We start from the raw sequence: 72,089 nt of genomic DNA, 5'->3' as shown, positions 1-72,089 counted from the left end.
CTTTGGATTATATGGTGGTAGCATATACTTCGTTTCACTTGTTGGGTGGACTAAAAGTCACAGATCCCCTATTCACGGATCATAATCTTTTAACCATTTCTGTTAATTTTCTACACAATTTCTGTGAAATTTGATGGAGACACTAGCAGGTTTGGCATAAAAATGGGGATAACTCATTAGGATCATAGTACGATTATGAGCCTTAGCGGTATTTTAGAGGATACCCTTGATTACCAGTTTTTTTGGTTAGGAAACAAAATAAAAGTTTTAATATTTTTAGTCAAAGCTGTTAATCAAAAGAATCCAGTGGGGAGGTTAAAGTTTATCCCTCGCCCTATTCTAATGTTAAACATGGAAATAAATGACCTAGTTATGGAACAATATCTGGATTATATCCCTGAAAGGTATAAAATGGCATTGCTGTTCTAAAGAAGGAGGAGTCGACTGAAGACCCATTTGAAGTGAGAGGAGTGATATAGGCTCTCTATTAAACTAAGGGAAGCAGCAGTAATTGGCCAGAGTAGGACCTTTTGGAGCTAGTGGTGGAGGGTTGTGGAGCAAGAGCTAGATCTTTCCCCTTAGCTATAGAAGAATCTAGATGGGTCAATTTTATTCAGTGCCTATATGGAGCAAATAAGGGGGATGTAAGCAAATCCATAGTAAAAGGGGATTCCAATTTTACGGTTTTATGATAGAGCTTGCAATCATTGGAATGCGTACCTTAGCCGTGATGGGCCCTGATGAAATCCCAATTTCTGTAATAAAACAAAATGTTTTCCTTTGGAGTAAATGCCTTTGCCCAGTTTTTGAAAGCTGCTATGAAACAAAAAATAGTCACCCCCACATAGATGGGGAGTGTTATAGTACCACTTTAAAAAAAGGGATGGTAACCTGCCAGAAAATTATCGTCAGACTGACCTTCTAGATGCAGTGTGTAAAGGTTTTGGTAAAAGTTTATTAAACCGGATCAATGATTGCGTGAAAGAGCATACATAGATTCCTAATGAGTAAGCAGGGTTTAGAAGTAAGCATGGAATGATTGATATTATGACTGCCCTCAGGTGATAAATGAAAAATATGGTTTAACAAGAGGGGGAGTGGTATATGCGGCTTGAATAGACTTCTCCACAGCATCTGACAAAGTAGTTAATCCTTTGCTGTGAAGTAATCTTTTAAGTTTAGGTTTGCTGGGTACTATTTTAGATTTAGTTCTTTCACTCCATACCGATAAGTGGTGTAGAGTCATTCTTGGTGAGGATAGGTGTCTGTCTCAAGCTATCGCTAATCTAAATGGGTTCAAGCAAGGATGCCGCCCCTATTTTCTTTTCCCTATATATTTTGGACCTTCCTGATCATTTGGCCCAGAGAGAAGATATTGCTCCATTAATTGGATGAAAGTATATTGCGTGCCTTCTATACGCAGATGACATAATCATTTTCTATCTTACCCAGAAAGGGCTAAATAGGCTTCTGCAGGCACTACATCGATTCGTTGATGCCCAATATTTAAAGATGAATGTATCTAAAAGTAAAGTCATGAGTTTTCAAAGGAGGAAAAAGACAAAATATGGCAATTTTACATTGTCCTTGGGTGATCAAAAGTTAGAAATTGTGAGGTCATATACTTTTTTGGGAAAGGTAGTGTACGAAATTTAACCACAAAAGCCCACACAGAAAATGACATGACTAAAGCCAGTTCTAAGGCTAAATACCTGGGCCCCTTTTATAGGACTGCAGGGAGAAGGAACTTTGCACTTTTATTAGAGGTTTATTGAGCCAAGATCCCTGCCTCTCTGCTGTATGGAACGGAATTGATTGATGTTTCTAAATGTTTAAAAAAAATAAGATCGAAGGTTGAGTCCTTAAAAGCCTGGCTTCAGCTTATTCAGCTTTTTCTGTGGTGGTTCTAAGGTTGGCATTCTCTCTGAGAAGTGCCTTTGTATAGGGTCTTGCAGGGGTGGTATTCTGGGCTGTGTGACTAGAGAAGAGTAATCATGGCTTATTATGGTCCTCTAAAAGGAAAGACATTCTAGATGGTGACAAAGAGAAATCATAAATCTACAGAAACTTTTTGGTAGTGGCAGATTTGCTACAGTTAGACCCATTCTTGATTTTTACTTTGACAATGCAATAAATAAAAGCTAGCTTAAAACATGCCACATGGTCGCCGAAGTTTCCCCTGGAGATGGCGGCCTGTATCCAAAAATGGGATTCCATTCTCCTATAGACTCCTTCCTGATAAATAAAGTGCAGCCTTATATTCTTTGGAACTTAACACATGGTCTGAGATGTTTCTGGATCCTCTTGAGGCAGGGTTTGCTTCCATTCAATCCCCTTTTGGCCAAATGATATGGTATTTCATTGGCAGTTTGTTAAAATTGCCCCAGGATCTTAACCATGTCCTATTTGTTTGCCCTGCTCTCTTACAAAATTGGCTGAGGTTCATATGTCTGCAGCTGTCCATCCTTTCAGCTTCAACAGTTTTACAGTTACTTTATACACCTCTGAATGAACTGTGTTGTTGCAAAATGTTAAACTTCCTAACTCAACACCCAGCCAGCTATAAAATTCCTGAAGTAGTTTTGGTTCATAAAAATTACTACTAGAAGAGCATACTCGAACCCACCATGGGGAAAAACTGAGAACATTATCATTTTCGCCACCATGGAAACGTTTCAACTTTTGCAGAAAAAGCTCCTAATTTTGTGCATTTTTGTGAGCAAAGAGACTGTGCATTAGACGCAACCACCTCTAGAAATGGAAGTCTCTACTACCACCCTGAAGATTTTTATTCCTAATAAGTATATTCACTGAGCCTTCAAACGATGCCAGTCTAGAGCTGATGCTGCCTTGCCAGACACAATACCCTAGCTCCCCCACCAGCACTTAGTTAGAGTTAGGACTGTGACAACCCCCACCCCTTCAACCACACACACACAGTCTCCTTTTTGCATATATTTCAATGGTGAGATACTGTTAGATATCCTGACTCAATATGTGTTTGTTTCACATATTATTACTGTTTGTAATATATCTCATCTTATTCTCTTACCCTCTTTTGTTTGTATTGTAGGCTCTGTTACTTAGGGGTAGATGTACGATGATTTCATTTACAAAAAGTGCACCAACTTTTTGAGAATGGATTCTAATTTAGCGTTCCAACCTAAGTATTAGCAGGTCAGCTCACGAAATACCAAATCATAGTGTGTTGGAGCCAGGCCTGCCTAATAATTATTTATTAGGCTAGTCACAATTTTCAGTTTGCTATGGTCAGCAGACCACCTTCCCTGTGATATTTTTTCAAAAATAAAACATCTTGTAAAGCCGCCTGACTTCATTAATGGAATTGGGGCTGCTTTTGAAAAAGTTTCAGTGGGAGTTAGCAATGGTTCCCTGGAGCAATGCTTCCTCCACCTGAAACCAGTACCTCAACTCACAAAGAGGAAGAGGGGTTCAAAAGGCACCCCTTCATTTTGAGAGTCAGTTACCACCCCTAATTGGGGGTTGGCAACGTTTGGTACATATGGATAGGAGTTAAATATTCAAAGAGACCAACACCACAGCCCTTCCAAATTGCAATTAATAATCCTTTTCTAAACCCTTTTTAGGAGTCGGCATTTACCCACTCCTAAAATGGGTATGGTACCTAGTATAAAATATTTCAGCGGTTGTAGACCCACAAATATAGCAAATTACAGGGCCTGCAACTACTAAAACAGTTAGAATCTGTAGCCCTGTGGTCAATGTAATTCATACTATATTTGCTTAACCCCTTCGATGCTCAGCTTGTCATGAGGCACAGTGGAGCTGTGCTTATGACGAGCTGAGCTCGTCATGAACAATGGTATTCATAAAATGTCAGCACAGGAGGGGAAAAGTCACAGCGGCCAAAGTGTTAAATATGTTCTATAAATGGAATATTATAGTTCAATTTTGCTGTTGGTTTTATTTCAGCTTCATCCTGGATGACACCAAGGCTATGATGCATAAAGTTTTTAGGGCGTTGATTTCTGTAGCATCTTTTTCAGCCCGGTAGCATTCAAATGACCATGACACATGGAGCTCTGTAGTGTGCGTCATTATTCTTCAGAGTGCAACCGTTTACTGCAGGCACTGTATCATAAACTTTATTAACCACAACCAAGCACATCCAAGCGATTACATCATTCTCCAACAGAGTCCATCAGGGACCAGAGGGTCTTGCTCTTCATGCTCACACGTCACTACATCCTCCCCTTTGTTAAATAAAAAATACAAATATTACTTATATGCATAATAGTTCCTTAATGAATCATTGAGGTGCTTGAACAAGTCTTCCAGATCTAATTGTGTGAGGATGATGAGGTAGACTAGAAGAGCCTACCTCAGGCACAGGGGATGCATAGGTAGGTGTAGGAGATGAGCTCTCTGGACTTTCAGATTGGCAGGTTTTACTTAAGAAATTTGGGGCCGACGAACATCGAGTCAGGTGCTTGAAGTATGATGACTCTTTTGTGATGGTCCTTCCGTGACGCTGAGGTCGTCATCATTTCTCTTTTGCTCATCACAACCCTCAGGGGTTCAGCATTAAACAGAGCATCAACCTTGAGTTTCCATTTTTGCTTGGCCAGGACCTGGTCTCTTTCCTTGAAAACCATGTCCGAGCACATCAGCATTTGTCAGCATAAGTTCTCATTCTAGACTTGTCCAAGGAATCCATTGTATGGATCTCGGCAGCATTTGTTTACCTATTAGAGGTCCATTGCTGAAATTTGATTCACATGGGTCTCCCAAATATCAAGGTGGCAGGGCGTTGACCTGTAGTGGAATCAGGAGTTGATCTGTAAGCATGAAGGGCTGAACATAGAGCCAATTTGAGATCACATCCTTCTAGCACAGAGCACTTAACTACTCTCTTTAGAGTGCACATAAATTGTTTGACAACATCTTTGGGCTGTGGCCAGAGGGAAGTACTTTTCTAATCTTTGACATTCATGTTAGTGAGAAAATATTTTAACTCTCAGCTGTTGATCAGTAGACCATTGTCAGACTTGAGACTGTAGGGAATATCTCATGTTGCAAAAATGTAATTTCATGCCCAATGACTATGTCATATATGGGTGATGACAGGTCTTACAGAAGGGGGAATTGTGAGTACTCATCAATGATTACCATGAGATGAGATCCATTGTTGAGGGGTCCAAAGAAATCAACTGCAATCCTCTCCGATGCTTGCTGCGGTAGTTCAGACATAAGGAATATGGCATGTTAGTCCGCATGTGTTTAGAATGCAGTTTACAATGCAGTTGTTACAAAGACCACAATGTTACATTGCATACCTTTATAATGCAAATCGGAACAACAAATTGCTGTAGGGGGCACTGGATTTGGAATAGTATAAATTACTATTTCCACTCCTGTCTGTGCAAAAGTAGGAAAGGTGTTGAATTTTAAATCCAGCATCTTCTGCCCCCTAATGAAAGTCGTTGTTCCGAAAATAATTTTGTAACAACTTAAGACGTTAGCAGAGGACAATCAAATTGTGCCTCCAGAACAGGTGGTGTTAGGGAGGGCCACTCCACAATTGATCTTTGCTTTGCGCGTTAGGCTATAGCACGGAAGTCGATGGAACAAGGGGGTAGTTTGTTCTGCTGCTTTGTAGACTTCTGGGCCACCCTTGACCTGGTAGACTGAGAACGGCTATGGGATATGCTAGGCAACCTGGATATCCCTAAGGGTCTTCTGAACATAATACAGAACTGGGTCCCATGCTCTCCATGCCACTGGAGTCAAGCTGTCCTGAATGATGCAGGCTGAAAACCCGATACTGGCCCTAGGATGCTTGTTTCCAATCCAGGAAGGACCTGGTCTGGCAGTTCGGGCTGGACTGTTCCCATTGGGCGTGAGGTCAAGACTGATTTGCATATGCCTGGGCTCCACCTGGAATGGCATGGTGAGCAAATAAATTATGGATTTAGGCCCAGATCTCCTTACTGGGGTGAATGTATGACATTTTTCTGCATTCTGTCTATCAATTGTTCTTTTTGCATAATACAAAGGTTACACCGCCGAAATTGGGCCCAGGTAATTTTGGACATAGAGAGGACACCATCACAGAAGATATCGATTGGAAATGGGTTTATACAGGGGTGTGTCTTGGCCCCGTTGCTTTTCTCCTTATTCATAGCTGAATTAACAGCTATTTAGAGAACGGCACAGGGTCCCAGCACAAAAATAGATGGGAAACATATTGCATGCTTACGTTATGCAGACGATTTGTTGATTTTGGACCAAACAGAGATAGTTCAGCATAGAAAGCTCAAAGTCTTTGGTGAATATTATAGCCATAAGAAATTAACAGTAAACTTGGAAAAAAACAAGATTCTGAGTTTTGGTAAAAAGAGGAAGAACATTAGCTAGTTCCTAGGCTCAATAAAACAGTAAATAGTTAAGGGGTATAAATACCTACGAATGTGGTTTGAGAAATTTATGAAGTGGAAAATACACTGGGATGCATTGAGAATTCGGGACCCCACCCCGGTTAGTGGCCGGAGAAAATTTAAGAACAGGTATGGAGAAATGACGGATAGACCTGTTTTGAAAGCTTACACAGCTATGGTACCTCCTCGGTTCCTATATGGTGCTGAATAGCTCTATATAAGGGTTAAGAGGAAGTGGGATGCTGAAGAAGGGAACTTTGTAAAAATGTGATTGACCCTACCCAGATCCTCCATGATCCAGGCACTAATAATAGAAACCGGAATGTTATCATAGGAGATAATGGCAAGTATGTCATTAGTAAGATACTGGCAAAGCCTGGCCTGTGAAAAGGATTAAAAAGTATCATACTGGTGTCAATGTAAGATTTTGCAGAGTGAAATGAAGTGGGCAAAAGGGGTTAGGGAAATTGTTGCTATGGTGTGTAGGGAATTGAGGGTTGATGTGTGCCTGCAGAACTTACATCCTACTGTATGTAAGATGGAACTTAAAATAATAGTGAAAGAAACATCATATGAACAGGATCGACAATACTTAGATGGAAAACATTTGTGTGTTTTGTGATTAAGTCATGGCAAAATGATCAATAGTTACAATATATGGATATGTTTCCTCAGGAAAGAATGATTGAAGGTAGGAATTGGAATTAACCCATGCTATGTGAATGATAGGATTTAAGGGGCTATGATAGACCACGAAGGTAAGTGTACCTGTAACCTAGGCACAAATTGCAACACTTTCCCATTTTATTAAACTGTCTAAAAGTTATTGATGTACGGAAATTGTGTCTAAAGCCAATCTTCTTAAAATATGATGTTAAAAATTGTGCACAGGCAGCAAACTTGTTAAATTAAATTCACTCTTTAGATGTAGCTTGTGCAATCGGGAAGTTTATGCTTGAAGTTAAATAAGCTTTTAAAATGTGTTGAACAGGAGTTTTATTATTGGTTTTCGCTTATGATGAAATGTATACCAGTTTTTATTAATTGTATTGGAACTTAAACAATTTCTACACATAGCATATTTTTAGACGAATTTTAATAGAACTGGAGTTTTATACGCTTGTTATATAAATTATATTTCGAGATGTTGTTTAATGGAAGATAGATATGTTTGTATATGTTTAAGGACCAATGGTCTAAATAAACAATCTTTTTGACTGACTGATAGACCTGTCTTTTTTGCTTTATACCTCCTGTATTTTTGACTGTATGCTGGACTTATTTTTTGCTAGTGTTTGAACTCCGGGTACTTTGCCACTGCTGATCCAGGTAAAGTGCAAGTGTTCCCTGTGTAAATATGATGGTGATTGGCTATCCATGATTGGCATATTTGATTTACTGGTAAGTCCCTAGTAAAGCGCACTGTCTTTGCCCAGTGCCTATAAATCAAATGCCACTTGTGGGCCTAAAGCACTGATTGTGCCACCCACATGAGTAACCCTGTAAACGTGTCAGGGCTGACACTGAAGTATCTACTAGTGCAGCTTTAAACTGCCATTTCGACCTGGCAAGTGTACCCCCTTGCATGTCCCAACCTTTCCTTTTTATTACGTGTAAGGCGCCCCTAAGGTAGGCCCAAGGTATCCCATGGGCAGCGTGTATTGTATGTGAAAGGTAGGACATGTACTGGTATGTTTTATGTGTCCTGATAGTGAAATACTGCTAATTTAATTGTTCACTATTACTAGGACTATCTCTCCCTAAGGTTATCATTGGAGTTGCCTTGTATTATTTTACAAGTGTAACTTTATTTGGAAAGAGATTGAGATTTGGAGTTTTGGTCTGATAGTTCAGGATTTAAAGACACATCTTTCTGTGAAGGTGGTTTTTAAATTGTGTCTTCGGAAATGCCACCTTTAGAAAGTGGCAGTTCGGGCTGGACTGTTCCCATGAGGCACTGGGTCAAGACTGATTTGCATATATCTGTGTCTGAACTGAGGTGGCAAAGTGAGCTAAAAAATGATGATGGATTCAATCCAGATCTGTGACTGGGGGTGAGTGTCTGTACATTTTCAGCGCTCCATCCATCATCTCCTTAAGTTGAAAGGCTATGCCCAGACGTGAGTCCCTTGCTCACTTTCCCACTGCATTCAAGCTAGCCTGGGTGATGAAGGGTGTTACCCAGAAACCGGTCCCAGGATGCTTGTTTCCAGTACAGGGATGACCTGGATTGGAAGTTCCGGCTGTACTGTTCCAATAAGGCACAGCGTAAAGACTGATTTGTATATAGCTGGGTCTGAACTGAGGTGGCAAAGTGAGCTAAAGAATGATGATGGATTCAACCCAGATCTGTGACTGGGGGTGAGTGCTGAAAAGTTTCAACGCTCCGTCTATCATCTCCTTGCGTTTGATTTGTTCACCTTTAGAAAGTGGGCATTTTCCTGCTTTATCTTCCTGTGCCTCTGCCTACCTGTAGAATCCATGTCTGGTGTATACTGACAGTTGGGCTGTTGGTGCATTCAATCTAGACAGTCACACAGAGGGAGCTGAGTTGTGCCCCGCATATTCACATTGGCCATTACCAGGCTGATGGGTCTTCCTGAGCTATAGTGGTGGGAGAACTTGTCGCTGACATCTAATAAGGCTGTGCCTGTCCTCTAACAATGCTGTCTCCACCCCCTGTAGTGTGTTTGGAGTCAGGTAAAGGTAAGGCAGGATCTGTGCACTACAAAGACTATCCTTTAAAGTATGCCTACTACAAAGGTGGAAAGGGGTATAAGTATTGAAACTGTAACCCAACATTTATAGAACACATCTGGGTCATGAGGAGATTCTGCCAAGGACAAGAGATGGAAAAGCTGTAGTGGCCGGACTGCGACCCTGCTCAAGCCTTCTGCTTGCTGCTTCTGTCTTGGGAAGGAAGCACTGGACTGTACTTTTTTATCCTGCTTATCAAGTTTCACCAAATGCTTGTGGGTTCTTGCCTCCTGTTGGAAGTCTCAGTGTCATCAAAGACTTAATCGGCAGCTCCATTGAAGTCATTTGCTGAGAGTTCCAACCTACCAAGAGGTGCGACCTCCAGTTCTGGGCCCTTGGAGATGGTGTTGCTGCTTCAATGACTGAAAATCCACTCATTTCCCTTCAGTACTTGTTTTACCACAGCAAGCTTGCCGTGTAGTTGAAAAATCAACACATTGCCACGCTGCTAAAGAATCAACGCAACTCCTGTTTTCGCAGCTCAAAGACACCCGCAGCATGAGATCGTGTCTCTGCCCTCCGATACCCCCGATCCGACTACTAAGCAAGACCTGCTGTGTGGCTGAAAGAATCAATACATCACTTGTCAACGGCTGAGAAAATCGATGCAGCGCCTGTTTCCCTGTCGCATCAACCCATATTGGCATGAAGTTCCATGCATCACACCTGTGCCTCAGGTCTCCAGCGACGCCGTAAAGAGGTGCATCTGCACGTCTGGAATGAGATACATCGCATCTCCTTGCAGTAAAGAATTTACGCAACAATTCTCCTACACAACATATGCCTTCAAGGTTATCTATATGCAGCTTCAGCCGAGCCATGGCTACTGTTGACGATGCATTTATGTTGACCTTGTGTCCTGGTTAGCCTCTAATTCCACGAGCCAAGACCAGTGACTACAAAGAGACTGCCAATGAATGTTTTCTTCTCTGTTTGATTTGCTCACCTTTGTACCCACAAGGGATGTTGACCATAAAACCTCAATAATTTTTTTTTTTTAAAACATTATGTATATAATAAATAAAAATAATTCCACGCACACAATTCAGCGAGGACATCGCCGACTTCGTCAGCCCGCATGCCCTCCCCTCCGCTGACTACATCCTCCTGGGGGACCTCAACTTCCACCTGGAGAACAACAACGACCGCAACACCACCACCCTGCTCGACAACCTCGCCAACCTTGGACTCAAGCAACTGGTGAGCACCCCCACCCACCTCGCCGGACACACACTCGACGCCGTCTTCTCATCCAGCAAAGACATCGCCTTCAGCCACGCCACAGAACTCCACTGGACGGACCACAGCTGCGTCCACTTCACCTTCGATAGAACGACGATCCACCACCACCAGCAACAGGTTGCTCGAAGAAGCTGGAACAAGATCACAGACGACCAGCTCGCCGCCTCCCTGAGCCAGCACCCTCCTGCCAGCTCAGCGAACCCCAGCCAGGCCTCCGACAACCTCGCAAAGTGTATCAGCAACTGCGCGGACGAACTCGCCCCTCTGAGGACCCCGCCCAGCAGACCCGGCAGCAAGAAAGCCCCATGGTTCACCGACGAACTCAAGAGCTCCAAGAAGAACTGCCGAGCCCTCGAGAAAGCCTGGAGAAAGGAACCAACACCGGACAACATGACCACCCTCAAGCTCGCCACCCGGAAGCACCACCAACTGATCCGCACCGCCAAGAAAACTGCATTCAAGGACCGGCTGGACAACAACGCACACAACTGCAAGGAACTCTTCAACATTGTGAAAGAGCTCTCCAACCCCAACGCAGGAAGCAACGACATCACCCCTTCGCAAGACCTCTGCAACTCCCTCGCCTCCTACTTCCACAACAAGATCGCGGGCATACACAACAGCTTCAGCATTCAACCGACGCACGCCACGACCGCAGCAACGCCGCCCACCACCACCCTCCGCGCCTGGACTCCGGTCAACATCGAAGACACCGTCCGCATGATGAACTCCGTCCACTCCGGATCTCCGACCGACCCCTGCCCTTACCACGTCTTCAACAAGGCGGACGCTGTCATCGCACCCCACCTACGGGACATTATCAACACCTCCTTCGACACCACCACCTTCCCTGAGAGCTGGAAGCACGCCGAACTCCGCGCTCTACTCAAGAAACCCACAGCGGACCCCACCGAACTCAAGAATTACCGCCTCATCTCGCTCCTCCCGTTTCCAGCCAAAGTCATCGAGAAGACCGTCAACAAACAGCTGGCCACCTTCCTTGAGACGAATGGATCCCTCGACCCCTCACAGTCTGGTTTCCGAGCCAACCATAGCACCGAGACTGCCCTCATCGCCGCCACCGACGACATCCGAGCCCTGATGGACAACGGAGATACAGCGGCCCTCATCCTCCTAGACCTCTCCGCGGCATTCGACACTGTCTGCCACCGCACCCTAGTGCAGCGCCTCAGCAACGTCGGAATCCAGGAGAAGGCACTGGAATGGATCATCTCCTTCCTCGACGGAAGAACACAGAGAGTCCGCCTACCACCGTTCAAGTCAGAGGCCACCGAAGTCATCTGCGGCGTCCCTCAAGGATCCTCGCTGAGCCCCACCCTCTTCAACGTCTACATGAGCCCCCTCGCGGCCATCGCACGCCAACACAACCTCAACATAATCTCCTACGCCGACGACACCCAGCTGATCCTCTCCCTGACCAACGACCCCGCCGCCGCCAGAGCCAATCTGCACGAAGGGATGAAAGATGTAGCCGAGTGGATGACAACCAGCCGCCTGAAACTGAACTCAGACAAGACGGAGGTCCTCATCCTGGGCTCCTCGCCCTCCGCCTGGGACAACTCCTGGTGGCCCCCCGCCCTGGGCACCGCACCCAAACCGATGGACCACGCACGGAACCTGGGTTTCATCCTGGACTCCTCCCTCTCCATGACCAGGCAAGTCAACGCCGTCTCCTCGTCATGCTTCAACATCCTACGCATGCTACGGAAGATCTTCTGGTGGACCCCCACCGAGACCAGGAAGACCGTCACCCAGGCCCTCGTCACCAGCCGACTGGACTACGGCAACGCCCTCTACGCCGGTACCACCGCCAAGCTCCAGAAGAGACTCCAGCGGATCCAGAACGCCTCAGCCAGACTCATCCTCGACATCCCACGAACCAGCCACATCTCCAGACATCTGAGAGACCTGCACTGGCTCCCCGTCAACAAAAGAATCACCTTCCGTCTCCTCTCCCACGCACACAAAGCCCTACACGATCAAGGCCCGAGCTACCTCAACAACCGAATCAACTTCTACGCTCCCAAACGCCACCTCCGATCAGCCAACCACGCCCTCGCCGCCGTCCCCCGCATCCGAAGAGCGACAACAGGAGGAAGGTCTTTCTCCTACCTGGCCGCCAAGACCTGGAACTCCCTCCCGACCGACCTGCGCCTGACCCAAGACCACCTCTCCTTCAGGAAGAAGCTCAAGACCTGGCTGTTCGAGCGGTAACGGCACCCCCCTCCCCCCCCAAGCGCCTTGAGACCCTACGGGTAAGTAGTGCGCTCTATAAATGTCTTTGATTGATTGATTGATTGATATTTTTCTATTTTAATTAACATTAATGTTATCTTAATTTGTAAATTCAGAAAATGATATTAAAATATATTAAGCTGAAATTATTAAAATAACATGTTTTATTTTTATATTTTTTACATAAAATGTTATTTATTTATATTTTGAATATTGTATATTATTTAATTTCACAAATACCAGTCCAGGGCATGAATCAATAATAGACTACATCTTAGTGGACATTAAATCGTGGCATAAGGTACTAGATTTTAGGATCACTCCCCGTCATGAGAGCAACCACAACGCCCTCAAACTAGATTAAACTTCTCCATGTGACAGAAGCGCTCTAGGCGAAGTACACAATCCAACCTTGGTCCTACACAGGCTAAGGGAGTCAGGAGACTTTGTTGGGAGGAACTTTTGCAATCACAGACTAAGCTTGCCTCTCTATACCAAAAAATCATAACTCTACTCACTGTAGCACACCTCCTTTCAGACTATAGTTTCCAATAACCATCGTGACATGCTATCCCCTCTGGCTCCATTCTTTGCTACTAGTAGAAAGGCCAGGTTAAACAGAAATCCCCAATACCCAATCACTGTAGAACAGCTAAGTCAGAGCTTCAAGCTGCCATTAGGGCAAATAATAGATTACAAATAAAGGAAACTAGGGCAATTTACATATTAACTATAGCCAAAGCTAGAAGCAACTGGGAGTGCGAAAAATGGGTCAACCTAAGAACGCCATGATATGCGGGCATTTTGGAATCTGATTAACACTGGAACGACGGAGGGCAAACCAGCGATATCGGCAAACATAGGGGAGAAAGTTTGGAGAGCCCATGATATATCCCTATATGAAATGACTCAGAAGGGAGTTGGCTGGTGATAGTGACCCCCTGCCACCCAGAACCACCAAAATGAGATACCTCCCTGTTCACTCTTAAGGAGATTGTGGTATCTCTGGGCAAGATCCTTCCAGCTAAGGCGCCAGGGTTGGATAAGATCCCCGGCAACCTCTTTCACTCTGAATCCTCCGTCTTGACTTCTTACTTGTGGACTCTGTTTAAGGCCATCCTTTAGGGTATGGCGATTCCCTCAACCTGGGCCTGGGCAGAAATCATTCCCATTTACTAAAAGAGCTACCCGCTGAGCCCAGCAAACTACTGCCCCATTAACCTAATTGTCGTAAGCCAGAAAATATATGCACGTGCCCTCCTGGGTCGGTTACAGGCTTGGATAGAAGAACATAATGTAATCACACCCCTCCAAGCTGGGTTTAGGGCCAAGATCTCTACCATTGATCACATTTTTAGATTACAGCTCATGTTTTGGAAAAGTGTGACCATAGAGGGTAGAAGCCTCTATCTCATTTTTGTGGACCTTAAATCCGCTTTTGATTTAGTTCAGAGGGATAAATTGTGGGAGATATTAATGGAATTAGGGGCTCCAGATTACCTTTGCCACGAGATGAAATGCCTCCATCAAGGCAACTTTGCTCGAATAAGATATGGCATAAAGGGAGAGCTCTCAGCCCCCTTTCCAGTCAAAAAAGGCATTCGCCAAGGTTGCGTCTTGGCCCCAACTCTCTTTTCCTTCTTTATAAATGGCTTAATAGAGTTCCTGATGGCAGGAAAAGATATTGATTTATGACAAGTAACCAGCCCAGGCAATAACAATATAAGGCAATGCGAGCAAATAAAGAAGACAGATGTGCACCAAAGATAACAAAGATAGTACATTTAATATACTTGATTTAAAAAAAGGCTTTAAAATAATTTTTAGTGTTTCTTAAAAAACATATATCACTATATGTACAATCAAAACTGCATGTGATACATATATCATATGATACAAATATATCATAAAAATTGACGGTTTTCTTCTACGCATTTCGACACAGGGGTGTCTACATCAGGAAAGTACCATCAGATAGTTGTAAAACTAAAAATGAAGTAAACAATTTTTTTATAAAAAGAACTAAGACAATAAGATAAAAAGTGCACAAAATGAGTTACAAAGGTGGTTGAACTGACATTGCCTAATATACAGTAACATTGATTGATACGTCGCTAAAGCATTGAATATTCATGTATGGCAAATACAATAATTCATTGATCATAAACAACATAAGAATAAGAGAGCAATAGAGAGAAAAGGGGAAAGACAAAAAATGAGAGTCCTCTTATTTGGTGCCTGATATTGAAAAGATATTGATGCACCCCAGCTAGCAAACCGCAAGATACCTGCCTTGATGTTTGCAGATGACACCCTATTACTCTCAAAATCCCCAATGGGTATGCAAAGGGTTCCTCAATGCATTCAGCGCCTTCTGTAAAAACAGGGGTTTTGGAGATCAACTTAAAGAAAACCAATTACATGATTTTCAATGCGAAAAATCACACTCACCCGAACCCCTGTTTAGACGGAATGGCCCTAGAGAGGGTGTCGATCTTCGAATATCTCGGGATCACTCTAACTGAAAAAATGGACTGGGGGCCCAAATAAAAAAAGCTATCCAAAAACTGTCCCAGGCATCTGAGGGCATTCTAAAGGTTTACCATAAATGCTCCCACAAAGTAATAGGTCCTGCGGTTGAACTTTATAAGGTTCAGGCTAGGGAAGCAACTCTGTATGGAGCAGAATTATGAGGTCACAGCTCCAGCACCCTTTTATCATCAGCAGAGAAATCAATCACCAGGGAGATCTTACGATTTCCTGTTAGCTCCCCTCTAATCCCCCTTAGGCTGGATCTTGGGATTAGCCCTATAGCAGATGAAACACCTTTAAACCACTTTTATTCTCGTGACGTCTATGGAGCACTCCAGAGCTTGCCCCTTATAGAGACGAACTAAGGGAGGTTAAGAGTTTACACGGCGCAGAAAAATTGCCCTGGCTGGTGTACATAAGGAACACATGCCAGGCACTGGGGAGGACACATTTGTGGAGTTCAGCCGAAAATTCCAGCATTGTGACACCCAGAAAGGCACTAACCGAGAACTATAGAGACTTAAAACAGACACAACCATGGAGGAGTTCCTACCACAAAGGTTTATAGAAACAAGACTAGAATATTGCCTTGAGCCAGCACTAGATGATATCCAACCAGTACTCACAAAAAAGTTACATACAGGACTGCCCTGTATGTCTGAATATGGAGGAGACTGAAGTGCATGTACTATTCTTTTGCCACGTTTATCGTAGGCCAAGGTCCAGCTGGCTGGTCCAGCTGTGTAGGAACATGGGCCTCAGATATTGCTCTGAGACTTTTAGAATACTAAAGTACGACACCCAAATCCCCATCGTGTTTTCCATCTCACGATTTCTATACTTTATGTGGCATATTCGTAATGCTATTAAGAAAAAGGAGTTAATGAGGTTATAGGCTATCTCAACGCCCTTTACTAATTACCAATGATTTGGGAGGCCAGCGCGTTTCCCCTTTAACGCTGCTGTTATTCCTATTTTTTATTTTGCTTATATAATTAGTTTTTAGGAGGAGGTCAATTGCTGACCGAGTGTCCAAGTGCTTCTATGGTTTATAGCTGTCCATTTGGATGAGATCGGGTGAGGAGGATGTCCTTTGAGCTCCCTTTTGAATTTTAAGTAGGTGGGGGTAATCCTGATATGGACTGGAATGGAGTTCCATATTTTCGGCGCATTTCCCAAGAAGGATCGAGGTGTGGTTTTATGTCTGCGAGATTTCGGTGGGATAAAGAGTAGAGTGTTTGAGCTCCTTAGGGTTCTTGACTGACCGGCCTTCTGAAGTTTAGCAGCTAGGTAGGCAGGTTTACCTGTGTGTAGCACTTTGTGCGTGAGGCAGGCGGTTCTGAAATTGGCACGCATTTCAACAGGAAGCCATTTTAGCTCTCTTAGTGCAGGCAAGATGTGATCGTATTTCTTTACTCCAGTGACCATTCTGGCTGCTGCGTTCAAAGTTGAAGTGAGTGGAGCAAGATGAGATTTTGCTGCTCCTGTGAGGGTTGCAATTCTGTAGTCCAGCCTGGACAGTACCAGGGATTGTTCAGGTTGTTTGAGGGCACTCATAGGGATGCATGGTTTTATATTTTTGAGTAGTTTAAGGTTGAGGAAGGCGCTCTTTGCAGAGTTTTTGATGTTATGTTATGTTATAAGCGTTTGGTATCGCGCACAATTACTCAAGAGTATCCTGGCGCGCAAAGTTGCCAAGTCCTGGCAGGGCAAAGGAGTTTAAACTGAAAAGTTGAAGAAGAAGGTTTTGAGCTGTTTTTTAAATAACCTAAAGTTGTGGATGTTGCGTAAATCCGGGGGAAGGGAATTCCATGCTTTAGCTGTTTTCACAGAAATGGACTGACTGCCAAGCCGCATTCTCCGGAGTCTAGGAATCACCAGCCGGGGAGGCTGAGCGCAGTGCCCTACTCAGAGCATAGAAGGCAAAACGCTTCATCAGGTACAATGGACCCAGGCTGTGCAGGGCTCTGTGGGCCAGAGTGAGAACTTTAAATAGCACTCTTTATGCCACAGGGAGCAAGTGCAGATCGCGAAGGTGCTGTCTTAATGATCTTCTGGTGATGTTAAACAGAAGTCTGGCCGCGGCATTCTGTATGGTCTGCAGTTTTTTAACCAGATAGCCTGGGATGCTAAAGTACAGAGCGTTGGCGTAGTCAATGCAGGAGAGGATAAGCGCTTGGGCGACCGTTTCCTTAGCAGGCCTAGGGAGCAGAGGCAAGAATCGTCTTAGAGATTTTAGAGTGCCAAAACACACTCCGGTTAGTTTCTTAATTTGCGTCGAGAAACGCAGATCTTCTCCAAACCATATCCCCAAGTTCTTAACTGGGGTGCCCACAGAGTTTGGTTGGGGAAAGTCAGGAGGCCACAAAGATTCTCTAAAGGCAGGGGGGAATTGGCCATACAAGAGGACCTCGGACTTGTCCTCATTGCACTTCAGTTGAACGAGTGCAAGCCATTTAAACACCGATGTAAGACATCTCTGGGCTCCTTCAGTCGACAGTTCAGAGTCTTTCCAGGTGAAAAGCAGCCGGGAGTCCGCCAGAAATATCAAGGGAGTCAGAGAAATATTGAAGAGCAGAGGGCTTAAAGTGGAGCCCTGTGGGACTCCCGTAGCTACTTTGCTGGCAGCTGATGAGAAGGGTAGCATCCAGACCTGCTGGGAGCGTTCTTCCAGAAAAGATTTCAGGCAGTCCCAAGCCGAACCGACGATGCCAATGTCAGATAGCCGTGTGAGAAGTAATTGGTGGGGCACCGTGTCAAAGGCGGCAGAGAGATCGAGAAACACCAAGGCTGCTCTGCCGCCCGCCTCCAGACATTCCCTTATCGCCTCAGCCATTTCCACCAGAACAGTCTCTGTGCTATAAGATGATCTGAAGCCAGATTGCACCGGGTGTAGAACACTGGATGCTCCCACATATGCCTCAAGATGTCGGAAGACCGCTTTTTCGCAAACCTTGGACAATGCCGGGAGGAGAGAAATGGGGCGATAGCTAGTGGGTTTCAGCGGATCCAAGGAGGTTTTTTTTTTAAAGTGGCAAGAGCTTAGCCTGTTTCCAAGTCAGAGCTACAGTGGCAGTCTGTAAGGAAAGATTAATAATCGAGGTAACTTCAGGACAGACCACCTCGGCCACCCCAGCCAAAACTCTAGCTGGGGTGGCCGAGGTGGTCTAATGTTTGTTCATATCAAGTTTGGGGTCCAGAGTAATTCCCACGGATTTTGCAGACTCAGCTAGGGTGAGGTTGTGGTTAAGAGCCTCAATGGCCTTTATCCATTCAGTGATTTGAGGGTTCTCCTCTTTGTTAGAGATGAGGAGGATCTCCATTTTGCCCTGATTTAGCTTTAAATGGTTGCGAGAGAGCCAGTGTTGGACTTCCCATAGAGTGTCGTTCAGTCTTTTGATGTCTTCGAAGGAGGAGCTTTCCAGATAGATTTGTGTATCGTCAGCATAGAGGTGGAAGGGAATGTTTTTTTTTTTTAGTATGGAGGTGAGAGGCTCCATTTAGATGTTAAAAAGTTGTGAGGATAGTACTGATCCTTGGGGGACACCACTACCCACAGGGAGGGGGTCAGATAAAAAGTTCTTGATTTTTATACTCTGTGTGCGGTTCTGTAGGAAAGAGGTGAACCACTGTAAGACCACCTAGTCTGCTCCTACTCTTTCTTGAAGTGCTTTGATGAGTAGTTTGTGGTCAACTGTGTCGAATGCTGCCGATAGATCCAGGAGTAAGAGTAGGCAGCACTGGCCTTTGTCCAGAGATTTGTGCATGTCATCAATTACATTTAGGATCACTGACTCTGTGCTATAACCTTTCCTGAACGCCGATTGATGAGGATAGAGAATGTTGGTGCTGTCTAGGTGTTGAGTGAGTTGGAGGAGAACACATTTTTCCATAATTTTTGCAAGGAGAGGGAGATTAGAGATGGGTCTGAAATTTTTCAGATCTTTTGTGTCCGAGCCAGGTTTTTTCAGTAGAGGAGTGACTTGGCCGATTTTGAGACAGTCAGGCATGACTCCAGTACTCAAGGATCTATTTATAATCTTAGTCCAGTATGGGGCTAGGCATAATTTAAGTTTCTTTGCTGGTTAGGTTGGTAAGGGATCCATGATATGTGCTGAGGCTTTGGTGTTGGAGATCAATTTGATGACCTCTGTTTCAGAGATGGGGTTGAAGGATTTCCATGAGTTCGGAGGGTGCCTGGGGGTGACAACATCTAACTCAGTAAACGCTTTACTGTCGTGAGGACTGCTTTGTATGTCCAAGGAGAGTTCAATCTTGGCAATTTTGTCAATGAAGAAGTTGGCAAAGTTGGCACACAGGTCTTTGGAGGCCGTAATTTGTGTCATGGGGGGTTTAGAGGTTTGTTGCGTGATGAGGCTGAAAAGTTCCTTAGGTCTGTTCTTTGCTTTGTCAAGGGCATTGCAAAAGAAGGATTTTTTTCATTTTTTATGTGCTTATTGTATCTCCCTCTTATTGCTTTGAGTCTAGCTCGTAGGATTGTGGATGGATTGTTTTGCCACAGTCTTTCTGGCTCTCTTAGTTCTCTTCTTTTAGAGTTTAAGACTGTATTAAACCATGATATGGATGGAATGTTTGTTGATCTTTTGAGTTTCGGGGAGCTATTTGGTCCATAATGGAGGTCATTGTGTTGTTGTCCTGAGTGGTGAGTTCTGTTACTGAGAGATCACCCACGTGGAAGGGGAAGAGCTAGCTTACCTTCTCCTCCAGGTCTACAAGTGGAATTTGACTTCAAGCGCGGAGGGTCCCGAGTGTAGAGTTGGTCTTGAGTTTTCTGGTTTAGGTGGAACAGAATGATATGGTGATCTGACCAGTCCACAGGCAAGGTGAGGTCTATGGAAACAGTATCTACACGAGCGATAATGGCTTCTAGGGTGGATCCTTTGATGTGTGTTTTCTCTGTGCATTGTTGTGTAAGATTGAGGTTGCTTAGGAGATCATTTAGGGATTTGATTAGCGCAGTGTTTTCATCTTTCCAGTTTAGGTTGAGGTCGCCTAGAATTATGTTGTTAGAGTCCTGAAGTGAAGAGCGAGTTAATAGGTCGGAGAGATGTCCTCCGAAAGAGGCAGTGTTCCTCAGCAGGTGGTAGAGGAGATGACAAAGTAGTGATTTGTTGTCTCTCATTTTAATTGTTGTAGAGAGACATTCGAAAGAGTTATATTGGAGGGCGTCACTTTCCTTTATGGAAACGCAGTTCTTATGTGTGATTGCTAAGCCTCCTCCCTTCTGGTTTTTTCTGTCTTTGTGTATGATGGTGAAGACTGGGGGGACAAGCATGTCCATGATTGGGGGAGAGGACTTGTTTAGCAACGTTTCGGTAATGAATGTGATGTCAATGTTGTGTGTTAGGATGGTCTCTGCCAATTCAGTTGCATGTTTGGAGGCCAACCTGCAGTTAATGAGCATGCAGTTGGTGTTTGGTCTCTCATTAACGGGGTTCTTCATTATAGGAGCCCTAGGGATATTGGTGAGGAGAGCTGGCGGCCTTAAGGGTCTGGAGGGGGGGGCAGTCTCTGACCATACATGTGATCACCTGAATCCTGGAGCTAGGGACGACATTATTGGTTGTGATGAACGTGGAGGCAAGATCCATTGCTTCCTTAGTGGACATGGTGGCTTTTGTTCTTTTGGGTCTCTGAGCCTGTGTAGGGAGGGGGATTTTGTTCCAGCTGAGCTGTTGGGTCTCGGGCCTTGAGTGGTTAGATTTGGTGGATGGGGTGTCTGATGTGAATGATGAAGGGGGTTTCCGAGTGTGGTGAGGTTACGTAATATTTCGAAAAGTCAAAGAATTACCGTTTCTAGCTGGCTTTTGAACAGGGCCAGTCGCTGGTTCGTCTTTATGTAGAGAAGGGAAGAGGAGTGTGGGGAGGTTGATGCAGCTCTTTTGTATCTGGGTCTCTGAGACTGGGCCGTGTTAGGGGATGTTGTAGAGCTAGGCTTTTTGATCTTGGGCGTGTTAGCGTGAGAGGTGTCAATAAAAGAGGATGTAAGGTATGGATGTGGACTGGGCTCTCCGGGTTGTTTTTTGTTGTTGGAGTTACCCCAATTATCTCTATGGAGAGTCCTGGATACTCAGGGCGTGCGGTCTCGGCGTGGTTCCCTCTGCCAACTCTTGTGTGACCGTAGGGGGAGATAGCTAGGCGTTGAGGGAGGGGCCATGTGATCACAGGTTGTCTGTTGAGAGTGGGGAGTTGAGGAAGGCGGGCAGAGTATTGGTCGAGGGGTTGGAGAGCCTCATATGTGTCGGGGTCCTGAATAGATTTGGTCGGTGGGAGAGAATTTGGCACTGTAGGGAAATTGTTGACAGAGTGTAGGGTGATGTTTGGGGAGGAGAGGCTGGCTTGCGTGTCAGGGGTCTTGTGGGTATGGAGGGATATGGAGGGGGCAGAGGGTGTTGTACGTTATGAGGTTGCAGAGCCTCGTCTGAGATTGAGCTCTGGTTTAATAGGGAGGGTGGGAGAGAGTTGAGACCTTTCAAGAAAGGGTGGACAGGGTGTTGGTTGGTTTCTGGAGGGGAGAGGGTGATTCGCATGGCAGGTGTCTTGTGAGTGTCTTGCGCAATCCCAGGGAGATGAGGGCTATCAGGGAATGCAAAACTGGGTGGGTGGGTGCTGAGAGAATGTGGTGGGGCGACACGGAGCTTGGGGAAGAGGGAGTCGAACGCTTCTAGGTTGTCGTTATTGGCTTGGTTCAAGACTGTAACGTTAGTGTAGATGGTTACAGAGGTGTTACCACTGTGTTTTGGGCGGTTAGGTAGTGTCAAGTCAAGTCATAAAATTTATATAGCGCACTACATACCCAGAGGGTCTCAAGGCGCTTAGGGAGGGGAGGAGGATTACTTGTCAAATATCCACGTTTTAAGTTGCTTTCTGAATGCTAGGTGGTTCTGGGTAAGGCGAAGGTAAGTGGGAAGTGAGTTCCATGTTTTAGCCGCCAGGTATGAGAAGGATCGACCTCCCATGGTGGTCTTGTTGATGCGAGGTACAGTGGCGAGGGCTTGGCTGGAGGAACGTAGTTGGCGGGGGGGGTGTAGAAGGACAGACGTGAGTTGAGGCATTCTGGTCCGATTTCGTAGAGTGCCTTGTGTGCGTGGGTCAGAAGTCGGAAAGTGATCCTCTTATTGACGGGTAGCCAGTGGAGGTTTTTCAGGTGACCAGATATGTGTTCGTTACGCGGGATGTCCAATATGATCCTGGCTGAGGCGTTTTGGATTCGTTGGAGTTTTTTCTGGAGTTTAGCGGTAGTACCTGCGTAGAGGGTGTTTCCGTAGTCCAGTCGGCTCGTGACCAGAGCATGGGTGACTGTTTTTCTGGTTTCGGTGGGGATCCAGCGGAATGTTTTTTTGAGCATGCGAAGAATGTTGAAGCAGGATGAGGAGACGGCGCTGACTTGTCTGTTCATTGAAAGTGAAGAATCCAGGATAACGCCTAGGTTCCGTGCGTGGTCTGTCGGGATGGGTGCTTTTCCAAGGGCTTCCGGCCACCAAGAGTCGTCCCATGCAGAGGGGGATGTACCTAAGATGAGGACTTCTGTTTTATCTGAGTTCAGTTTCAGACGGCTGTGTTTCATCCATTCGGCAACTTCTTTCATTCCTTCGTGTAGGTTAGTTTTGGCGGTGCTGGGGTCATTGGTGAGAGAAAGGATCAGTTGAGTGTCATCCGCGTAAGAGATGATGTTGAGGCTGTGTTGGCGGGCGATGGCAGCGAGGGGGCTCATGTATACGTTGAAGAGGGTGGGACTGAGTGAGGATCCTTGTGGTACGCCACAGATGACTTCAGTGGCCTCGGACTTGAATGGTGGGAGGCGGACTCTCTGGGTTCTTCCGGTGAGGAACGAGGTGATCCATTCAAGTGCTTTTCCTTGAATTCCGATGTTTCTGAGGCGTTGTAAAAGGGTGCTGTGGCAGACTGTGTCGAAGGCTGCAGAGAGGTCGAGGAGGATGAGGGCGACTGTGTCTCCATTGTCCAGTAGAGTTCGAATGTCGTCTGTTGCTGCGATGAGGGCGGTCTCAGTGCTGTGTTTTGCTCGGAAGCCAGACTGTGAGGAGTCGAGGGATTTGTTGGCTTCGAGGAAGGCGGCGAGCTGGTTGTTGACAGCTTTCTCGATGACTTTGGCCGGGAAAGGAAGGAGCGAGATGGGGCGGTAATTTTTGAGTTCGGTGGGGTCCGCTGTGGGTTTTTTCAGAAGGGCGGTGAGTTCAGCGTTTTTCCAGCTTTCCGGGAAGGTGGTGGAGTTGAAGGTAAGTTTGCAGCTATGGGTGGTGTTGATTATTTTGGATAAGTGCAGGTGTGTTCTAAAGATGCTGTTCCAGTTAGAAGGTCTTAAGGTGTGGAAAATGAGGTTAATTTTTATCTGGCCTTTGGAAGAGCAATGGTATATGTCCGTGATTAGGATTTTAGGGTATAGTCTAATTAGTCTATGTTTAAGGTTACTTTTGGCTATGGGGGTAAGGTGGGGGGGAAATGATGGAGAGGGAGTTTAGGCTGTGTGGTTTCAGTCCTTTTGGTAAGGGGGGCGGGATTCTGAAGGGGGTACCATAATGACTCCAATCTGTAGGTAAGAGCAGATGCTCATGCAGGGGGTTAAGTGTGTGACTAAGCACAGAATTCAGCCCACCTTGTCAGAAACCCATGTTAAGTGTTCAGCCTCTCAAACAACTAATCTGCAGTGACTTTTTGTTCTTTTTCTTCCTTTTACTTTCCCCTTTCTTCTTTTTCTATCCTCTTCTTCCTTCCTTCCTTCTTTCCCTTTCTTATTCAATTATCTTTTACTTCTTTCCTTCTCTCCTCTTTTTTTCCTTTCTTTACTTTTTTCCCACTTTTGGATTAAGGAAAGCAGCCTGGTCTGCAGGCAGAAATTACAGTCTATTCCAACTTCTGCACTCTTAATGAGAGGATCGGTAGTTAGGTGCGAGTGGCCGCCATCTTGAGGACAGGTCGTGAGCTGGTACAGCGGGGTATTCTGTGCCTCCGGTTTCTGAAGGCAGCGTTACTGGGCAGATGCTTCAGTGGCCTGTTCAAGGGAGAGGAAGAGTTCAGAGGCAGAGGTTACGGCCGCTTAGGGGGATATGAGCTGATGGTGATTTATCTAATTTAGTTCCGCCATCTTGGGTCAGGCACGATGAAGCGAGTCCCGTCTCTGTTGTTGCTGCGTTCTCGTGATTGAATACGGATTACTTGCTGCATCTTACCTGTCCCGGCGAGCTGACCCTTCCACGTTAGATTCCACAAGTTCTCGCCGTGGATCGTTTCACCAGGGATCATTGCGACCAGTATCGGTCCTGGAGTCTTCCAATTTCGTCAGTTGTCAGCTGGCTGGGGGCTCTAGCTTTCCGGAGTACGGTTACCTGATTCCTGCCTATTCTTGTTGCTGTTCAGACTTCCTTCGAGTCCAAGTATGGCCTTGCTGGTACATCTGCTGCAGGGTCCACTTTGGCTACCCGATCTTCTCCGAGTCACGGGCAGCTTGTTTGCATCCGAGGTGAAGGATCCAGAGCGTGATTCCAGGACGCTTGCTTGGGGATTTTTCACTGGTAAGTCCTAACTATTCTGTTACTTCTCATGTGGGTCGTCATAGTGGAGGGGGTCGTATTCAGGGAGGAGGGGACTCGTTTAGTGGTGGTTCCTGGTACCTGTGAGCTCTGAGCTACAGTGCATAAACAACTGGTTTGGGTCCCTGTTTTGGAGTAGTAACTATAGAAATACAATTTGTGAATAAGAGAACGCTTACTGTTTTGAAGGTGGGTGCATGTCCCCTCCTATAACCATTCTAATCCTTCTTAAATACCTCTTTTTTCAATTTTTCAATTTTCCAGCCACTCCCCCTCCCCCCACATACACCCAGGCATGCGAAGAATCTGCAATCAGGTGGAGATCTATACACACAAAAAGATAGGACAGGCAGAGGCAGAGGCATAGGTTTCAATACTTAGGGGGAGATTCACAAAATCTCCAGGCAACGCAGCACAGCCCCCGCGAGGCTGCTCTGCATTGCGTCGCAGGGAGGGATCAGGAGAGTCCCATATTTTTAAAGATTTGACTCTTTCCTCCACTTTCTCTTGCGCCAACACTGATTTCAGCTGCTGTGCGCCATGCGCACACCTTAGCGCCGTAGCTCTAGTTGTATGCATGAGTGTAGCATTGGTTTTGTACAGGACGGGTACCCTACCTGTACAAAATACAATGCTTGGCATTTTCCCACTTTTCCCACTTTGCCTACGTGCTGCACAGTGCAGCACACATGCAAAGTCAGAAAAGGAAGGAGAAATGAAAGCATTTCTCCTTCCTTGCACCTGGTTGAAAAGGGCACAATTTTCTCACGCTAAACCCAATCTACTATTTTTAGTAAATCGTGTTTAGCGTGAGAAACCTTGGGTGGTTGCATTGGAACGCTCAAGAGAAGCAGTTAAATGCACTGCTTTGCATTACACTTACGCTATTTCAGCGCTAAACAAGTTTAGCGCTGAAAAGTTAATTAGGAAAAAAAGATTTTGCGCAGATTTGCGTCACTTTTGTGACGCAAACACAGGGCAAAATCTTAGTAAATCTCCATCTTATTTTGTAAGTAGCATTTTAGTATTATTGTAGTCTCTTCAAAAGGTACTACAGACTGCAGTTGGTTAATAGTCACCCAAATCTGATGGTTCACTGTTCTTGTCCCTGTTAAAACAATGTATGCGTATATGACCATTTAAATATGACTATTAATAAAACATGCATACATTCGGAGTAACAGAGCAACATGCAAATAATAAGGCAGAGCAATTTTAGAACAAGATGGGTTTAGAAATGATTTGTGGTCACTCACAATAGAATATGTTGGGAGGGTAGATAGGGATACTGCTCAGTGACTGCCTATTGTTCACATTTTCACTTGCTCAGTGGTGCGGGAGAAGAAAGAAGGGCCTGAGAGGTGTTTACTGCCAGTGGGACTGCACGTTTGATTGGCATGAGCACACCTTTGGTGTGGCTTTATGTGAGCTCCCAGCTGCATGGTGTGTCAGGGGACCTCTTTGACTATTAGCTTTGGCTGTGTAGCCACCACTCTAGATTTTCTGCCTTGGCTGATCCAATAGCCTGGAGGCAGGGAGTATTTGGTGGGACACAATGGAGAGGTGTCCAGTTGGTGAGGAGTAAGATGATGAAGATTGACTTTATTATTTGTGTATGCACCATTTCCAGTTCTACTGAACATTGGGACTTGTAATGGGCAAGAGACAGGATGGCCCAATATAATGGTCCAGGAAGCCGACTTTAGAATTGGAAAACAAATTGTATGTTCCCGCGTCACATCAACAGCCAGCACATCCATCGCACCCCATCTCCGGAAAGTCTTCAACACCTCCTTCGAGACAACAACCTTCCCGGAGAGCTGGAAGCACGCCGAGATCAACGCCTTACTCAAGAAACTCAAGACGGACCCCAAGGACCTTAAGAACTTCCGGCCCATCTCCCTGCTCCCGGCAAAGATCATCGAGAAAACCGTCAACGAACAACTGACCCGCTACCTCGAGGAGAACAACATCCTGGACCCTTCCTAGTATGGGTTCCGCAGCAACCACAGCACCGAGAGTGCCTTCATCGCCGCCACCGATGACATCAAGTCACTGCTGGACAACGGAGAAACGGCGGCCCTCATCCTCCTGGACCTGTCAGCCGCCTTCGACACAGTCTGTCACCACACACTACGAACATGCCTCCACAATGCTGGGATCCAAGAAAAGGCCCTGGACTGGACCACCTCCTTCCTCTCCGGCAGAACACAGAGCGTCCGCCTTCCCCCCTTCCGCTCCGAAGCCACCGAGATCATATGCGGCGTACCCCAGGGCTCATCCCACAGCCCAACTCTGTTTAACATCTACATTGCACCGCTCGCCCAAGTCGCCCGTCGGCACAACCTCAACATCCTCTCCTACGCCGATGACACCCAGCTGATAATCTCCCTCACCAAGGACCCCCACACCGCCAAAACCAACCGCTGCTGAGTGGATGAGGAACAGCCGACTGAAGCTCATCCTTGTATCCAACCCTTTGGCCTGGGAAGACTCCTGGAGGCCGACCGCACTGGGAACCGCTCCAACACCCACCGACCACGCACGCAACCTAGGGGTCATCCTCGACTCCACCCTCTCCATGACTAAACAGGTAACACCGTATCCTCCTCCTGCTTCAACACCTTTCGCATGCTTTGTAGGATCTACAAGTGGCCCAGGCCCTTGTCAGCAGCAGGTTGGACTATGGAAACGCCCTCTTCACAGGAGCCTCGGCCAAACTCCTGAGACGGCTCCAACGCATCCAGAACACCTCTGCACGCCTGATCCTCGACATCCCTTGCCGCATCCACATCACACCCCACCTGAGAGCCCTGCACTGGCTCCCGGTCAAGAAGAGGATAACATTCAAGCTCCTCACCCACGCACACAAGGCACTCCACAACACCGGACCAACGTACCTCAATAGACAACTCAGCTTCTACATTGAAGTGCTTTGAAGTATCCTGAAGAATTTGAATCCTTGTAACCAAGTAGAATGGGAAGGCTTGAGGCAGCTTGGTAGGTCACCGGTTAATTGGTGTCTTCGCTGCTGGGCTTCGCTGAACGGGGAGAGATCTCTCCCCGTTCAGCGCCCGTCTCAGAACTGCCTCGCGGACATGCTGACGGACGCGCTGATCTAATCAGCGCCCATTCAGCACTGCTGATTGAAACGGCCGGCTGCAACACTGACCTCCTCGGCATATACCTACCAAAGTACGGCTTACTTACAGGGCCAACACGCACGCTGAAGTTTACAGCGAGCTCTGCCCAGCAGCGAAGACACAAATTAACTGGTGACCTACCAAGCTGCCTCAAGCCTTCCCATTCTACTTGGTTACAAGGATTCAAATTCTTCAGGATCCTTCGAAGCACTTCCTAAATCAGACAACCAGTCCTAATGATGATTCGAAATGCTCCGGATCGAAACGCCGTCGACCCAACAGCCTGACTAATAGGCGCACTTCTCCTTAGTGGCTTTAGACTTGAACCAAAATTAATTGTGCCCACTGTGATATCACAATGTCACATGCGCCGTTCTAGCCACTCACTGTAAATAGTTTGCACCTTATGCACAGTGCGCCGACTACGCTGTTTTTCTTTCACTTGCGTCGCCACCTGCACTATTTATTCACGTTTGTTGCACCAAGTTCCATGTGGTTGTCAATACATTCTATGCAGTGCTGTTCCTAACTGTGTATATCCGACCTTGAAATGAATGTTACCACATAAAGATGAATAATTATCTTTTGAGATAAAAAAATGAGTAATCTCCTTCTTGCCCACCCAAGTAATGCTATGTGCATGCTATGTATAATTGTCTATTGACTTTCACCTTTCAGGACATTGTGTTCTAGTTGTACCTTGGACTGTTCCCATGAGGCACAGGGTCAGACTGATTTGCGTATGGACATGTGTGAACTGGGGTAGCGGAGTGAGGAAAAGAATGATGATGATTAAACCCAGATCAGTGGACTGGGGTGAGTGTTTGCATTGTTCAACACTCCGTCCATCATCCCCTTTGGTTTTGCTTATTTCGCCACAAGTTGGCAGGGTATGCCCAGACGTGGGTCCCTTTCTCACTTTGACAATGCATTCAAGCTAGCCTGGCTGATGACAGTTGATTAGCCGGAAACCGGTCCCAGGATGCTTGTTTCCGGTCCAGGGAAGACATGGCTTGGCAGTTCGGGCTGGACTGTTCCCATGAGGCACAGGGTCAGACTGATTTGCATATGGCTATGTCTGAACTGGGGTGGCAGAGTGAGCTAAAGAATGATGATGGATTAAACCCAGATCAGTTGACTGGGGGTGAGTGCTTGCATTGTTCGACACTCCGTCCATCATCCCCTTTGCTTTAGGACTGGAGATCAACAGGAAAGAACTTGGTGGCAAATTACCAAATGTACAATTGCAAACAGACCGGAACTAGTAGCTGATCCCTTGCATAAACCTTGGATCACAAGTGGCATTTGAAGCCCAAGCATACAATCCCAGCAATGATTTCAACAACTATTTTCATAATCCAGATGTTTGACATTCATGGAGATTTAAGGATACAGATAAGCCCATGGAAGGGAGAGCCAAGTGAGTAAAATGGAGGGGAAGAGCCAATGTTCAACAGTTCATTTTGTGTATGACAGATTGTGTAAAGGTGGGGTTGAGATCCTTCTCATTTATAGCCCTCCACACAACTTCAGAGGGAAACGTGTTTGCCACCACATCACCATTGCCCATCTACTCAAGTAGTTTGATTCTTCAGAAAATTTTAAAGAGCAGTAGATGATGAAAAATGGAATAAGTGAGGAAGACTTGGGTAGGAGTGTTTTAAAACAGGTCTAAATAAACAAAGGAATATTTTCCCTGCACTCATCAGTCTAACCACACCTTTTCCATTTCGATTTGTTGCTACATCCTGCATCTCCCATTCTTCTCCTCTGTCTCCATTTACTGGGATCAAAGTAATATGCTTTATTACTGGGTTTTTCATTGGGGTATATCGATGGGATGAGAAAGACATTCCCGATCAATGACTCCCCAAAAACTAAAACTTAAATGGGTTCTTTTCATCACCAACCCGTGTGTCCCAACCAACAAAGTAATTCTTGCCACTCACAAAAAGGTTATTTGACATTAGCCAATCTCACTCCTACTTCACTGCCTCCCATAATGCAATTAACTGCTGGTGTTAGTTGAATTTCAGAAACACAAACATTCCAAATCTTTGAGAGCAGTTTACAATTGAAAGATTCCAGACCATGTGTACAAAATTGGTGAGGACAGTCATAATTGCCTTCTGAAGGATTCCTCAACCTGCCTAAAGCTACCAAAATTACTGCTAATATACCATATGAGATAAAAGCATGTTGAAGAGCTTGGTCTCAGAACACCCACAACAGCATATGTAACTTTTCTTATTGATACTTCTAAACTAGAGAAAAAAGGAAGCACAGCATCCCAGGGAAAATAGGAAAACATAAGTACTGGTAGAAAATCAAAAAGAGGTAACCAGAGTAAAAGTTACCATCCCACCATTAAAGGTAAAAGGCCACATTCTGGTAACTGGTATTATCATGACAAATCACCCTAAAACAGTGCAGGGATCCTGAAGATGCTTCTTTGTGGTTATACCTTCACTGGCTAAGGTGTAAGGGGGGCCATACCAACATCTGGAGTTAGGAAGTAATATAACTAATGAGAATTCAAATTCATGAGTGGGATCGGGTCACAGATTTCATCATGGTTGGCTGTGGAAACTGTAAAATCCATGACGATTTTCAAAAAATATAGCTACCAATATCCCTCCTCTCCACAGTAAAGTTTCTTGTCTGATGATATGACTGCTCACCCCAAAGTGCAAGCCTTTATTACTTATGATTATCATTTACTCAACCTTTTCTCATTAAAATGGCTTTGGCTATATTACCTCACTTAAGGGGTGATTTAGAGTGGATGGAGTGAAAGAATCATCCTAAAACAGCAGTGCTTTTGTCCCTCCAAACTAGTGTTTATCCCATTGTATCTAGATACAGTGCAAGCACTGGGATTGGTCTCGTGGTGGATCAGTAAGCTACCTCAGCAGAAGCTATTTATTCAGTGGACCATCTAACACAGATGACACTGGCTATCACCATATTCTACTTAGGGTTGGACGACCATCAATTATTTTCCTCTCAGGAACTGCCCTGTAAGCCATAGTTCTGGTTAGGACAATTTCACAGTGACCCTCTCATACATTGAGAAATCTCTCTATTCTTACAGCAAACAACAGAATGTGTGATGCAAGCACATTAAACATGTCACCCACTGAGGAAAAGATGCAGATTGATTCTTTCCAGTCTAATATCAAAATGTAATTAATTTTCTCCATGTTCTTTTTTGTTATTCATATATTTCTGGACAAAGATAATAACTTAGCTGAATGTAAATGACATTGTAATAATTATCCATTTACGAGTCTAAAGGACTGAAAATTGATGGGGTCCTCTTAATACCTGAGGAGATGTTCCTTGATGAGATGTGTCTTTAATTCTTTTTCAACATCACAAGGGAGCTCAAAATGCAGATAAATGTTGTTCAAGATCTGGATCATTTTATATGGTGTGTATTTTCTTTCTTATAATTGTAGATACTATTCAACTGAGTCAAAATAGAACTTGAGAAGCCAGAGACTAGGTAGGTAGCACCATCTAGGCAGTAGAGAACCACATCTCTGATTCTAGGTCTGAATTTTCATTTGGAGAGGCTTGATTCCAATCTGTGTAAATTAAAGACTGTTACCTGGCAATGTATATTTTCATAGCAGCGCCTTTTATAATGGACAAATTCCTCTCAATGGCGAATCAAAGGTATTTAGAAACTGCAGAGAGTTCATGTTCCTTGATCTGAAACATTGAGGTGTGGTGGCAATGAACATGACTTTTATGTCATTAATTTTGAGTTAGGCATAACAAATGCATTTGAGCCCATTTATATAATTGATTTTAATTCTATATCAAATTAATGGGATTTGTGATTTGAGTAGTGTGAGAAGTTGTCCTGGTGTATGCTATCCACTAATTAAAGTGGGCACCTTGATCCAGTCCAAACGACCATTATTGATGATTAGGTCAAAGACAACTTTTAAAGAAAGCTATCCTAGTGGTAGCTGTGGAGAGCAGCCGTCAGGCTAAGTCTTGAAGGAATGTAAAGCAGCTTGTTGTACCAGATTAGAACCTCCTGAATAACCAAATGAAAGGAGAACCACACTAGAGGTATATAAAATATAGTTATTTATTGCAAAACACTCTCTACTAACCTCTTAATGAGATTAGAGCACAAAGCACACAATATTAAATCACTAGATCAACAGTAAATTGCACACAGTGGGCTTCAGGGGGAGACCAAACCATATATTAAGAAAGTGGTATAATAACCACAACTTAACTAGACACAGTGCAGAGAGCACATAGAATAGCTGGGACCCCAAGGAACCACCCAAAGTAGTGACACTAGGGACCCACGGAGAATGGGTGCAGTTTGATAACACAGACGCGAGCTCCGTACAACTCTATGGGAAAGTCACGGTTGGAAAATTAAAGATTAAGGACACTTCAGAGAGATTTCAAGCAAATCCTTTGGAACATAGAAGGTTCTAAGGCCACGGGATAAGTACCCGTGTTACTTATCCCAGGGGAGCCGGGTCCATAGGTGTCAAATGATGTCGGAAGCCTTCGTCGTTTTCAACGACATGACTCAAAGAAGTGCTGCTGACAGGAAGATGAAAAGTGTCCGGTGGAATCTTAGCTGTGATATGAGGTGAGAAGAACCTGGAAGCATAAGGACAAATGCCTATCGATGTCGGGTGCTTCATGTGAGATGATGGGGAGCTTGACTCTGCAGCCACAGGGACCAGGAGATGTCAACGATGATCAAAGCCTGGAGGTGAGCTGCCCCATGAAGGATGTCGAGTGCTAAGGGGTTAGTGTCTGGATTGAACATCAGCAAGCCTTGGCAAATGCAACCCATGTGGGCAGAGGAAAGCAGACCTGGTTTGCACCAGAAAGGTACAGAAGACTCTACAAGCTATGAGGAGTAAGGGCATGTCTGGAGCAACCAGGGAAGCCCAATAAAAATCAAACATCAACATACAGAACACTTGAGGAGTGTAGGCAGGAAATCTTCAGTGCAATTATTGCTCGGGGTCGGGACTACACGTAGCCCAAAGGACAGCCTCAGGGATTGCCAAAAAGCATATGCAGCTGCAAAAGTACATGTTGCACAGGGGTTCCGGTTGCATGGTCCCCATGAGGGATACTGGTCAGGGAATTACTGAGAGGCCAGATCAACCTCAGGGACACTCAGGAACCCACCTCCTGTGTTGCAGAAATCCTTGGAGTCTTCAGGAGCTTGGGAGATGCAAACCAGTCAGATGCATTAAAGGTGCCTGCTTCGCAGGGGAATAACTCCTTTACTCCAAGGGAGATTCTTCAGTCATCCAGCGTAGTGTAGATTGTCAAAGTACTTGGTTTCTGCTTGCAGAGTTTCGTCCAGGTAAAATCTAAAGTACTACAGTCAGGGTTCCTACTTTATACCCAAGGAAGGGGGGGGACAAACTCTGGGGACCCACCTATGAGAGGGTCAGGACAGAGGAGTGGCTACACCAATCTCCTTTGTCCAGTTTCGAGCGAGAGCAGGAGCCAATGGCTCCTGCAACTGATTTGAACTGGAATATACACAGGGACACCAAATGTGCCCCCAGTGTAGACTTCAAATACTCTCAGAGTGCACCCACCCAGCCCCAATACAAAAAATCCTGTCTGGGAGGTGGTCACACCTCCCTATGACAGGAAACCTATTGTCCAGCCTCCCCTGCTCGAGCTCAGCTCAGCAGCAGACAGACACCTGTCTGTGGCTGGCAGCATCCATTTGTGATGCCCAGGTTGAAAAAGCTGGTACTGAGTAGCTGGGTGACCCACAGTAGTGGATCTACAAGGGGGGAACCATACCTTCTACCACACCAGTTACTGGTGTAGAGGTATGACTCCAAGGTGTTTGACACCAAACACAGCATGTTCCCAAGCAGCCGTTTTAAAGTTAGCATTTACCGCTAGGTTATAATGCACTTAAATATATATGGTTGGCTGCATCATAAACAACGCCGGAAAATGTGTTCCGAAGGCTGCAGAGGGGCTATGCTCACGCAGGATCTCCCTCTCACATAAAACCCAGCACCCTACCTTCAGGAATGATAAGGCCTACCATAGGGTCGACTGATAGGTTTATATGTGCAATGATTTAGACTAGATATAGTGAACCTGTATCTAAGTAAGGGGTGCATGCACCACCTTACACAGGCTGCAGAAGCAGACCCGTGGTGTCAGTTTGAATGGTCTCACAGGGGTGGCATAATGTATGCTGCAGCCCCTTGGAGGCCTCTGGGGTACCTATGCCCTGGATACATAGTATACCATATACTAGGGTACCTCAGAATCCAATCTGGAGTGTACCTTAAGTACTTGCAATCAATTTAGAGGAGAAAGCAGCTCCTTAAAAATTAAAGACACTTCAGAGAGGACTTCAAGCAAATCCTTTGGAACATAGAAGGTTCTAAGGCCAGCAGCCTTGTGAGTACCGGAGTACCCGTGTAACTTATCCCAGGGGAGCCGGGTCCATAGGTGTCAACTGATGTTGGAAACCTTTGTCGTTTTCAACCGCGTGACTCAAAGAAGTGCTGCTGCCGGGAAGATGAAAGGTGTCCGGTGGAATCTTTGGATAGCAGGATCCCCGCTAGTCTAAGTTGAAAACAGTGAAACAACAGCAGAAAGTGGGGGTAACTATAAGAAGCAGATCCTACTCTCCTACAAGTAGGATATGAGGGCTTAGCAGAAGTACTAATATTTAATCCGATTTGCAATTTAAATACAGTGACAGATCCCCATGCTTTGTGCCTGGAGTTCGGTTTATTATCCACTTATGATTGCTTTTACCTTGGCTGCAGTCTTGAGGTTGGGAAATGCACTCCTCTGCGGAGAGGATGGTACTGTATGGGCAGCCTTCAAGGTAGAAATGTTTTCCAAGTTGAAAGAGCGGAGTGCCTTTTTTAGGTCTTTTGAGCGGGCTAAAGAAATTTTTGGGATTGATACGAACATGGACTCCATTTTTCCCAAATCTTCTCTGGAGAGCTTATTTAAGGGTTCCATGTTTGAAGCAAGTGGTCCTAAAGATGTTGCCCTATGTCAGCCAAAGTTGTGCAATCGGGTGGTGCAGGAGAATAATCTGGGGAACAAACCCCGGCCCTATTTAATCTGGAATATGCCTCATGGGATCAAAAGGCTGATCCTTTTGTTGAGACTGGACCAGCTACCCTTGTGCATGATTACTGGCCTTTCGGATAAAATTCAGAAAAAGGACAGAAGTTGCAAGCTGTGCAAGACTGTATTTATTGTGGACCTCATCCCTGTGCTACCAGTTGTTCCCGGCACTACAGATTGCTCGTTGCCATTTTTTAATGTGTGTGTTTAATAAATGCAATGTATGCTCTGCTATTTCAGTGAAGTGATCTAAAATAAGATCTATACATTTTTAAAGTCATTTCTTAACATTTATTAGGGCCTTGGGGCCCGACTATAAGGGTTAGGTTGTCAAATTGGGTTTTGTGCTAAAGTTAATGCAATGTTTCCACCAAGTGATTTAATATCTGGATGATGAGTATAACTAACTTTTTGCACATTATTCAGGGTTGTGTTCCCTCATATATTCTGCTATTTGATAAGGTCGTAATTAAAAATATATATTATCAGACTTTGCATTCTGCACATAGCCTTTAATAATGGTTCAAAACATAAGCCATGGATAACATTTGACATTTGATATAATCATTTGTTTTCTGGGGTGTACCCAGGGTTGGGTTATCCAAAATGTGATGTTTGTCTATTTGTATTTGTGCCTGATAATACTTTTAAGGGGCAGTCGTAAAGCATATTTTTGGAATGTTGTGTAAATTGTTGCTTTATATTGGACAGTTAGGGGGTCATTATGATAGCGGATTTTCCGCATCCTCGGGGCCGGCGGAAGCCACCGCCGGCCCCGAGGATGCGGAAAATCCACAGCGGACTGACAAAAGACCCACCGCCAGATTAGGATGGCTGGTGGGTCCTGGTGTCCGTCCGCAGCTTTTCCGGCGCGGTCGGATTACAACCGCGGCGGAAAAGCTCTAATATGGTGACGGTGTCTTCCAGACACTGTCCACCATATTAGGATGGCCAGTAAAGTATGCTTTTCCGCGGTGGGTTTTCCGCCGCGGAAAAGCATACGGAACTTCACTGCGGGGGCCCGTTGCGGGCCCCCTAGGTGAAGGGGGGGTGGGGGGTGCACATGGGGGGTACCTATGATACCCCCCTGCATTTGCATGCAGAAAGCGGAAGGCACCGCGCAGTGCCTACCTCTTTCTGCATGCAAATGCAATGCGTGCATTTTTAACATTGCCGCGGGTGCAGCTTGAAGCTGCACCCGCGGCAATGTTAAAAATAGAGGATGTGACCGCCAGGGTGGCGGTCACATCCTAATTGCACAGGAGGGAACTCCGCATGCCATGCGGAGGTTCCCTCCTGCTCTGGGGTCGCGGACGGACGCAAGTCCGTCCGCGATCCTAATCGACCCCATAATGTCGTTTTTTTATGATGAATGTAGAAGACCGTAAGCTCTGTGTTCTTCAACCGTTGATTTGTAAATGTATCATGCACCTCTGCTATATTGTTGTTTTGTGTTATGTGGACTTCTGTAGGAGTTGTGTATCATAATAAAGATAAAGAAAGATAGATGAAAGATAATTTCTTGCCAATATTCTCCCACCAAATGTATAACCAGGGATACTAATTAATCCTGATGAGTGTATTTCCAAGCATGTTAAGGCTGCGAGGCATACCTTTTTGTGGAACTCTGCCACCTTTTCCATGGTGGTCCTTCAATCAAAAACAGCAAGACTTGTTGGTGGATCCGCTGCTACAGACCTGGAGGCTAAGCCATAACTGGTTGATTCTGTAGGTCTTAAATCCAGACCTCTGAGGACTTGATACTTGGGTCTGCAGATCATCTGTTGGTAGCATTTCTGTCGTCTGGAGTATGACACCATATACAACTGTCACACATCAGGAGGGGACGATAATTAACTGTTTTCTAGTGTTTTTTCCAATATCACTCAACTCTTAAATTAGCACCTAATATTCTAATATGCACATTGGCATTCAACAATTGTCATTACATTTATTTAATACGGAATAATTATATTCCCATGCACACACGAGCTCCATGGCAGTTGACCATATAAATCTCTCCTTAAGCAGAGTCATGAGAGCATAGGGCAATAAAGGGAACATTGAGGCTTGAGCCTATGATGCTTTTCTTAAACATTCCCCAAAAACCCAATATCAATTATAATCCCCTTTAAAAAAGCACAACAATTTCAGCCATATTGATGTATTCTTGACTGATATAATGCAGTAAAACACAGTGAAAAAGTCTCTGAGGGACAAGTTCAACCCACACAATGTATGCATTTATATTGTACAATGTAATTGGTACATAGAATGGGTTTTAACAAATAAGAAGTGTTCTTTATTAGAGTCAATGTTTCAAGGATGTCAGACATATTTCTGTGTGTGGGCCTTAGGTGGTCAGATAGCTCAGTGAGTTAAGCACATGCTGACGAGGGATGTGTGTGAATTTATGAAAAACAAAAACAGAGAATCCACATGGAAGGAAACTAAATCATGGAAAACCAATTTACAGAAAAGACAATTTTAAGGAAATACAACAAAATAAAATAAAAAACGACACAAAACCAAACAAAACATATCATAGCAAAGATAATTGTAAGATAAAATCATAAATTACATTACAATTGTGTGTAGTTTAGGACAACTGTGGGGTTTTGGGTTTCAGTTATGGGCAATGTTAGGGTGAAGAAAGGTTTTTAGGGAACAGGAATTATTGGAATTCAGGCATAGAAAAGGGGCACTTGGATTGAGATGAGTACAGTTTGGGCCGGGAAGGGATGTTTAGGGTTCAAGGATGAGTGGTGCTTAGGTGTGTGAGGTGTTTTTAGGTTTCAGGCATGGGTGAAGTGAAAGGGTGTTGAAGGGATTTAAGGTTCACAAATGGGTGAAGTTTAGGATTGGTGAGGGTTTTTAAGGTTCAATTATAGGTAGAGGCTGGGGTGGTGAAGAGGTTCAGGATGGGGTCGAGTGTAGGGTGGTAGTGAGGAGTTTTAAGGATTCAGGTATGGGTGGAGCTTAGATGTAGGAAGAGGTTTTTAGGGTTCCGGAATTAGTATTTTAAGGTGATAAGAGGGTCATTGATGGCTGGTGTTTAAGGGTATTGAGTGTTTTTTAGGGTTCAGAGGTGAGTGGAATTTGGGGGTATTGATGTATTTTAGGGGTATGTGATGGGTGGGGTTTATGCATAGAAAGGTGTTTTTAGGGTTCAGGAATGGGTGACTTTAGGGGTTTTGAGTATTTTATGAGTCAAGGATGGTGGATCTTTGGTGTAGAAAGGATTTTAGGGCTTCAGGAGTGAGTGTAGTTTAAGTGTGGTGAGGGGCTTTAGGAGACGAGGATTGATGGTGTTTAGAGGATGGGAATGGTCAGCAATAGATGGTATTTATGGGTGATGACTGGTGAAAAAATTAAAAGCCTCTGAAGTAATTGTTTGACAATGTAAAATATATGAACATGAGATAATGTCCCCTGAAGTAAAACACTTGAATAAATATCTCAGACAAAACAGTTTTCGAAAGTAAAACCTGCAAGCATTGCATTTACACTCAAAATATACACGTTCAAAAGCCAATTTTGACCAAAAAGACATTCTATGAAGTGATTGTCAAATAAAAGTAAATGCCATTCATTTGTAAAATTTCCATTAAACTATTTAGAGGAAATGGTTTCTCAGTAATCTTATTCCATTAAATCACATACAACCACTGGGAAGACAATTAGTTCACATATTTTACTCCCAACTGTGTTGTTCCATTGTTAGCAATGTGTTGGTAGTAAATGCATCTGCCATTTATAGTGCAATCAATTTTCCACACAATTAATTAAATGTTCCTCTTTTGTGGTGATGCTCTTTATTTAAGACACTTTCTCTGAAATATTTCAAAATGATGTGTTATGCTTTTTTAATTGTGGTAGCTACTTTGCCCCTATTTCCAAACCTGGATGTGGGTAATATGGCACACAGTATAAACAACACCTTGAAAAAATATTGGCTAGCAGGTAAGCAATTACCCATTGTGACACGAACACTTCATTTTTAATTCCAGGGTTTCATTGGCAACACTAGTGCATTCTGAGTTTTATAGTATGAAACCCATCTCACTACCACACCAGAAAACAAGTATATGTAAAAGAAACCTCAGAATTGAAAAAGTTGGCTCTTTGTGAAATGGATACATATGTGAACTATATACCTTGTTCCTGAGCTGCAATAGCTACAATAGCCTATGCTGGGAACCTCCTCGTGGGGTACGCAAACTGCTTAGAAATTCAATTAATATTAGCAAATTAATAAAGTGTATATAAATAAACAATGCCAGCTGCTACTTTATGCAAAACCAAAGGGGATGATGGACGGAGTGTTAAACATTGTAAGCACTCACCTCCAGTCAACTGATCTGGGTTTAATCCATTGTCATTCTTTAGCTCACTCTGCCACTTCAGTTCAGACATGCCATATGCAAATCAGTCTGACCCTGGGCCTCATGGGAACAGTCCTGCCCGAACTGCCAAGCCATGTCTTCCCTGGACCGGAAACAAGCATCCTGGGATCGGTTTCTGGGTAATCAGCCATCATCAGCCAGCTAGCTTAAATCCAGTGGCAAAGTGAGCAAGGGACCCACGTCTGAGCATACCCTGCTAACTTAGGGCGAACAAAGCAAAACCAAAGGGGATGATGGACGGAGTGTTGAACATTGCAAGCACTCACCTCCAGTCAACTTAATGGCAGTGTGGGGGGGGGGGGCAGGTAATGGGGTGAGGGGAAGGAATGACAAAAAAAATATTTTAAATCACTTATTTGACTGCCAGATGCTGCCTCTTAGTCCTGCGCACGCACTTTCAGGACTCCAGGGACAGGCAGCACACATGGTCCCATGTTCCCCTAGCCAATCATGATGCTGTGTCATTGGTCTGAGTACTGTGGGTTGTTACTCAAAGAGTAACAGGGAAGCTGTACATTTTCTCCACCCAGGCTGTACAATACAGCCTGGTGGATAATATGCAAAGCACGCATGACTGTTTGGCCGGCCCAAAACAGCGAGCCAAACCATCATGCCCACTATGGAGAGTGCTCACCACTCCACCCCCTGCTCCTCTGTGACAGCTCATCTTGCCCCTAACCAGCTGAGCAACGACGGAGAAATAAAATGATAATAGCAATGCCTTATTGTTAGACCTGGCATCATTGGCATGGATTTCCCCTGTATTTTTGACTTTGCATCCTCTGTTTTTGCTGTGTGTTGGGCTTTGTTTTGCTGGTCTAGATGATTTGGGCACTTTGCCAATGCTGTTCAGGGCCAAAGTACAATTGCTCTTTTTGTCAATTGTAGTTTGGATTGAAGTTTCCATGATTGGTTTATTTGATTTGTTCGTTAAGTCCCTAGTACCGTCCACTGTGTGTGCCCAGCGGCTGTAAATCAAATGCTGCTAGTAGGCTGCTAGTAGGCTTGCAGCAATGATTGTGCCACCAACACCAGCAGCCTTGCAACAAAGTCTTAGACCTGCCACTGCAGTGCCTGTGTGTGCCTGTGTGTAGTCTAGTACTGCCATGTTGACCTGACAAGTACACCCATTTGCCAGGCCCTAACCTTCCCTTTTTTACATGTTAGTCACTCTTAAGGTAAGTCAAAGGTACCCAGGTGGGCAGACAGCAGTGTATGTGAAAGATAGGACATGGCCTGATGTGCTTGGCATGTCCTGATAGTGAAATATTGCCACTTTTGTTTTTCACTATTGTAAGACTATCGGTCCTATAGAATAGAATGGGGAGTTTGCTCAGAACATCTTATGAGTATTACTGCCAATGGGAACAAGATAGAAAAATAAAGTCTGATATGCCTGAACTCAGAATGTTTAGATGCATCTTTTAGTGAGGGTGATTTTTACATTCTGGGTTAGAAAATACCACTTTTAGAAAGTAGGTATTTTCTTGCCTAACCATCCATTGGGCCTCTGCTAGGGTTGTGCATTGACTGTCTGGCTTTGGAGTGACAGGGGCTGGGGATATGCATTCTGGTCAGACAGCCACTTGGGGGGTTAGGTGTGTCCTGCCTTTGAATAATCCTACTCTGTGTACTCTGCAAGAATCTCTACAAGGCATTCACACACAGGTGTTAAACATGGAACACACTAAAACATATTAAGATACGTAATTACATTATAGCACTATAGCACTATATATGGTATGGTATGTTGCACCTCCCCCCTCAGTTTATAAAAAAATGGTCACCTCACAATCTGTTGCTCTAGAGGTGTGTGCAGCTCTGTTGTAGGGTATATAGGATGTTTGTGTGTTTTTTAATCTTATAATAACATAACACATTAACATATAACAATAATATAAATGTATGGGCTCACAAACTCAGACTGATTGGCACAAGTGAAGCACTCCTCCCACCATCACCCCACCTAAAGCTAAAACAATGAAACAATCTGTCCTTCTCCCATTACAACCCATCTATGCCTGATGCCATTCATTTTGAGAGCTGCATAATAGGGCATTTCAAAGCCCATGCCTGAGTTTATGAGCCCTGTCTGCCTCCTTCTTCTAATAGCCTTGAAGAGTGGCATGTACCTTTGTGTCTTTGGTTGTTTATAAAAGCCTTCTTTCCATAATTTGTTCTCGAAGCGTCAAGCTCAGAAGAGGCTCACATGTTGGTTCACTCTTTACTTGCCTTGTTTTCCCATTGTGGAAGAGCCATTTATTATCCATTTTGAAGTTGATGTGTAAATACTACTCAAAAGTAGAAAGTAGGAAAAGTTAGTAGTCATACGTTGTTAAGTTAGTGCCACCCTGGATGTCATTGGACTCCCAGGTTAAACAGGATTTCTTTAGAAATCATTCCGGAGTCATTGGACGATCATCCAACTACTTCAGAAGTGGTTTTCATTTCTAAAGACATAATCAAGCTCTTGAACCAACAGCATACTATAGAAACAAGGCCTGATTATTTGAGGACGATTTGCAAATGACTACCTGATTACTTCTCAAGGTGGCTTTGTTCCAGATGACTTTAGGATGAGTTAAAAATGACTTTATGATTACTTCACAACACAAGTTTCTCCCGATGATTTGAGGATGGCTACCTGATTACATAAAATTGCTAATGCATTCAAATAGGAATTTTAGTAAATATTTTGCAGTACACTACATCGGGGGTCAGTAGAGTGTGGTAAGTACATTGGGAATAACTTCAGATTGCACTTTGTTACACCAGAAGTGCTTTTATTTTTCATCCATAAAGGTAAAAGGTTTTTTATTGTTTCCATTATTGGAAAGTATTATTTTGCATATTAATGCCATCTACTGCCTAGCATGTGTTTGTGGTGGGCGGAACTACATGTTATAAAATATCTCAGTTTATATTGATCATTTTGTATTCACAGATGTAAAAGACCTAAGCTCTTATGTGAGGGACACAAAGGACTTCCTACAAAAGATACATAACCTACAATTAGGACAGAAACATAGGCTGGTTTGCTTAGACATTGAAAGCTTGTACAGAAGCATAAGACACATAGATTGTTTAGAAGCTTCTAAATACGTCTACAAATCTATAGGCATACTTCGTTTGGAACATACTCACATGTTATTGCAAATGATTGATATCTGTCTTTCCAAAAATATTTTTAGTTTTGAAAATGGGCTATACAAACAGATAAAGGGCACTTCTATGAGCACCTGCTTCTCGCCTAGTTACGCCAATCTTTTGGTGGGCTAGTGGGAGAAGCAGGTGCTCTGGGCTGAGGCACTGGACACCTAGACAAGACGAGTCAATCTGCGCCTCAGGTACATTGACAGTGTTCTTTTTCTGGGACAGTAATGGAAATGATCTGAATACATTTCTAGCCAAAAACAATCAGAATGATGTTAACCTGAACGTCACAATGCAATATACCACACTTAATTTTCTTGATCTTAGATTAACGAGCACAAATGGGAACATTAGTACTGATTTGTTAAGAAAGGAAACTGCAGGTAACTCGATACTCCATTCTGCAAGTTGTCACCCACTCAACTTCAGATGGAGTATCCCCTACAGTGAGTTTGTATGAGCTGAGAGGAATAGCAGCACAATTGAAAACTATGAAAGAACCAAGAAGGAAATGATAGGAAGGTTCAGGAAATTAGGATACTTCCAAAGAAATGTGTAAACAGGGGTAACAAAGGCAGAGGGCATAGACAGAACAGATATGTTATTTCAACTACCCAAAAGTAAAGACAAGACAGGTGTTCAGAATGAACCGATAAGATTGATAACAACTTACAATAGACAGTCAAGAGACTTACGTAACATCATTGAGAAAATGTGGGACATCTTAACTCAGGAACCTATCTTATGTAGGAAACTAGGCAAGTCACCATCAATCACATACAAGAAAAGCCCATCCCTTAAGGATATGCTCATCAGAAGTCATTTAGCACCACGCAAAACCAACTGGTTAATCAAAGCAGGTAGTTTCCACAAATGTGGGAAGTTCAAAACATGTAGCCACAGTAACAATGTAAAAGAAGTGTTATTATCGAAAAATAACAAGAAATTGAGAATTCTGAAACACATCAACTGTGGTATTCTCTTTGTGGTGTATGTCATTCTGTACCCTTGTGGCAAATGGTACATTGGGTCCACCACCTTCCCTGTCAAGAAACACATACTGGAACATTGGAGGGCCCAATTCTTTGGCCTCAACACTGTTCCAAGAAATCAGAGGGGAGGCAATCGCACCCAAGCATTAATCAGACTAGAATGTAGATGGATATTGAAAGCTGGCATTGTTTTTCCTGTAGGGATGAACAATGATGAGGAACTGCATGTGCCTTTGTAAACAATCACATACCTTCCCCACTCGTTTTCCTGTATGGAGTTTCAGGAGTTTCTATTTAAAACAGGATTTTGTAAACAATTTTAATAAGCACTGTATTTTTTTTCCTGTACCTTTTGTTTTTTTGCCCTCCTACACTACTACTTGATCCTCAAATGATTTAGCGCATCACTAACAACAATAATAACAATAAGAAACATATAATGACATATACTAAAGTTCTAATGTGGGGAATATGCTCTGTCTAGACGATAGATGAAACAGGAACATAAAGTAAAACATGATTTATAAACATATTTACTTTTTTCTTACTGTAATGGAATGGCTCTCAAAAAACAGATCCATATGAAAAGAATTATGTAATAGGAAGTTAAGTGCACAGAGTACCGGTTCTGTGCTGCGTACCAGGTACCTCTCCTTTAGAGAAGCCACGATGAGAGCCATACGTTATACCCATTTCAGTTCATGTGGATTTAGGCTGTTCGAGTTCTGTGAAGCACTGATGGGCTAAAAATTATGAATGCATGAGTATATGATCACTGTCACTGACTTACTATTGTTCCATTGTATTGTTTTGCATAAGGTTGTTCCATGGATTTTTTCTAATAATGCCCTGAAGGGTACTATACACTATATATCACCAAACCTGGTGATATTCACAAAATGAATTTTTGACGCAAAATGGGTACTCTACCCTAAAAAAGACAGAGTGCTAATAATTGACTAAATTACATTAGTGTAACATGCATTGGGTCAGCCACTAGGGGACCAAATATAACAAATGTATTATAAACCAATGAGAAAAACTGATCAAGTCCCAGCACAGTAGCCCCAACACGAACTAACGTATTATCATTACAAAACGTATTGAATTAACTTATAATTATTTCTACTTCTTTTTATATTTGGTTTGGATGTGTTTGGTATTCAAATTACACATCGCGCTACATAATGATAATGGAATTACTATCATAAAAAATTAACCGGCTCAGCTTTCTTTGTACATGCATTTAAGTCTCTGGTTTATGTCTATCCCACATAACATGGGATATTATGATGACTATATATGTTGTGGAACTCCATGTACAGTCATGTGACCACAACTCTGTTTGGAGTCTAAACGCTTCTTTTGTGCCCAATAAATCACGAAGATTAAGCATCTACTGCTGTACTGGCTTGTTATGCCTCCGAATAATGGTGGGCGATTTCTGTGCATTTGATAAGCTGCGGCATCTGCTGTAACGAGTCCTTACCCGGCTGGATGGATGTTCGGAGACACTATCCTTCTTCTGGATATTTTCTTGAAAGAACGCTCGTCAGCAGCCAAGTGCGAAAGCATTCAACAAGTGTACTACAATTTCTTCCACCCTACCAATCTTCATAAAACGGAAGCTCGTTCATTTCATATAACACGGCAGTCTGTGTAGTGGATAATTGTTTATACACGAGAGAACACGACATTGCATGTCTTTTTTACATGTTTCATATTGCAGCATCGATAACTATGGGGACTCATGCAGCCGCTACGCGGTAGGAAGGAGAACAGCACAAGTCTGTCTCCTCTTGTAAAATATCAGGTTATTTATGTTATATGAAAATTAATGCATTGCACACTTCAAGACTGCCCTTCCCTTCACTGGGTTCCCAGCTGGGGTCCCATGTGAGTGCATGTCATATACTCTCAATCAATCAATCAATCAGGAGTTTTTTAAAGCGCAACTACTCACCCGTAAGGGTCTCAAGGCGCTAAGGGTGGGGGGCGGGGGTGCAGGTTCCATTCCATCAAGGAGGGGGTCTGTCGAAGAGCCAGGTTTTGAGGTTTCTTGCGAAGATGGGGAGCGATGTTGTCTGTCTGAGGTGGAGCGGAAGGGCGTTCCATGCTTTGGCCGCGAGGAAGGAGAAGGAGCGGCCTCCCGATCTGGTGTTTCTGGTGCGGGGTACCTCGGCGTAGGAGAGCTGGGCTGATCGTAGTGCTGTGGAGGGCCCTGTGTGCATGGGTGAGCATCTTAAAGGTGATTCTCGCCTCGACAGGGAGCCAGTGGAGTGTGCGCAGGTGCTGGGAGATGTGGCAGTGTTTTGGCAGGTTGAGGACCAGTCTTACGGCGGCGTTCTGGATGTTCTGTAGCTTGCGGATGAGGTTTTTGTTTATTCCGGCGTAGAGTGCATTGCCGTAGTCGAGTCTGTTGGTGACCAGGGTGTTAGTGACTGTCTTTCGGTGTTCGAGGGGGATCCATTTGAAGGTCTTACGAAGGAGGCGGAGGGTGTGGAAGCAGGAAGATGAGACAGAGTTGATCTGGCGGTCCATTTTGAGCTCGGAGTCCAGGATGAGTCCCAGGTAAATAATAATGCTCTGGATATGCTGAGAATTTTGCCCGTTCCTGTTCCATTCATGAACTTTCTTCAACAAGTTTCAACTATGACTTATTTTGTTTTGCCTGACTCTCTTCTGGTGCTATTTCTATAGATTCGCACATTTTGTGCATTGAGACTGCGAAACGGACCGTAAATTGCTGGCTTCCTTCCATTACATCATACTACAAGATTACTCTCACCGCCAAGGAGTTTCTACCTTGCTTCTTGGTAGGTATAGTCACAATTGTTAATTGAGCGTGGACCTTATGACTATTCACTTGTCATCTCTTACCTTTTCTGCTTCCTATCTTGTTTCACTGACTATCAAATGTTTGAACTAGCGTTTTTTAGCTTGCTTTGAATATGTAGTTTGAATGTCTCTCATGCCCTCCATTAAGTTACCCCATCATTATCATTGTGAAATATTGATGTTCTTTTAAATTAATCCAACTTGGGGTAGCCCTGTTTAGATAAACTCAGGGTTTCAGCAGCAAAGATTGTGCCTTTTGCAAATAATACTATTCTTATGTTTTTAATAATTTTGACTATTATTTACTCTTTTGAGTATTAATGATAGTTTAAAATAAATTTTTTTAATTGTATGTCTATTTGTTTTTTGTAACTACAGCCCTGAAGAAGTCCCATCCGGGACGAAACGCGTCGGCTGTTCGTTTTCCTACTACTTGACAAATAAATTATTCAACCCAATCAGACTTCTGGACATCACTATTTGTGTTTTTGTGTTAATTGTATTATATTAGCACATTTTCAATTTATGGTGCACCTGTGCTTTTTTCATTACATGTTCGTAAGTTCTAGCTAGAACTGTCATTGTGATGGCGGGTGTTCAATCAGTGTGCACATAATCCCCATTTTCCTGATAAGGGGCTAAATATAGCAATGGCAATTTATGTATCAGGTGCATTTTTATGAAGGTTCCGCCATCTGCTGTGTACTAGCATTTTCTGTTCACTTCGTTTGCACTGATCAGCCCTACACCTTGACCTAGACTCAAAACAGTAAAGTCGTAGGTAATCTAGCCAAGGCCTTGAAAAATGCCTGGGTTCAAAGATAGACGTCAAGAGTTGGCACAGGATTTGTTTGCTACTAACCCGAAACAAAGCAGTACCCCTAGTCCCAATATGGAGGGTTTAAAAATGAAATTCCAAAGATTAGAACGTCTGAAAAAAAGTGAAATGTTCGAGGTGGTGGGACGGCACCACCTTGGAGAAATACATTGAAAATGAAAAAATCCCTCGGGGTTTGAGAATCCTTATATTTCCAACTAAGCATGGGCGGAAAATCCGATTCGCTCGCGGATTTTGCGGATTTTCGGTAAATTCGCAATCCGCGAGATTCGCGAATCTCCCGCAAAATCCGCAAATCCGCGAGCAGCGGATTTTATGGCTTGCTCGCACTGTTCGCGTGAGTTCGCGGCTTCCCAGTACAACTTCGCGCCCCGCGAATAAGCGCTAAATTGCAGAAATACGATCTTAGCAAAACTGAAACTACTTACCAGGTTCAAAAGTTCAGGCTCATCATTAGTAGCCATTTCCTGTAGTGCTTCCTGAGGGGCTCTCCAGAGTTCAGTTGCCAGTTGCAACTATTATGTGACCCTGCTCTGAACCTCAGAATAGTTACACATATGCCACAAAGGTCCTGAATTACAGCTAAGGGAGACAAGCAGGAGCCAGGCTGGAAGTTCAAATCCATTAATCAGCCCCTAATTCATTATTGTCAGTTGGGGCAGGGCAGGTGTTGTAACTAATTTTGCAACAATGAAAGCACTTAGCAAGTGCAAAAGATCACTAATCAGGAAGCACTAAGGAAGCAGGTGCCAGCTAAAAAAATATTCTGTGACACATTAATCAGCCCCAAATTAATTCAGGTCACTTGAGGCAGGGAAGGTGTGCTTTGCTTTGCCACAATAATGTACACTGACTGGACAACCAGAGGGTGCTGTGATGAAACAGAGGGTGGCATGGGTGGGCCAGAGGGTGGCATGAGTAGTCAGAGAGTGGCAGTGGTGACAGAGAGTGGCAGTGATGAAGAAGAGTGTCCCAAACAGGCTGGACACGTAGAAACAACAAGTTCGCGAAACTTGCGACCCTGGCAGAAACCCGCGCGAACACACAAAAAAAAAATCCGCAAATTCGTGAGAATTCGCGGATTTTGCGGATTGCGAGTTCGCAAATCCGCAAAATTCGCGAACGCGAGATTCGCAAAATTCGCCCATGCTTATTTCCAACATTTGGGGATTTAGATTCGGAACAACTAACAGATTGGGAGGGCAATCTTAGAAATGCTTCATACAATATGATGAAGATCCTAATCATCAATGCAGAGAAGAAAGGGGAAAAACTTAAAAAAGAAATAGAGGAATTGGAAAAAGAAATAGAAGATTCACCATTGAAGGAAGTGGTTAAGAAAAACTACATGATTTTGGATAAAATCCTAGAAAGTCATCAACTCTATCTCAGGGACAAAAAATTAAAAAAGATCAAACGGGATGACAAGGACTATAAAGAAGGGAGAATTTACACCTTTGCCCATAAGTATGATAATGTGAAAATAACAGGGGAGGGGAAAAGACGTAGAGAAGAAACTCCAGAGTTAACCTCGGCTAGCAGCATAACCTCCTTGTCGTCAGTTGCTAGCACAGTCTCTTTAGAGGTAATACCTGAGACCACGGAAGGGGAAGTGAGACCTACTGCCAATAATATTTTTTTATTGGAAATGGAAAGGCTGAGATTGGGTGCGAGACCAAAAGAACAAAAACTAGAAGGGGGGGCAGGAGGTGGCAGGAACGACAACAGAGGAAGAGGTCAAGGTGCAGAGGCAGTGGTGGGGCGGACGAGGTCGAACAGGACAAAGAAGTAATGGATATGATTACTAACAACACTGTGGAAAATGAGAAAAGTATTGTTGTGAACCTTTCGGATAGGGCTCTATCTACTGTGGAGTTATCTGTTTTGAATAAGGGTCTGGGTTTTTGCCCAAATTCTATGGGTGTGGACACTGATATTTTTGTTGATTTGTTTAAATTTATCCGCACTTTAAAACTTAAAGATCACTTTGAGAGAAACCCATCTACTGTAACCACCAATTGTAATTTTGATAATACTTCTGTCTACACAGCAACTGAAATAAAAGTTATACAATCAATGATGTCGGTTGAACTTGAAACATCTATTGACGGTGATATGGTTTGTGCAGAATTGGGTGTAGCTGAAAATCTTATGACTAATAGTGGCTTAAAACCTAGATCCAAATTTATTCCGGTTGGAACTCATCCCAATATTGACATTTTTAAACAGGAAGTTACACAAGGTTTACACCAACTCTTGGATCATCCAAACCGCCCTAATGTACGTTGTCATAATCTCTCTGCTGAAGAACGCTTGGCACTCAATAACCTCAAAACTGATAGCACTATAGTTATCCGGGAGGCAGATAAAGGGGGCAACATTGTTGTGATGAGAAAATCGGATTATTTCTCAGAAATTGAAAGACAACTTTCTGACACATCTTGTTACACCAAGATCCCGACTAACCCCATTGCCCCTCTTAGTGCCCACATTAATATGCGGCTTACGGATTGGCGCGAAGAGGGACTAATCAGTGAAGAGGAATGCAGATACCTCATGGTGTCAGAGCCCACTTTTCCGTGTATATATATTCTACCCAAAATCCACAAGGGCGGCCCCTTTCCACCTGGCCGCCCTATCATTTCAGGGGTTAATTCACCCACTGAACGTCTTTCTGAGTATGTGGATACATATATACAACCCTTCGTTCAAAATCTCCCATCCTACATAAAGGATACCAAGGACATCTTGGCTAAATTTGAGGAACTCAACTGGGCAGAGAATTTGATCTTCGTGACGCTAGACGTCACGAGTCTTTACAAGTGCATCAAAAAAGAGTTTGGCATCATAGCACTCGAATTCTACCTTGGACAGAGAGCAGCAGGCTTTCTGGATCACAACGAAGTTCTTATTGAAATGACTAATATCATTCTTTCAAAGAACTTTTTCTTATATGATTCCATGTGGTACCAACAAACCCAGGGTACGGCCATGGGTTCCAGATTTGCTCCAGCTTACGCCAGGCTCTTTATGGGCTGGTTCGAGCGGGAGCATGCCTGGGGCCGCCTAGCTGCAGAATGGTCAGAATACATCATCTTCTGGGGCAGGTACATTGATGACGTTATTATGTTATGGAATGGACCTGTCCCAGCCCTGCTATCCTATTTCAACTTCCTGAATGATAACCCTTATAATGTCCACTTCACCATGGAATACAATACCAAAGAAATCAATTTTCTAGATGTTACCTTTTTTGTTGAGAATAATAAGGTAAACAGCAAAACTCACAGGAAGGATACTAGCTGTAATAGCACGCTACACTTCACTAGTGCACACCCCCGTCATGTTGTAAGCAACATTCCGTACGGGGAAATGATCAGGATGCGACGCAATTGTAGCACTCCGGAAACTTTCTCCACAAACATCAGAGAGACCACAAATCGTTTTCGTAATAGAGGCTATCTTCCCCAGATTCTTGAAAAAGCACTTAAAAGAATCAATGATGTCCCTAGAGAGTCAACATTAACTTCAATTGAAAACAAGAATAAGAAGAACAGACCCCCTGGAATTGCACTCATCACAGTTTACACAGATGAGAGTGCAAGAATTTACAATACCCTACGTAAACACTGGCATTTACTGACGTCAATACCCAGCTTACAAGGGATTGTATCAGCAAAACCAAGAGTTACATACAAACGTGGACCAAATTTGAGAAACATCCTCTGTCCAAGCTATATCACCCGAGAGAAAGGGGTGGATTGGCTGAACAACAAGGTAACAGGCTTTTATACTTGCAGAGGATGCAATATGTGTATTCTTGGAAAAGACAAAACCAAGGAGTTTTGTTTCAATACCACACACAGGCATAAAATTAATCATCACATAAATTGCAATACCACCTATGTGGTTTATGTACTGGGATGTTCCTGTGATCAAATCTATGTGGGCAGCACTAATAGGGCACTAAAAATTAGAATACAGGAACATGTCAGGGCACATAGAAATGGGGACTTCAAATATCCCATGACACATCATATGCAAGAAAAGCATTTACCTAATGACACCATTTGGTTCATGGGTATAGATCATATTCCCGTCAATCCTAGGGGGGGAGATAGGCTTCTAGCTTTGCAAAAAACGGAAGTGATGTGGATTTGCAGATTGAGAACCCTAGAATTTGGCCACAATTTTGACGATGAATTACATCACTTTCTGACCTAAATTGTTCAGTGTATGTACAAATGTGCCCCTTTTAGGATACAGGTTATTGTTCCCATATGTAAATTGCACTGCTTCATTTCCATCTATCTGCATAACTGTTACAATATGTGGAGAATATGTGCCTGCAATACACCCCGCTACACTGCCTGCTGTTTTTTAAATCTGATAAGTGTAGTGGGGTATTATGTACACTTGGGGATGTGTTGTAGCTTTCCTGTACATAATTTTACAACTTGACTTGTTGTTTATAACTGTATATAAGTTCATGTGTTTTCTAAGTACAACATGGACATGACTATCACCATAGATATATGTATAAGATACTGAACACAAAAAATTGTGGCTTTTTCCCTGAAAAGTCAATTTTGTATAAAAAGTGTTATAATAATTTTTCTGTTTTTTCCTTTTAGATATAATTTCTCCTTCTCTCCCTTTTTTTGACAAGTGGATACTAAGTATGTTCATGTCTCAAGGGTCCGTTTCCCAACTCAACACTCATTTATCATTTTGGGTTTCTTTTTCCGTGTGTTTATTGTTTGCAGTGGTTTATATTTATTCTTTTCTTTTATCTATTCATTTCTTTCTACTTAGGACTATTTTGGCTCGATGAAAATATTAGGTTTCATTCAGACCACTAAGATTGTGACAGAGTTTAAACATACCAAGTGGCCTTCTTTTATGATGTTTACAAGTTGCTTATCGGGCCTCTATTAAATCGGACGTATTGAGGACGTGAGCTTATCCCTTTGATTATAAGTGTTCATACTCAGTAAGCTCCATTTGTTAAGCTCCTTTTGTTACACTCTGAAATTCATTTGTTCACAATTTGTCCTTGATAGTATTACTATCTTTCCAATATGGCCCCATTTCATGTTAGTGTTCTTTTTGGGACTTTTGCCTCATAAAATTCGTTCCGTTCTCTATACCCGTTGTTTTCGGGTATTTCGTATAAAACCTTAATAAGAATTATCTCGTTTTCATTTCTACTTTTTATTTTATTTTAAGTATGTTTTTCGTTTTTCATTACCTTCAAGATAGGGTGTGTTATCAGTCCGATTTCATATGTATCCTTCTAGACCGTACACTACCTTCCGGCACTAACTGATCTCACCACGTAAATATTATAAAATGGCCGCCGATTTCACATGGTTGGACAAGTCTATACATACTGTTCCAACATGGCCGCCACTCTTGTTTCGCCACTTTAACCTGATCTCTTCGATGAATTATTATTTTGGTTAGAAGATATTTGCAGTAGCCGTGTGGGTATAATATTCTCTCATCACAGCCGAGTTTTTAAACATGATGCACATATACACATAGATTACCTGATGAGGGTTCGGGATCGACCATTAGCGGTGACACTAGACGCTACAGTTCCAACATGGCCACCGCCGTATATTGTGCATCTGACCAAATCTGCAATTACCTTAACACAGGTGCACACACTTTTCTAATTAAAAGTACTATAAATATGGGCGCGGACAAGGAGCCTTTTCATCAGGCGCTATACGTACTGAGGGATCGTCACGTCGGGCTATTGCTGCCGGTGTCTTCTTTTCTTGCGGTAAGATTAGTAACGTAATTCCGGTTTTCCGGTTCTTTATGGGAACATGGATCACAATTTCATCTTGTTTTTCGTAATCCGTTTCCACCTCACGGGTGGCCCCTTTCTGAATGTTTTATCATTTAAATTTCTTATAAATGAGGCAAGTCTCTTCCTTCTTTTTTTTTCTCTGGTCAATATATATCTCAGCACAGTAATTTCTTATAGACTTTACTTGCCCCCTTGAACCACTATTCAATGCGTAAACATAAGACGCTTACTCAGGTTAGACTACGCAGGAATAGTCTTATATTGATTTTTGAGAGTCGTTAAGAATTGGGCCTTTTTTCAGTGTCACTTACAATAAGGTTTCAGGAACTGTTTAGTTTATATATGTTTTTAATAGGATCCTTGAATCATATATCGATTCACCTTCTTCAAAACACATTCTTATCATAAATATATTATTATTCATTATCCTTTCTTCTTTTCATCTTTTTTCATATACAGAATTTTGGTGAAGAACAAAGAAGATACTCCCAATATAATCCTTACATTACATTGGAAGGAGGTTCTTTTCAGGTCTTGTTTTCTTAGGGTGATATATATTGTATCTTCATGTCTCTTTATTTATTTTATGAATTCCATACCCTTGTCTAACATTGGTTCCTCTCTTTTTTTGTTATTTTTTATTCAGGTGCACATCACAGGGTTGGTGCATCTCACTTCTGTTTACATGCTTTTGGATCAATATAAATAGCTATAACTTTGCTTACTAGTGGATTTTAGGTAAGCCCTGGTCATCCAAACTGAGACCCCAAAGTGCGGCCCCCGTCAAGGGAAGCACAGTTTCCGGAGGACTATGGCTCCGTGACCGAGTTACACTTGAACTTGATCAAGCAAGCTACAGCTAATAAATCGACCTGCCCCCTTGCGAACAGATTGAATAAACAGGGCAGCCTTCAATTGACCTGTGCCAAAATCCCTACAAATAATGTAAATTATTGATGAAGAACAGTACATAATCTGACCACGAGTCAGAAGAATTCTGATTTCAGGAAGCTCCTTTTCCGTCCTGATGATGATCTAGATTCAAATAGATCGAAACGACGTCGACCAGTACAAGAAAATTCCTTTGTTTTAGTGTATATATTTATGTGGATTTACCTTGTTATCGTGTGATGTCTTGTTTCACTTTGGTCACTTATGTCACGTCCTGCACACTGTCACTTTTGTGAGCACCTGGAACCTTTTTACGAGTACTTAAATTACAAATAAATGAATACTGTTTAAATTCCCTATGTATTTTGCTCCTTAGCGTGAATTTACTAAACGCTTTCACTATTCTGTTGTGATCCTGTTGGACAGCTGTTGAACCATTGTCTATTTATATACATACTGGTCATTTAGTTCAGCATATTCGCCATACCTATTGAGAATGTCCATTCAGTTATATTACATCAAGTCCTTTACTCACAGTTGTCAAATTTGATTCATCAGTCTATATCATTATAATTACATTGTAGGCAGACTTCTTGGTGACGAATGGTTATCCTTAGTCTCTTATGTGCTTTATGATCATTGGACGTTATCTATACAGACTGTTCATATTTGTGTATCCTTCATCTTATATTTACAGCTTCATTCCTAGTGTGGCAAATTAATCTCCTTAGAAGATATGAATTTATGGGATAAGGTTTTACGCAGATACCTTTAGAGTCAACTTACATCATTAACTGCCTCCAGAATATAGGATAAGGTAAATAATAATGCTCTGGATATGCTGAGAATTTTGCCCGTTCCTGTTCCATTCATGAACGTTCTTCAACAAGTTTCAACTATGACTTATTTTGTTTTGCCTGACTCTCTTCTGGTGCTATTTCTATAGATTCGCACATTTTGTGCATTGAGACTGCGAAACGGACCGTAAATTGCTGGCTTCCTTCCATTACATCATACTACAAGACTACTCTCACCGCCAAGGAGTTTCTACCTTGCTTCTTGGTAGGTATATTCAAAATTGTTAATTGAGCGTGGACCTTATGACTATTCACTTGTCATCTCTTACCTTTTCTGCTTCCTATCTTGTTTCATTGACTATCAAATGTTTGAACTAGCTTTTTTTAGCTTGCTTTGAATATGAAGTTTGAATGTCTCTCATGCCCTCCATTAAGTTACCCCATCATTATCATTGTGAAATATTGATGTTCTTTTAAATTAATCCAACTTGGGGTAGCCCTGTTTAGATAAACTCAGGGTTTCAGCAGCAAAGATTGTGCCTTTTGCAAATAATACTATTCTTATGTTTTTAATAATTTTGACTATTATTTACTCTTTTGAGTATTAATGATAGTTTAAAATAAAAAAATTTAATTGTATGTCTATATGTTTTTTGTAACTACAGCCCTGAAGAAGTCCCATCCGGGACGAAACGCGTCGGCTGTTCGTTTTCCTACTACTTGACAAATAAATTATTTAACCCAATCAGACTTCTGGACATCACTATTTGTGTTTTTGTGTTAATTGTATTATATTAGCGCCATTTTCAATTTATGGTGCACCTGTGCTTTTTTCATTACATGTTCGTAAGTTCTAGCTAGAACTGTCATTGTGATGGCGGGTGTTCAATCGGTGTGCACATAATCCCCATTTTCCTGATAAGGGGCTAAATATAGTAATGGCAATTTATGTATCAGGTGCATTTTTATGAAGGTTCCGCCATCTGCTGTGTACTAGCTGATTCCCAGGTTGCGTGCATGGTCTGTGGGGGTTGGCGGGTTTCCGAGGGCGGTGGGCTACCAGGTGTCGCTCCAGGCGTCGGGGTTTGGGCCCATGATGAGTACTTCTGTTTTGTTGGTGTTTAGTTGTAGGCAGCTGTTTTTCATCCATTTGGCGACGGCTTCCATGCCTTCTCAAAAGTTGTGTCTGGCCGTGTTGGGCTCGTTGGATAGGGAGAGGATGAGCTGGGTGTCGTCTGCGTATGACACGATGTTGAGTCCGTAGGTTCTGACAATGGGGGCAAGTGGAGCCATGTAGACATTGAAGAGCGTCGGGCTGAGGGAGGAGCCCTGGGGGACTCCGCAGGTGGTAGGTGTGGGGTCTGAGAGGAAAGGGGGGAGTCTGACCTGTCGCGTCCTGCCGGAAAGGAAGGAGCAAATCCAGTCGAGGGCCTTGTCCTGGATTCCTGCGTCGTAGAGTCTGCGCATTAGGGTGCGGTGGGAGACTGTGTCGAACGCCGCTGATAGGTCTAGGAGGATGAGGGCTACTGTTTCTCCTTTGTCCAGTAGGGTGCGGATGTTGTCTGTTGCGGCGAGGAGGGCGGTTTCCGTACTGTGGTTTTTTCTGAAGCCTGATTGGGGGGAGTCGAGGATGTTGTGTTCTTCAATGAATGTGGTGAGTTGGCTGTTGATGGCTTTCTCAATGACTTTCGCTGGGAAAGGGAGCAGGGAGATGGGTATGTAGTTTTTGAGGTCGGTGGGGTCCGCTGAGGGTTTCTTCAGGAGGGGGTTGACCTCGGCGTGTTTCCAGTCGTCGGGGAACGAGGCGGTCGCCAGGGAGCGGTTGATGGTGTGGCAGAGCATGGGTGCGATGGTGTCAGCGGCTCTGTTGAAGATGTGGTGGGGGCAGGGGTCAGTAGGGGCCCCTGAGTGGATTGACTTCATTGTCTTCAGTGTGTCTTTGGTGGTGAGGGCTGTCCAGTCATCAATCGCTGGTTTCCGGGTGTCGGGGTTGGTTGGTGAGGGTTCAGTGTGTTGATTGTTGTTGTAAACGAAAAGAAGACTCCAAATCCGGTAAGGTGGCAGGTAAGTAGTTTAATACAGCAGACAGAAAAGTAACAGGACCGTATCCTCATCTGGCCAGGGAGTAACTGCCACAGAATGGAATGGCAGAAGGTGAGACAGAGAGAACCATGTAAGCAGTCTAGAAGGTTGGGGCTAGGGCAAGCAGGGAGAGGGCTGATAGGGAAAAGCTATGTACAACACATCTCCCCCCTTTGGATACAAAACAAAAATGAGAGAAAGAAAGAGCAAAATATCAGTAACAACCATTATTGAACATAGTCACTCAGGTAAGCTGGAGGATGGCGGGAACGAGGACACCTTGAGCAGACATTGGAAGAAGGAACACCGGAGGTAGTATCAGAACTCCCAAGCACATCATCACACACAGATGAAGGAGCATCGCCACCACCCACCTCCCCCCGTACAGCAGGTGAACCACACAAATCAGAATCCCGTCGAGCAGACAACATATAGCCACTGCAGCCTGTCTCAGAAGAATTGAGATTTGAATCTTGGGCATTGGGGACTTCCTTCTGATATAAGGCAACCCTTCTGTAGTTCCACTTAGCACCATTCTCAAGTAGAACGAAATGAGGAAAAGCCTTCTTAACCCGGAAGGGACCACTGAACTTAGAGAGGCCCTTAGAGCAGCGACCCGGCTTAACCTTGACCAAATCACCAGTGGATATGGGAAGAAGGGAAGCATTTGAAGGAGGAGAAAGCTTACCATCATCTCTCAACCAGGAAGGAGTTAGCCTGGACACAGGGGAACGCCCACGCATCAGTTCAAAAGGGGATTTTTCAGATTGCCCATGGGGCGTTGAGCGGTAAGCCCAAACCAGCTCTTGCACACGCTCGTCAGAAAAACACCCGCTAGCAACTGACATTTGTATCACACCCTTGACCAGTCGATTGACCCTTTCACACAGACCATTGCTTTCGGGATTATAAAGACAGGTGCGGTGATGAGATATACCACATTCACGCAAGAAACAGGCCATTTTGGTAGAGGTGAGCTGGGTGCCGTTATCCGTAATTAGAACTGAAGGGTAACCCTCATTCACAAAAACAGACTTGAGGAAAAGAATAGTGGAGTCAGTTGTGATCTCCTTCATGAAACGTACAGTCAACCACTTGGAAAAGCAGTCAACAACAACCACCGCAAAACGTTGATTTAATGGTAGTTCACACATCGGGCCAATGAAATCCAAGCATATTGTATGCCAAGGCAAGCTTTTAAAGGAAATGCTGCCAACAGATTGGGAACCAATAACTTTGAGACGCTTCTCCCCTTCCATGCACAAGGAGCATTTGACCACACAATCTACAGCATCGCTGTCGATTGAGGGCCACCAAAAGTTTTCCTTTACACGCCGCTGAGTAAGAGTTTGGCCCAAATGGCCCTCATGAGCTAAACTGAGGATCCTTCCCCTCAAAGAGCTTGGAGGAACGTAGCGATCACCCCTCATGAGTACGTTTTTCCCGAACACGGACAACTCATTAACAACTTTAAGAAAGGGTCTGACAGCTGGTTCTAAGGTACTTTCTCTTCTTGCCCCCTTGAGAACAAGATTAACTACAGCTTTCAAAACATGATCTTCATCCATACCCTTGGACCACTCCTCAGCTGAAAAGGAACTCTCACACAAAGACACGACATCATGTAAGGAGGCAACAGCTTTGTCATCACACTGTTCACTCAAGGAACCCCCGGGTTTAGGGGAAGAAACCGGGAGGCGCGACAAACAGTCGGCTTGCACATTCCTCCAACCGTGAACAAATTCGACCTCAAACTGGTAATCCTGAAGGCGAGAAGCCAACCTGGCCAATCTAGGGGAGCCCTTGCCTGTACCACCAGGTGCCAAAACATTTACAAGGGGTTTGTGATCCGTGCGAAGAACAAACCGAGAACCCCACAGATATGTTCTAAAGTAGTTAACCCCCCACGCAGCCGCAAGAGCTTCTCGCTCGATAACAGAATAGTTGACCTCAGAGGACGACAGAGGTCTCGAGGCAAAAGCGATAGTTTTTTCGCCACACTCATGTTTCTGAAGAAGAACAGCTCCAAGACCAACACCACTTGCGTCAACCATCAGAATAGAAGGACGTCTAATATCAAAAGGAGTGAGAACACCTGAGGACTTAAGTTCAGATTTGATGCAGTTAAAGCAAGACTCTTGCTCACTCGTCCAAGAGAACTTGACTCCTTTCTTTAATAAAATTCTTAAGGGAGCAGTCTTCGAGGAAAAATCTTTGACAAACTTAGAATAGAACTCAATTAGCCCCATGAAGGACCTGAGTTGTTCTTTATCTACAGGAGGAGGTGCCAGCTCAATTGCTTCTAAAAGATTTTTCTTAGGTCTTACACCCTCAGCAGAAAGACAGAAACCCAAATATTCAACCTCCTCAACCAAAAACGCACATTTCTCTCGGCGCAACGTGAGACCAGCATCTACAATTCTACCTAAAGCACTGCGTAAAACATCATTGTGCTCCTCCAATGTATTGCCAAAGATGAGAATGTCATCTTGGAAGAAGATAATTTTATCTAGCCCTTTGAACACTTCAGAAACCATGCGCTGGAAAACACTGGCAGCGGAGATTAGACCAAAAGGTAAGCGGGTAAACTGGAAAGTTCCCTCGCCCGTGATAAAAGCTGTAAGATGTTTGGAGCTATCATCCAGACGAATCTGGTGATAGGCGTGCTTAAGGTCTAGTTTGCTGAAAAACCTAGCTCCTTTAAGGGTGGACACTAATTCGCCTATATTGGGTAAAGGGAATACATCGGCCACCACACATTTATTCAAAGAGCGTAGGTCAACACAGAAACGAATCTTGTTGTCAGGTTTCTGCGAGATAACTACGGGAGAAACCCATGGGGAGGCTTCAATCGGTTCGATGATACCTCCCTGTAACATCTCATCAAGAACAGCCTTAACCTCAGCCCGCAAGGCAAAAGGAACACGCCGCGCTTTGTGCTGTACAGGAATACTGCCCTCCTTTAACAGTATCCTGTGTGTGTACCCTTGTAGCTCACCCAGTTCCTCACGAAAAACCTGACTATGACTGGCAAGTATGTCATCAATGTAACAATCATCCACAACAAGAACGGGTTCATCAGCTCTGGGATTAACAATAATGTGTAGATCGTACTGATGAGAACGACCCAGTATTGCGGGACCATCCACAGACACATAAATCTTGCCCTGGGTTGACCTGTTCTTGAAAACAATCATCGCATTGAAGTAACCAAGGAGGTTGATTTTTTCACCCTGGTATCCGGATGGAAAGATATCACACTCTTCCAAATCCTTGTTACCCCAAACCTCATGCAACATAGACGAGGGAATGATAGTCCATTTGGACCCAGTGTCAACCATCAAGTCAACCTTTTTCCCATCAATCAAAAACTTTGCTTTAATAATACGCTCTCTCTTCTCATCGCATGCACACACCGAATCATACAAAATCAATATTTTGTTGACATCACGCTTCAACTCATTGTAGTCACATACCACAGTAACCCTCTGATTGGTTCTATTCTTACATACCTTTGCGAAATGGCCTATTTTACCACATTTTAAACATTCTTTGTTATTAGCGAAACAAAACTTTGCATCGGAAGAATGAGAGTAACTCCCACATCTAGAGCACATTTTGGATACAAACTTGCTACCAGGTTGTGACTGTGGTCTACTGAACGACTGTTGAGACATATTTTTCTTTTGTAACACATAACCTTTCTTTCTAACAATCGCAACAGCAGCAGCTTCGTCATCACTGATATCACTATTCACCAATTTATGAGATACTTCAGCAACTTTGGTGTCAGAACCACATTTTGATAACTCCTTAATACATTTTTCGCTCTCCTCAACCACTTTAGCAAGTTCGATTGCTACTTTGAGAGTGGGGTTCTTAGCGGCCCACAAGCGCTCCTGGATTTTCCTATTGTTGACCTGTACAACCAATTGGTCTCTAATATGCTCGTCAGCCATTTGGCCAAAGTTGCATTTGACTGACAACTCACGAAGGCGAGCAACAAATTCATCGATACTTTCGCCCTCAAGTTGTTTGTTCTTGTAAAACCTATACCGTTGAAGAATTAGGTTTTCTTCCCTTCCAAATCTGTTCTCCAGTCTGGCAATAGCTTCTTCAAATTCGTCCAAAGGTTGTGACGTGGCAGAGAGAACCTGAGGTAAATATTTAAAAAGTCTTTGTCCCTCTTTGCCTAATGTGGTCATCAAGATGGCTTTCTTACGTTTGGCAGAGAAACCCTCCCCATCCAAGGCTTCAATGTAGTCATTAAACATAATAACCCAGTCCTCCCAAGGTGTGGAAGGATTGCCAGGTTCACTCAGGAACTGAGGAGGAAGAGCAATATTTATAGATTGCGCCATTATAATCCTGCACCTAAACCAATATGAATATTATATGAATATTGACCACGGGATACTGAACTCTCAGTACAAAAGGTACATGTAATAACGATGTCTCAGAGTAAGTACAGTTCATGTACAAAAATCCGTTTTTTAGAACTGAAGACTTTGTCCACCAAATAGGCTCAGCGCTACACTTTCAGGCGTTAAAAGTATTAAATAACGTGCTTACTTGAGTAGTAAAACTGTTGCGTGCCAACGACCTTAAATGTGATCGCGTAATCCTTCAGTGAAGAACTGCTCGCATCGGACTGATGAACTGTTCGCATCGGATTGCAGAAGTAAACAAAGATGGCCGCCAGCGTATGTCGTCACGAAGGTCACGTTAATGACCTTACGTAGACAACGCGTAGCGTCCGGAAGTGCAGTAATCTAGCAGGTACGCGATGCGGTAATGCGTAGTCCAGGCACGAGACACCGCTCGCGGTAGCAGAAATTAGCGAGGCAGTTGCTATGGCTACGCAAGATACAAATGCGACGTTGGACTCGGTTGCTACGCACCTCAGGCTTGGTTGTCAGGTGACGTTGTCGGTAGCAACCACAGAGGCAAAAACGCTGAAAGAGGAAGTAAAATCCGGAAAATCTCGACATCCGACAGTTGCAGGAGAAGAAGTCGTCGAGGATTCAAAGCGCTGACACTCGTGGGTTCGTCGAGGAACGGATCACTGTTTTGTTTGTCTTTTCTTAGGCTGTAGCAGCATTTGGCCAGATGCTCCCGTCCAGAAGTCGCCAAAATGTTGTAAACGAAAAGAAGACTCCAAATCCGGTAAGGTGGCAGCTAAGTAGTTTAATACAGCAGACAGAAAAGTAACAGGACCGTATCCTCATCTGGCCAGGGAGTAACTGCCACAGAATGGAATGGCAGAAGGTGAGACAGAGAGAACCATGTAAGCAGTCTAGAAGGTTGGGGCTAGGGCAAGCAGGGAGAGGGCTGATAGGGAAAAGCTATGTACAACAATTGTCTTCGTCAAAGTTGTCGTAGATGCTCTTGATTTTGTGGTGGAAAAAGGTGCTGAGTTTGTCGCAGAGGTCTTGTGAGGGAGGGATGTCGGTAGACTCGCTGGTGGGTTGGGCGAACTCCTTGATGATGCTGAAGAGTTCCTTGCTCTTGTGTGCGTGGGTGGAGATTCTGTCTTCAATCGCTTTTTTCCTCGTTTCTCTGATGAGTTGATGGTGAGCGTTGGTGATGGCTCTGAAGTTGTTGTGGGCTTCTGTGGATTTGGTGTTTCTCCAGGCCTTTTCGAGGCGGCGGCATGTGCGCCTGGACTCTCGAAGTTCGGTGGTAAACCATTTGGCTTTCTTGGCACGGGTATTGTTGCTTTTCTTGAGGGGGGCTATGGTGTTGGTGCTGTCCAAGATCCATCTATGCAGGGTTCGGGCTACGGTGGTGGGGTCGTCGTTTTCCGCGATGGTTGGGGTGGAGTTGTTGAGTGAGGAGATGAGCTGGTCGTCAGTGATTTTGGTCCAGTTTCTTTGTGGAAGCAGGTGCTGGTGTCTGTGGATGGTGGGTGTTCTGAAGGTGAAGTGGACGCAACGATGGTGGGTCCATGGGAGTTCGGTGGTGTGGCTGAAGATGATGGAGTTTCCTGTAGTGAAGAGGGGGTCGAGGGTGTGTCCTGCTGAGTGCATGGGTCACGATCTGGCAGAGTCCAATGCTGTGGAGGTTGTCCAGGAGGCATGTGGTGTTGGGGTCCAGTTGATTGTCGAGGTGGAAGTTGAGATCTCCCAGCAGGGTGTAGTTGATGGATGCGATGGCCAGCGGGGAGATAATGTCCGTGATGGAGTTGGCAAAGGGTCCGCGTGGTCCAGGGGGTCGGTAGATGAGGGTTCCTTGGAGGGCGGCAGTGGGGCTGGCCAGTATCTTGAAGTGAAGGTGTTCCATCAGTTCTGTGGACTCGTCAGGGAGTGTGCTCAGGCGGAGGCTGGATTTGTGGACGATGGTGATTCCTCCTCCTGGGTGGGTGGGGCGGTCCTTCCTGTAGATCTTGTATCCTTGGGGGATGGCGATGGCGATGTCCGGTCCTGAGGTGGCGTTGGTCCAGGTTTTGGTGAAGAATGCTACGTCCGGGGTGGTGCTGTTGAGGAGGTCCCAGATTTCTGTGGCGTGTTTGTGGAGGGATCGGACGTTGAGGAGGATGCATTGCAGGGTCTTCGGTTCGGTTCTGTTCTTGTGGGCGGGTTGTGCTGGATCCGTGTTCTTTTTGCAACATTATTTAAATAATTAGTTACTGGTAACCAATATAAGTCTCTATTAGTAAGTAGATTGTATGAGGGGCAAAAGCAACATCCAGTCTATTATAGTGACAAACATTATTCCAGCAAGACTTAACTGAAAGATTAGTTGAGCATTTCCAATTTAGTGTGATTTGTTGAAAAGCTAAAGCCAACATAAGATCAAATAAACCTCGTTCATGGACAGGCAAACCCAAGTATTCTATCAGACTCCCTGCAAAATGAATGTCATTGGATAAAGGGATATATTCAACTTTAAAATTTTGGATATAGTAGACCATATTTTCACCTAGAAAGAGGTTACATTGGGACAGGAAAACAAAAGATGGAACAAATCACCCAGAGGGGAGTTACAGGACCAACAGGAGTTGATATTATTATGTGAAAATTTAGCCAGAGCGGTAAAATACAACCTATGATTAAAAAACATAGATTGAGTATTTGAAGCGGATTGAGACATTTTTAATGATGTTGCCCAGATTTTGTTCCGGAAATCTATGCTCCACAAACAATCCAAATCCCTCTCCCAAGCCAATTCAAAATTGTTTTAGTTCGAACAGGGTCTGGGGTAAAGAGATGTTTATAGATCAACGAAGCTTTTTGAAATAATATAACATTTTTAAAATTGGATTGTCTGAGGCTGTAGAAATATCAGAAGGAAGAGAAAAAAAGATATCCAAGATTAACTCATAGGTGTTGGGAATTGCTGCAAAAAAAGAGTGCGGACACTTAAAAGTAGCTTGAAAATAAGGGAAAGAACAAGGGGCCATGCCGTCAAACATATCAAAAACCCAGACTTTTCCTTGGAGTCTCCAATATTTCCAATCTAAAGGTTTCTTTTTAATAGTAATACAGCATTCATACCAGAGAGGAGATTGTAGAAATGATTCTTCAGTAGAGAAATTTAGTTGATAATGGTATTTTAATAGAGAACATGTGTGACAAATCAGTGGAAGAGATGTGATATTTGCTTTTGCAGTAAATGAAAGAATTTCATTTACAGAAAAAGGTGCAATCAGAGAACATTCCTCCCTAACCCATAAACATGTGAAAGGGGAGATGTTTGTAAGAAGCCATTTAGATGCCTGTTTCAGGCAAAAAAGCCTTATGATGGTGTCTAAAGTCAGGAAATTGTACTCCTCCAATAGATTTTGGTTTCCTAAGATGATTCAAGGACATTCTAGGTTTCGTATCATGCTATAAGAATTTAGAAAGAAGGGGGTCAGGTTTTTTAAAATACATGGAAAGGATGCGAATGGGTAGCATTGTAAAATGTATAACAAGGTAGGGGTAATCATCATCATAATGGAATCAAGACAACCCCACCAAGAAAGAAAAAGAGGGTTCCAAGAGGAAAGGAGTTTAGATATTTGACCTAAAGCTTCCTTCATTTTGATTTTAACCGATTCCAATATGGAATTATTGAACCAAATTCCTATCATTATACTTCTTTACCTTTAACTAACTAGCCCTTTAACTTTTATCATGGTGGGGTGAACCTGGGATGCCCCTGCAGATGACAATTCCAGGATTTGGCATGTGGCTGCTGCCTCCCAGTACATCCGATCCCTGGCTTGGTGTCAGTGGTAGTCACCCAGGTGTCTGGTTGATATTCTCTTTTTTCCATTATTTTGGGCCAACTCTGTGACTGCGCAGCCGGTGCCTAATGTTGTGATGGTTGGTTCCTGTTGGTTTTTGGTTCCCCCCTCATTCTTGGTCAGGGCTCTTCTTGTCCCATATGGGGTGTATTGCCATGAGCATTGATGGATGTACTCCTGTCACTTCTGTTCGACGGGGCTTTCATTCTTGTCCATCATTCCCACCAAGGAGAGGAGGTGTTCTCTTCTCTTTTTGGTGGTTTGTCATTCTGGTGTTCTCTATCCTGTGTTGGATTTGTGGATATGCAATGGTTATCCCCTTCCTACCTCGTGTAGTTCAAACGGCTTTCTCTTATTACCATGGGTTGGGGGTAATATTTTCCTTATATGGGTGCCTTGCTAGTCTTTACTTCTGTGTCAAAGGCGGCTCACCTGTTCTGCACTGTTTTATGGTTTCATGCTTTCTTGGTGTCCCTCATGGGGTCTTCTCTGATCCCGACACTGGTTCTTCCTTTCTTTGAAATGCTTTCATTTTCATAGGTTGGGTTGGTTTTCCTTCTGGTGGCCTGAGTGTTGTCCCTGGTGATGAGGATTAAAGAATGGTTTGTACGGCTGTGCCCTCCAGTGCCTCCTTTGTTATTTCTTCAGGCTCTTTCGTCTATTTCCCTTGGGGACATCTCCATCTGTGTCAGTTACTGTGTCGGGCCTTTTCCCACTGGTTACCGTGTTCTCCGGCTTTCTCTCTGAGTTTTCCGTTGATGGCACTGGTGAGAGAGTTTTGGGTTGGTGGTTGGGAAGGTAATTCCTTTCTCACTCTTTTTACCATGTTGTGCCTTCCGACATTGCGTCTGTGGATGCCTTGTCGGATTTGTTTGCACGGGTGATGTGGTCGTGGGTCCAGCCTGCCTGTTCTTCCTGCTCCAAGGTTTTAGGAGCTGTTCATTTGGGGCTCCTTGCATCTGCCCCTCCTACGTCGTGTTGTCATATTCAGGTCTGGTCGGCCTCCAGCTTGGTCTTAAGGGGTGTGCCCCCCAAGGTGTAGTCCTTCCAAAATATGCTTCTGGGCCTTTGTTGCTGGGATGTTCTGCTACTCTGCTCTTTGCTTGCACTTTCCTTCCCCTGGACGACTTGAGGGGTGGCCGCCTGGTTAAGCCGTATGTTTCACTCAATGTGTTTTTTTTCCTTCCTGATGTTTGTTTTCCTGCCTTTGCTGTGTGTTCTGTTTTTTGGGGCTTATCTTGTTTGCCTCAGTGATATCTGCCAGGATGCTTTTCTTTTGCTCTGATTCTTCCTTGCCTGGCTCCTTGGAGGGTTGTCATGATGTCTTTCATTTGCTCTCTGGGCCTGTCGTACGTGATTTCCTCCCGTTCTGTTGCTTCCCTGTGGGTTATTTGATCGGCTTGATCTTGGCCTTTATGCTTCTGGTGTTTCTGGGTTGGAGGTGGCTACCATGGTCTCCCCACCCTCTCCCCACCCTTGTTATTCTTGGCTGTCCGGCCTCATTGGATGTTCCCCTGTCTTCTGTGCCCACTGCCTGGTTCGCGACTCCCTGGCACCATGCTGCAGCCATTGTGCCTTGAGGCCAGGTTGTTGGAGGATTGACCCTGTTAACTGGATGGTGTCCTGAGTTAGGGCTGATTTGGGTCAGCTGTCCCTCTGTCCTTCTGCCTTACACTCTTCTGCCCTGCATTGGGATGCTTTTGGTGCTTGAAGTGATAGGATGAGTTTGGTTGTTTACGATGTTTGACCCATGCGATTCCTGAATTTTCTTTGGTCTGCAGATTTTGACTTGAGATTGGCCTCTTCCTCTCTTCGGGCTTTGTGTGAGGTTCTTTAGGGTATTTTGGTGTCCTTTTGTGGGTTCGCTGGTGCCTCTCCTGTCCCATTTTTTTTATCTCTTTTGGGTTGTGGCTACCTTGGCCTATAATGGCGGCACCTCATTGGGTTTTGCTTTTGGAGTTCTGTGTTGGGGATCAGTTTGGTCCTCTGGTGTTAGTTGGAATGTAGTTCCTGGCCCTTGCAGTGGTGTTTTTTGGTGGCCTTTTTGTCTGACTGATGCCATGGGTCTCTTCCGGTGGTCAAAAACATTTTTGGGGTTTTTGGCTTCAGGGTGGATCTCGCGGCTCACCTCCACTTTTGTTCCATGTGTTGCCTCTTGTTTCCACAGGTGTGCAGTAGTTGTCTTACTGTGTTTTGGTCCTGATCTTCTCTCTGTGGTCGGGGTTTTGTTACCTCAATGCTGTGGGTTTTCAGGTGTTATTATTTTGCCTGTCCCAGTCGGTGCCAGTTTTATTGGTAGTTGTTTTCTTGGTGTTTTTGCCTCAGGCTCCACTTTTTGGTGGGGCAGAGGTGGTGGCTTATGTAGTCTCTGCTTTTGGACTTCTGCTTCCCTGTGCCACACTGTGGTCTGCCGGTTCTGTGGCTGCTTCTTGGCCTCCATTCATGGGGGTGACCAAGTTGTGTGTCTGTATTGGAGCCCTGTGTGCATCTCCTCCTTTTGGTCCTTTCTGTTGGAGGTTGGTGGGGTGTGTCTATGTCATTTGCTGCTTCTGTATTACATTCTGCTTTGGGGTAGTGTATGTGTGTAGGAAAGTTTTGTACTCTTTTTGGATTGGACTGCTTTCTGCAGTTTTTTCCTTTGGTTTCTGTTTTCCCTACATTCTTGATGAGGCTGATTCTTGCTTTGGTATCTGCTCATTGTGTAATTACTGTGGCGAGGAAGATGGACAAGGAGGTAATGCCTTGGTTACTTTCTGGTAATCTTCATTACTCCGAGTCTAAATCTTGCTCGCCACCATATAGTTTTCCATCCCTCCCTGCCCTGTTGTGTACGGCTTCATGATTTCTGTTGTGGCTTTGGAGATAGGATGTGCTGTGGGAGGACTTCCTCTTTATAGGAGGAAGAGTTAGTCTGCAATAGTGGAGGAATGGGAGGCTAAGACACTAACATTTGACTTGGGAGTTTCTGTGGGATGCTAAAGCTCATTGTGCAATGTCTGTGGCGAGGAAGACTAGAACTGGTAGTAATGAAAATTACCGGTAAGTAGCCAGGGCATTATCTCAAGCATGGCAGGCATTGCAAATATTCTTTTGTTGTTTTTAGAAAGCCTTTTGCAGTATTGCTGCTGGCCATGCACATACATGCACTCAGCTAGTGGAGGTGAGTGTTCTTCTCCTGACATTTACAATGTAAGGGGGAAAGGCTGATTAATTGTAAAAATGTAAATTGATACTTGTATAGCGCACTACTCACCCGCAAGGGTCTCAAGACGCTTGTACGAATACCGCTGTGAATCCCATCCTGGCTTTCCCTGTGAGGCGTCCACTCCTGGGCACCCCCAAGGTGGAGGCCAGGCATCCTTAGCGTTGTGGGGGCCATTGTGGAGATGAAGCAAGCTTTTGCCCAGAGTTGCAGAGTGGGACTCCATGATTGGAATAGGCACCGAGGCGAGAATTATCAGGTCTGTGGAATTTTGAGCCCAAGACCCGCCGAGGCGGGGAATTGAACCCTGGTCCCAGGCTAGACCTCTGCATCAGGGTCTGCCGCTCTAACCATTGAGCCACACTTCTCCACTGCTGTGAGTTTTGATGCACCATGACAGTAAACACTCACCCACCAGGCCACAACAACACCAGTAGGAGGGGGGATACATCCAAGGGTGAATCAATGAGTATAGATCGCCCAATTGCTAACCCCATTCATGTGAACAGTGAGATGGGGAAAATGTGCAATCAGTTACTACATTGCCTTCTGCTTAACATGCACTCTCTCAACAAACATAAATATCAGCTAGAATGCTTATTGCCGGACTCTACACTTGACCTAATATTTTTAACTGAAACATGGTCTAACCAAGCATCTGCCCCTGACTGGAATATCGCACTTCCATCAGTTTACTCAGTATCCAGCCAAGATAGGACAGGGAACATTGGCGGAGGAATTGCGATAATCCATCGCAACCACTTAAAGGTACACGTAGAGACCATTACTCAGTTGTCAGCTAAGGCAATGCACTTTGTGCTGAAAGTCAACAATAGCTTCACCCTCCATGGCATACTTTTGTATCCACCACTTGGCCCAAGCAGCAGCTTTTACCCTTGCTCTGCAGACTCTATTGGAATCTTGCCTCGACTGCAAATCACTCATTATTCTAGGTGATTTCAACTACCAACTAGAGCTCAACAATAATTCCAACACCAGTAGGATATTTGATAATCTAGTTGGCTATGGCCTGTCCCAACTAGTGCCCTGACCCACTCATTCAGCTGGCCATACACTTGATGTTATCTTCACGAAAACCTCTGATGTCTCGATGGTTAAAACTTCCGCTCTCCCTTGGACCGACCACAGGGCGATTTATTTTGACATCAACACCATCAAAATAAATGTTCCCACTTTAAATAAGTCGGTTAGTCTCAAAACCAGATCCTGGAACAAAGTATAAGGGGTCCAACTTGAGCAGGCCTAAAACATTTGTCCTCCTGTGCTGGTCCAGGACAACAATGATGCAGCTGTCCAATTTAACAACTGGATCACTACAGCGGTTGTCCAGGTGGCACCCAAATAACTCACTAAAGTGAAAAGATCCCGGGCTACGTCACCTTGGTAAGGGCCAGAGATTAAAAGCCTAAAAGCCATGTGTAGAAGGGTTGAACACATTTGGAGGGCGGACTACAGCATCGAACATAAGGACATATATAATACAGCACTTAAATCATACAAAGAGGCTATCATCAAAGCCAAAAACCAATACTATAACCCAAGGATTGAGGCAGCTAAAAACTTCTCTAAGGAGCTTTTTTAAAAATGTCCGAGTGCTATCTCAAACCCAACAGGTCAGTACATTTAAACCTGACCAAGAATTCTGCAATAAAATGGCAATTCTTTTTAAAACCAAGTTGCAATCTTTCTATGACTGTCTCCAAAATAACAGGCAGTCTGCTGAAAATTACCCTAATTTGGCACTGAAGGAACAGCACCTCACAGCCAATTAGCAAGTTTTAGCACCCTCAAATCAATAGAAGTGAATAAAATGTTACTCTACATCAAATCTGGATCCCCGCATGACCCGTGTCCACCAACGATCTTACACTTGGTTTCTGGGCAAATTAGTACATATTTAACCCCTCTCTTAAACCAAGTGCCTGGCTCAGGAATATACCCGTCTGTATGAACAACAGCCTGCATAAAACCCATTAAAAAAAAACTACTCTAGACCCCACAGACGTGAAGAACTATCACTCGATTTCCTGTCTGCCAGTCATAGCTATAATCCTTGAGAAGGCGATAAATCAGGAGCTAATGCGATATCTACACACTAACAACTGCCTAGATTCCAGCCCGCATGGCTTCCGGTCATGTCACTCGACCAATACCGCCCTAACCATGGCAAAAGAGAAAATTCACAGGCAGGTGGCATGGAGGGGGCAGAGTCATCCTCATTCTTTTAGACCTCTCAACTGCATTTGGCACTGTGAATTACACAGTGTTCGTAAGGTGTCTGAGGGCCGTGGGGATTGGGCATCTGGCTCTGTCTCTACTCTCTTCTTTCCTGACCTCTAGGCAGCAAGATATACATTGGGATAAAAGGCAATCCGTAGACCCATATTATGAGCTGGATGAGTTGTAACTATCTACAGCTCAATACCGATATGACCGAGGTGATAGTATTTGGCAGTGGGCCGTCCACATGGAACTGGAAATGGTGGCCAGCAAAGGCAGGTTAATGTCCGGTTCCATCCAATAAAGTCAAGAACCTTGGGGTCATTTTTGACGACCAGCTGAATTTTTCGGCCCAGATTAACAGTGTGACCTCTTCCTGTTTCTCATGAAGATATTCCCTTTTATCCCACATTGTCCTCTCGCGGCTCGATTACTGCAATGCACAATATATAGGCGTTTATAAAGCCCAGAGGCTAAAACTGCAATCCATACAAAATGCTGCTGCTTGGTTACTGCTAAACATCCCTAAAGCACACCCTATTTCTGCTGCTATTAGGTCACTGCACTGGCTCCCGATCCAGAAAAGGTCAGAATTCAAAGCCCTGTGCCTTACTCATGAGACTCTGTTCGGCGGAGGGCCTGCCGACTTTTGGAGTCTTTTCTCCTGGTATTCCCCCACCAGAAACTTCCTAGGATTCGCAAAGCCAGATGGGGAGGAAGAAGTCTGTCCCACCGTGCAGCCAAACTCTGGAACCAGCTACCGATTTCCTTGAGATTAATGTCCAACATGCCACATTTCAGGAAGGCACTAAAAACATGGCTGTTTCCACCTCCTTAAACTCAGTCATAGCTGTCCAAATCCCTTATCTCACCTCTCGGCGCCAAGGCGCTTCGGCATTCGAGCGCTCTATAAAACCATATCCTAATCCTAATCCATTCTTCTTAAAATATGTATTTTTATGCCCTTGACAAAAACTAGTAAGCACACCATTTTAGACACAAGGCCCCAATGTCTTAACCAAGTCTTGTTAATTGACTGTAATTTTGTGCCCTGAGTTATTTATCTTCTTTTAAATATTGCAGATCTGCACATATATCTTATTAGAGAGTGTTATAAGGAAATTTGTACATGAAATTTGTGGTTTTAAGTGAGTGTCTATTTGGGTCTGCGAAATGTGTTTTGGTTTCAATTTGGGTGATCTAGTTGTCCTACATGGATACTATTGTACAAACTTTTTAATATGAAACATTTCACCCTTCAACATCACAATCACACACAAATGCATGGCAATATATTGAGCTCAAATGGTATCCTCTTTTTGTAATTAACAGGTTCAGTTTTGTCAAATAGTTCACATTAATTTTCTGCACTATAATTAGTTCTGTAATAGTGAGCATGTCAGACAGGATTACACTATAGCCACCAAATGCAAAATACAAGCAGTGATCCAGTTAATCAAGAATGGTTGCCTACCGTAATGTAAAAAAATGGAATATTTTTACATGGGTCATACATAACACCCATAGCTGCAATGCCCTTGGCACCAAGGTCATC

Source organism: Lissotriton vulgaris, chromosome 4_1 (genome assembly GCF_964263255.1).
Source record: "Lissotriton vulgaris chromosome 4_1, aLisVul1.2, whole genome shotgun sequence".
NCBI classification, from domain to species: Eukaryota; Metazoa; Chordata; class Amphibia; order Caudata; family Salamandridae; genus Lissotriton; species Lissotriton vulgaris.
This window is presented reverse-complemented; position numbering follows the sequence as displayed.